This window comes from Schistocerca gregaria, chromosome 6, assembly GCF_023897955.1.
Source record: "Schistocerca gregaria isolate iqSchGreg1 chromosome 6, iqSchGreg1.2, whole genome shotgun sequence".
NCBI lineage: Eukaryota > Metazoa > Arthropoda > Insecta > Orthoptera > Acrididae > Schistocerca > Schistocerca gregaria.
The window spans coordinates 215,082,240-215,154,328 of NC_064925.1; the positions used below are offsets into that span (position 1 = coordinate 215,082,240).

The following is a 72,089-nucleotide window of genomic DNA, read 5'->3' on the forward strand; positions in this document are numbered from 1 at the left end:
ACGAATAATATTGTTTTAATTTCTCTGTCGACATCATTCGTAGAATGTCCTAGTTCTGCCAACAGATAAAACATCGATGAAAAGTAAACATGTATGAGTGCTGCCGGATGACAGCAGTCTGGTGTTATAATTAAATACGTTGCTGTTGGCTTGCAGTTAATGTTTGTGTCAAAACTAGACCCCCATATAACGGATTTGCAAGTCTAAGTAATTTATTGACTCTTCAGTTTCATTTTCTACAGTGAGCTGAAATTTTCTTGCATTCTATTAATATATATTCTAATCCTTGGATGATATCAACATTCCTGGTCTGGGAATGCTAATAAAATCGAAAAGTTTGCACATGTATTTAACAGTATTAATGAAGTCTTCTCTTTTAGTTTTATACTGAAGCTCCCTTTCCTTATGTTAACCATTTTAATAACAAGCATTTATTTCTATGTGTTTAATTAGTAGACGCCTTGGGTACAATTTTTTGTGACTGAAATCAATTTCTTCATGGCTGCTTTTCATTTTACAATTATAATTACGTCATATTATCTTGTCATGCTGCTATACAGCCTGTTGGTGCATATTAACAAATTTCTTCTTTAAAAAATTAATTTGTAATATGTTCCCGTACCATTCATTATTTCATTACTGTTCTTTATCGATAGAGCTTCCCCATGTTGATTCTGTAATTTTTATTATGAATCTTAGGTACGGTATGAAAACGTTTTCATCTGCATATGTTCCCGCTACTTAACTGTCTGTGGCGCTGTCTGGTGTTCAGTTGTATACATGCCCGAGGTCATTTCCTGTAGTAGTAGGTTTTCATTGGACTATGTTTAGTCATCCAAGATGTGTGCTGTTCTGCAAGTGTGATCCTTTTACTGCGCTACTCCTCCCGATGTCATGACTGCATCACAGGTATTGTTTTGTATTTTAACACTTTATTTCACTTATCACTATGTCAGTTATTTAGTATCTTACCATTCTCAGCAACTGTTGTTGTATATAAAAAAATAATAAGCAACCAACTGCATAAGAGAAATTTCATTTCCTTACCGGTTTCGGGCACTTTCTTCAGAAAGTAATACCTATCACTTTATTTGGGACTACCAACAGCCGTCGGCACCAGACGCTACTCTGTATTCATTTAAGACCTCTGCGATCAACTCTGTATAGCGTGGCTGCGGTTTTCCTCTTTGGTCGCTTTTCGGCTATCTAAGCCCATGGCCCTGTGTGGAGAGCGCTGGTTTTGGTCGGTTGGTTGGCGCTCCTGTTTGCGGTCTGGTTGTCGGTGATCGTTCTTCGTGCGTGCTCTGCACCTTTCCGTCACATGGGCAGCGGGGCTGCTGACGGAGACGTGCGTGCGGTCGGAAGTGTGTACTGCGTCTTGTAAGAGGGCGATGGTCTCGTCTGTGCTGGTAAACGATGTGAACATGTGAATGTGGCTTTCGAATGTATCAGCCTGCAACGGGATACACTACAGAATCGAACGGTGGGAACTATTCAGGTTCTTAAAGTCCTGCCGTATATATGTATATTGAATTTCGTGCTGTTTGCAGTTAGCCGCTCTCCCAGTGTTTGGTCTCTCATGTTATGTTTCGTATTGACCACTGGTTCACAACTTACTGAACAGTGGCTACCTGAGTGAATGAAGTTGGCCTGTTTTGAAAGCACTGGAGACACTGTCAAGGAATGTGTATCTAAGTACGTGTGTGTGCTCTCAAAAATAACCAGAGGGTTGATTTTCTGGCACTTCTTTCTACCTTTTGTTAAGTGTAATCAACCAATAGCGGCATTCGTTTGAAAAATTAAGAGATTTATGACACTGTTTTTCATCTTGTATGTTATTGTTTTTTTAGGATGATAAGACAGTGTGTGTGTTCTAGTTTGTACACATTCTGCAGTGTTTACATGGTGAACTTTTATGTATCGTGGTTCCTGTGCAAAGGGAAAGAAAACTGTAGTTGTGAACAGTGATTGCAAGAGATGTAATTTGGGTGCAAAGAGTAATTGTATTCCTGATTTGAAATTCTTCTAATGTTTGAAGGATTGCCCAGTTGCTGTGTGGTTTTATGTTGTTGATCCGGTGGTACAATCAGCGGTGCGCATCGTCCGTTGTAGCTGGCCGTTTAGCTGGGGACGACGCCTTGGCGGCGGCCAGTTTGGATTGTAACCGACAATGCGGTCGCTGTGCTTGTCAGTAGATTCTAGTTCTGCAGCGAATTTAAGTTATTCTATTATGTGTTCCTGGTGACGCCGAGGCGTCCATCTTTCCTTCTTCACCGTTCCTTTCAGCTTTCATTCAGGCTCGATCTGAGTTGCAGTTTTCGGGCACCTCTGATGTGCCATTACTTATAACTCAAATTTTGTAATACCTTGAAGATGCCTTTCATTGCACTGTGTTTTTAATATCTTATTCAGAAAGAGAAATTGTAAGTTGTTTCTGCTGTTTTGTTAAAAGGTGTCCTGATTCTGGGACAGTTTTTCTCAGTAAACCATTTATTGTATGTATGGTTCTTAAGTTTATGTAAAGAGGGTTTTAAAATTATTTATTGTTTGGGGTGGGCTATGACGCTTGTAGACATTTTTTCTGTTTAGTAATGTTTCAGTTTCTGTGGCAATTATACATACTATTTTGGGGTAACAGCAGTTTGTTGTTGTCATGCAATTGCTAAATAAAATCTCTTGGAAATTACATGCCAGAGTTTGCGTTTGATTGGTAGTTATTGCGTTGTCTTTATTGAGTTGAAGTATCCTTGAGCGTGAGTCCCACATCATACATGCAACGAAATGCGGTTCTCATGTGGTTCATAGCCTCTATAGATACTGTTTCAACTGGTTGCCTATTATTTCGTTATATATTAATTATTATTTCTTTTTAAGATTTCGTTATCAGTTCGTGTTCATTGTCTACGCCGGTTGGTGTGGCCGAGCGCTTCTAGGCACTTCGGTCTGTAATCGCAGGACCTCTACGGTCGCAGGTTCGAATCCTGCCCCGGGCATGGATGTGTGTGATGTCCTTACGTTAGTTAGGTTTCAGTAGTTCTACGTCTAGGGAACTGATGACGTCAGATGTTTAAGTCCCATAGTGCTCAGAGCCATTTGAACCGTTTCATTGTCTACACACATACCCCAATTAGCTCGATCTGGACATATGCTTGTTCCACAGTATAACAACTCTATGAATGTCTCTCAGTCCATGTATCATAAAAATTCCCTTCGATATTGTATTACAGTCGTGCAAGACATGGCCATACCTTAGCTGTAGCTTTCCCTTAGAAAATCTGATGATACCTTTCCACGGGGAAAACGCATCATTAAATCATAATTTTCGCTACCAAGACTATTTTATCAAAGATAAGCTTGATACTGTTGCTGCACCAGTCGGCCAGTTGAAGCGGAAAATCTTATATTTAAAATCAACAAATCTCAGTTGTGTTTCGCACATAAGCGGTCTCTCACCCTCCTTACTCCATGTAATCAGATAGCAGTATTAAAATGACGCATAAAATATAACCAAGTCTCATTACTTCCATGATACTTATTTAAAAAGTTATATAAACACACACACTGCGTAATGTACCTCCCCCCTTCCTTCCCTTCTTTCACTATAACAGCCTAGTATTTGAGCTGTCACTAAAATGGAAAAGCCAATTACAGTGTAGCGTCATTTGGAGACATTTCCAAAAGCTTCCAAGCTACCTGAAATATTTATCAAAAAATACATTACACACTTAAAAAAGTGTCTGAACAGCGTATAACGCTGAAAATATTGTGAATTAAAATCGTTTATAGACTGGCTCACCAGTCGCATCATTAGATTTCATTGTGAAATACATCATTTGCAATGAAATATTTCAAGTGTTACATTACATTTTCTCTATATATAATTTGGTATCAACATTTGCTTATCTAATATAACCAAGGAATAATTTCTGAAGGTATGTTTCACATTAAGAACATCTGCACAAACCCTTATGTATCGCAATGATATTTACCACATATATATATATACTCGTAAAATTAGTACCGAAAAGATGACTGTATATTCTTAAGTAAATACTGCAATGCTCTTTTCATTCTTAATAACGGTTGACTTCAGAAGTTAGGCTTAAGGAACTGATGTCTGAGATCTAATATGAATACGCTTATAATTGCAGAATATAAGGGTTTGCTAAGGTACTAATTAATCAAGCAAATACACAACGAAATGGTTCGATTTGCGGGAAGAATGTAATTAGTTAGAGCAACTGTTGACATAGTAAAGTTGCAGTACAATCACAGGTTTCATATTTCCACATCTAACTTGTTTTCAACAACCACTTTAGCAGTGATGAAGGTAATGTTTTACGTTATACTCTATAAAAAATAATCAACGGCACTGACGGATAACTATTCATTTATTGCAACTGACTAGACGTTATGTACAATAACAACTGTCAATGAAGGTTACGATATGTATCAATCAGGAATATTGTGCCAAGGCTTTCTAAAATGTTTAAAAACTGTATATGCCGCAATCGGCTAAACACCGTGTTGGAAGGAAGGATGAAGGTATTTTTCCCTTCGATTTTAATAAAGAAGGTGTATTACAATGCACACTACATGATCAAAGTTATCAGGACACCTGGCTGAAAATAACTTACAAGTTTGTGGCGCCCTCCGGCGGTAATGCTGGAATTCAATATGGTGTTGGCCCACCCTTGGTCCTGATGACAGCTTACGCTCTGGCAGGCTTACGTTCAATCAGATGCTGGAAGGTCTTTCGGGTAGTAGCAGCGTATTCATCACGGAGGCTGCACTAAAGAGAGGTATCGATGTTGGTCGGTGAGTTCTGGCATGAAGTCGGCGTTCAAAAACATCCCAAACATGTTCTGTACGATTCACGTCAGGACTCTGTGGAGGCCAGTCCATTACAGAGATGTTATTGTCGTGTAATCACTCCGCCACAGACTGTGCATTAGGAGCAGGTGCTCGATCGTGTTGAAAGATGTAATAACCATCCCCGATTTGCTCTTCAAAAGGGGGGAAGAAGAAGTTTCTTTAAACATCAGTGTATGCCTCTGTTGTTATACTGCCACGCAAAACAACAAGGGGTGCAAGCCCCCTCCATGTAAAACACGACCACACCATTACACCATCGCTTCGGAACTTAACTGTTGGCACTACACACACTGGCAGATGATGTTCACCGGATATTAGCCATACCCACACCCTGCCACTGGATCGCCACATTGTGTACTGTGATTCGTCGCTCCGCACAACGTTTTTCCTCTATTAAATCATCCAATGTTTACGCTCCTTACTCCAAGCAAAGCGTCGTTGGGCATTTACCGGCTTGATGTGTGGCTTATGAGCAGCCGCTCGACCATGAAATCCAAGTTTTCCCACCTCCCGCCTAACCGTCATAGAACTAGCAGTGGCCCCTGGTGCAGTCTCGAATTACTGTGTGATGGTCTGGATAGATGTCGGCCTATTACACATTACGACCCTCTCCAACTGCCGGCGGTTGTCAGTCAACAGACGCGGTCGTCCTGTACGCTTTTGTGCTGTACGTGTCCCTTCACGTTTCCATTTCGCTATCACAGTGGACCTAGGGTTGTTTAGGAGTGTCGAATTCTCGCTTACAAACGTATGACTCAAGTGACACCCAATTGACTGACCACGTTCGATGTCCGTGAGTTCCGCAGAGCGCCCCATTCTGCTCTCTCACGATGTCTGATGGCTACTGAGGTCGCTGTTAACGAGTAACTGGCAGTAGGTTGCAGCACAATGCACCTAATATGAAAACGTCTGTGTTTGGCGGTGTCCGGATACTTTTGATCACATAGTGTCTCACCGTAACAGGTGGTTGACTTGCTTTGTTTATGCACTCTCACAAGGCGAACAACGACGATAAGACAGAGATGTGTCAACAGCAAGAACGATGTCTAGAAAATACTCGAAGATAAATGTATTTGTCATTTATTGTATTATATTTAATGCTTTTTGAACTTTGGTGGCTTCAAATTGAATAGTTCAGCACCTAAATTTTCGCCATGGGTTATAAAAATGGCACTACCTTTTTTTTCTTTGAGTCATCAGTGTTCTGATTAGTTGGAAGTGGTCCGCCACAAATTCCTCTCCTGGACCAAAATTTCCATCTCATTGCAGTCTTATAGCCCTATAGCCTACGTCTTCAATTATTTGCTAGATGTATTTCAATCTCTGTCATCCTCTATACTTTTTATCCTCCGTTACTCCTTCTAATACCATGGAAGCTATACCGTAATGTGCTATCAACCTGTCCCATCTTCTTGTTGGTGTTTTCCATACATTCCTTTCCTCGCCGATTCTGCTGATGACGCTCATTCCATCCCTGAAAGTCCACTTAATTTTCATCATTCCTCTGTAGCCCAACATTCCAAACTGTTCGGTTCTCTTCCGTTCCAGTTTCCGCACAGTCTACGTTACACTGCCATACAGTGCTGTGCTCCAAACGTATTCGCTCAGAAATTTTTTCTTCAAAATAAGGCCTATGTTTGATACTACCAGACTTCTCTTGGACAGGAATGGTCTTTCTACCAGTACTAGTCTGCTTTTGATGTGGTCCTTGCTCCGTCCGTCACGCGTTTTTTCGCTACGTAGGTGGCAGAATACCTTAAGTTCATCGACTTCGTGATCATCAGTCCTGATGTCAAGTTCCTCGCTGTTCTGATTTCTGTTCCTTCTCATTACTGGCAATCCGTATTGCGTATCCATTAGATTTTTCATTCCATTCAGCAGATACTGCAATTCTTCTTCACTTTCACTGAGAATAATAATGTTATCACCGAATCTTATCATTGATACCCTTTCACCATGAATGTGACACCCTTGAACCTTTCCTTTATTTCCGTCATCGCTTCGTCGATGTATAGATTCAAAAGTAGTGGCGAAGGACTACATCTATTTCCTACAAACAACTTTAATCCGTGCATTTTGTACAGTGTCATTTACTCTTATCATTCACGCTTGGCTCTTGCACATACTGTATATTAGCCGTGTTTCCCTATAGCGTACACCTACTTTTTTCAGAATTTTGAACATTTGCACCATTATTGATTATTCTTCATCTTGCTTCCATTACGAATCGCAACATCAGAACTGATTCTCTGGCGCCTTTTTCTTTCCTAAAAGCCAACTGATCGTCACCTAATAGAACCTCAATTTTCTTTTTCTTTCTTCTGTATATTATTACTGTCATCAACTTGAATCCACGACTTGTAAAGCCAATAGTGCGACGATTTTCCCACCTTTAGCTATAGCAAACTTTGAAATTGTGTGGATGATGTTTTTGCGAAGATCAGATGGTATAACGCCAGACTCTCACACTCTACACACCAACGTGAATAGTCATTTTGTTGCCATTTCCCCCAATGATTTTAGAAATTGTGATGGAAAGTTATCTATCAATTCTGGCTTATTTCATCTTAAATCTTTCATAGCTCTTAAAATTCTGTTCCTAGTACTGGATCCTCTATCTCTTCTGTATCGAATCCTGTTTCTTCTTCTATCACGTAATCGGATACGTCTTCCTAATCATAGAGGCCTTCAGTATCTATCGCCGTTTCTTTTAGTTTCACCGAAGGTTGTTCTGACTTTTCTGTATACTGAGTCCGTCCTTCCGACAATCATTTTTCCGAGTTTTTACATTTATCATTTATAACTAATGAGTAGATATTGAATCGAATTGGGGAGATGAGAAATTTGTGGCACATCTTGACTAGAAGAAGGGATCGGTTGGTAGGACATGTTCTGAGGCATCAAGGGATCACCAATGTAGTACTGTAGGGCAACGTGGAGGGTAAAAATCGTAGAGGGAGATCAAGAGATGAATACACTAAGCAGATTCAGAAGGATGTAGGCTGCAGTAGGTACTGGGAGATGAAGAGGCTTGCACAGGATAGAGTAGCGTGGAGAGCTGCACCAAACCAGTCTCAGGACTGAAGACCGCAACAAGAACATTTATCATGTAGCCATTTCGTCCTAGTTTCCCTGCACTTCCTATTTATTTCATTCTAAGTGAATTGTATTTCTGTATTCCAGAATTTCTCTGAACACTTTTTTACTTCCTTCTTTCATCGATCAAAAGGAGTTTCCTTTTGGTACTCAGGGTATTTTCTTAGTTAGCTTCTTTGTACCCATGTTTTCACTTCCAATTTTCGTGATTGCACTTTTTGGAGATGTCTGCTCCCCTTCAACCAAAATAACTACTGAGCTATTATGTATCGCAGAATCAGTAGCCTCAGAGAACTTCAAGCGCATCTCATCATTCCTTAGTACATCTGTATCGCACATTTTTGCGCATGGATCCTTATGACTAATCTCTTAAGCTTCAACCTACTCTCCATCAATACTAAATTGTGATTTGAGCCTATATAGGCTCCTTGGTACGCCTTGCAGTGCTGCATCCATTTTCGGAATTTCTGCCTGACCATGATATAATCTTATTGAAATCTTCCCGAATCTTCTAGCCTTTTCTAAGTATACGTTCTCCTCTTGTGATTCGTGAACAGAGTATTCACTGTTACCAATAAAATTTATCACAGCACTCAATTAGACTTTCTTTTCTTTTATTCCTATACCAAGTCCACATACTCCGGTAGTCCTTTCGTCTACTCCTTCCCCTACAATCGAATTCCAATCCCCCGTGGGTATTAAACTTTCATCTCTCTCTACGTGCTGAATTACCCTTTCAATATCCCCATATATTTTATCTGTATCTTCATTTTCAGCTTTCGACGTGGAAATGTATAACTGAACTACTATTGTCAGTGTTGACTTGCTGTCGATTCTGATGAGAACAACCCGTTCACTGAATTGTTCACATTAACTCACTCTTGCCCTTCCTTCCTATTCATAACGAATCTCACTCCCGTTATAACATTTTCTGCTGCTGTTGATATTACTGTATACTCATCTGACCAGGAATCCTTATGTTCTTTCCATTTCATTTCATTGAGCCCAAGTATATCTAAACTGAGCCTTAGTATTTCCCCTTTGCAGCTTTCCTCGGTTCCCTACCTACTTCTGAAATTCCATGCTCCGACTCATAAAACGTTATCTATTCGTTAGTTTCCAATCTTTTTCTCATTGTCGTCTCTATTTGGCAGACCCATCCCGGAGATGCGAATGGAGGCCTAATCCTGAATCTTGTGCCAATGAAGAGATCATCATGACACACTTTTCAGTTACAGACCACATGTCCTACGGATACACATAACGCCTCTTTAATGCAGTGGCTCCCATTGCCTGCTGAACCCTCATTTCGTTGATCATGGAAAATTCTTCGACGTTCTGAGGCCGATTCCCACCCCAAGAGCAAGACTGGGCTCTGAACCTATGTGCTCTCCTCCTCCCTCCTTTACAAGGCCGTTGGCTCAATAATGGTGACTTCTTATGGCGGGAATCTTACGCTGCCACTCTGATGATTTTTACTCAACACTCAAACGTTTCGAACTCGGCACAGTGGATATTTTGATTACTAACCAAGAACGCTACTCCTAGACCACGGATGCACCGTCTATAAAGCTTATTAAAACGCACGCACATTTCATGCTTGTCATAATATGATTGAAGACCATGCAGTTTCGAACAAAATAAAAGTGTATTATATGTATGATTTCTTACACTCAAAATGCATATTCACACATCTAATTCGTCTATTTTACTTATTACACTGCCCGAAATTAGTTCATTAGTTTTACTTAAATAAATTGTAGGTTAGTTGGATACATTTTTAATAGGCGACATTACAGTGATTTTTAAGATGCAGTGGCTGACATCCTTCTGATGTTAGAATACAATATAAGACCAAGCAACTCCTAACGCCTTACGTGTCGTACCTAACGCCTTAGGCCTAATGCCTAGTGTGTAGTGCCTACTGTCAAACACTTATTGCCTAAAACCTAATGGCTAATAAAGAACGCTTTGTTCCGTCCACACATTAAACTTTTTATCAAGAGACAGAGCGCCTCCACGCTCACACCGGCATGATGGTCAGCTCAAAAGTTCTGCAGAAGGGTTCGTTTTCACTTAAGTGAGATGTCGCAGGATGTGGGTATTAATAAGCAGTCATCTGGAGATAGATTGGGTCGAAAGTTGAACAAAGGGTAGCGGTCTGAAGGGCAGAAGAAAAACAGTGCCAAGGCAAGAGCCAAGAGAAGAAAACTTCTGTGATATTTAGGTCGGGTGGTAAGAGCAGCAGCGGATGTCTTGCTGCCTGCAACAGGTCGAGCAAGGGTAGGCTTTGTTAGTAGAGGGTATCATGCATGTTGATGCCTTAGACGTGGTGCGGTGCTGTTACTCGGCGGCTGCCGCTGGGTGCCGGTGTTGATCTCTCGGTCAGCGTCAGCAAACCTGTAACAGTTAGGTTCATCTTCGTTTTGTGTCCACTAGTCATATCAGATGCACAGTGTAGGGTGATGTTGGCGATTTGTTTGTGTGTCAGTGGGCGAGCTCGTCGGTTTCCCTGCTGTGGCCTGTTGGTCGGCATAGTAGCAGCTGGTATTTCCAGTCAACGTTGCTGATATGCAGGGACTTGCCGACGTTTGTCGTTTGTTGGTGTGTGCTATCTTGCCGTAGGTGGCTATGTGCTAGCTAGCAGGGTCTGAGGCTGTTTATGCTTTCACCTATGGTTATGAGTGAAACTGAAATAACGTTATTTCTGAATGCGGGTGTTAGATACTGGGAGTGTTACCGAGTAGATTTTAAACTTACAAAACACTCAAAGTCACTTTGAGAAACAACGGTCCATTAGAAGAATTGAAGGCGGTTGTTGGTGTAATACTGAATATGGCCCTGTATTTGATGACAGTTAGTTGCCTATTTTGGAATACCGGCTAGAATGAACTCCACTCTTCCGACTTTTCAAGGATGTCTTCTCTTGTCGTCGTTTTTTCTTTCAGATATTTTGGTTGCAGCATTTAGTCTCACCTGTCAGTGCTCAGAAGTGTCAAGGTCCGAGAGGGAGGAAGGTGAAGAACTATAGTGAAATTATTGACAGTAAATGCAAAGAAATTTTTGTATCAAAAATATGTGACTGTAGATGGAAGTACAGAAGGATTAAAAAGAATAATTCACCTCACATACTAATACCCAAGGAAGCCTACGAAATAGGGTTTAAGAGTTTTCTGTTTGTGTGATTCAGAAAATGGATACGAATTGTGGTTCATTTAGCACAGCAGTTGGTAGCTCGTGCAGGTGGTTCAGGCTATCACGTCTTTATTGACAGTTTATACACAAGCTCTCAACTTGCTCGAGAATTGTTCAAAATAAAATTTCATGTAACAGATACAGATATGCCTTTTAGGCAGGATTTCGCATTCGATTTTAAGAACACGAAACTTATTCAATACGAGTTTTGTGCTTGATCAGGCTGAGATGAATGTCTTTCATTCGAAGACTGATTATAGGAAGAGAGGAATAAACGAAGTTTGTGGGAGGAGTGGACAGGGTGTGTCAGTAATGTGACTGCTGCGGTATTGGAAAGCTGTCACACAAGTAGTGACAATAGTTATTCTTCTAGCAGACCGAAGCTGAAGTATTCAACAGTTACGTTATTCACTCGACAGACAAAAAGAAATGTGGAGAACGACTGCAGACTCACCTTTACTTCAGAAACAGCCTAATCAGACAGGTAGACGACCACGCGAGAAATAAAAACTCCAATATGGGTGGGAGACCATCACCGTGTGACATTAGCGAGAGACTAATTGGGAAGATGCCTTTTACAATGCAAAATAAAAAAAAAATAATTCCACAAAGCATTGCAAGGTCTGCAGCTAATACAAGAAGAAAGGAGGAAGACAGAGCCAGAATGCGGCGCACCAGATGCGACAGGCTGCCTTCGCGAGTGACCACGGCACTCTACGTCACAGTCCCGAGGAGTAAACCTGCTGACTGGTGGGTTGGCAGGGCATTGCGCGTATGTACGTGGGACGGCAGCGTCTGAAGCCGTACTGAGAAGGGGGTCACCAAGTCGGGTAGCTTCTGGCAGCTGTGGCATATACATGACTTGCATTTTGCACTGCTAATATAAGTTACGTGTTAACGAATGATCTTAGGACGATCTTTGTACCATGTATTGAAGAAATCAAGGTGTGCTTGTATTATTTGTCGAAGTATCTAGAAAATTATTCTATAGCATCATAAACACACATCACACAACTACTGACCCAAGTTACCATTAGAGTGTACTTGTGTACAAGAATTCTTTAATTTTAGCACCAAACTAAACAACGCCATTCCCACTTCAAAACTCTTTACTTGTCAAAACTGGTCTTAGTTGTCTCATCTAAATATGATACTCATCCAAACGTTATAGTGACCCCCAAGATGGGGAGTCAACATTATCTTGCATTACAAAACATTTGCCATCCTTTGATGATAATGCTGAGATATGTCATCGGACAGTGGAGACTACAAGACATTTCTCACACCATACTTCGTAATTCTACAGAAATCTTTCGTAATTGGTGTTGACTTCATGGAACAGGAAATAGTAAAAGCTTCTGACAGTTTGGTGTAACATGGGGATGTGTATGGTATTTTACGGTAGTTTTCCAATAGCACATCGAAGTATGCCACAAGTTATTATAATTTAGGTGGAGCATGTATATTTGTTGAGCAGTTAGTTACAATTTGGGGTAACTTGTTACAATTTAGTATAACACCCTGAAGTATAAGTTATTTTCTTATAAACTGGGCGATTTGTTACAACTTTGTTGTAATATAGAATAATTTTGTTACAATTTTTCCAGTGGCACAGCGATGTTTGTGGTAACATGTTACAATTTTGCTGTAATTAAATGGTTTTTGGAGCACTTTGTAACAGTATTGCTGTAAATAAGGCGATGTAAGAGGCAATTTCTTACAATTTAACTGTGACATGGGATAATATATTATAATTTTAATGCAACCTAGTAATACTCGAGACATAAAAGAATTTGAACCTCTACATATACTCGAGGCAATTTGTTATAATTGTCCAATGGCAGAAATAGTTGATTTCTTTGTTTGGGGGTCACTCCGATATTTGAGTGACCTTGATATTGGCTTTAGTTGAACTGAGATCAGTTTTGGCAAGTAATGCTGATGATTTAGCTGTAGAGATAACGCTGTTCACTTTCGTACGAACATCGATACATTTTCACTGGCAAGTGTTCTTTAGGCTCGCAGTCAGATCACGTGCGATGAGTGTTTTATATTCTTCTGGGAAACTGTTCTGCGTGTGTTCATAATGAATTTCTACAACTCCTGCTCTCTTTAACAGTGGTACAAAAGTCATTGATAAACGTTTGAGTTATATGACTGTTGCTAGCATACGAGCCAAAAGTACTATGAAAAATAATATCGACAAATACACGGAGAGATATCTAATTTTGGAATCCATTGTGCCTAGCAAACATGCTTCAGTGCCATAATGTTCACGTTAAAAAATTTTTTTATCCGTAACATAAATCGCCTCGTTAGTTTCTTTTCTTTACACGTCATAATGGAGCAATGCAAAGTTACCCTTTGGTACTATCAATCCAGCCACACAGCTGGTCTGATATTCCGTAGGCTCTTACTTTGTTTATCAGGCGACAGTGCGAAACTGTATCGAAAGCCTTCCGGAAGTCAAGGAAAACAGCATCTACCTGGGAACCTGTATCTAATATTTTCTGGGTTTCATGAACAAATAAAGCGAGTTGAGTCTCACACGATCGCTGTTTCCGGAATCCATGTTGATTGCTACAGAGTAGATTCTGGGTTTCCAAAAACGACATGATACTCGAGCAAAAAACCTGTTCTAAAATTCTACAACAGATCGACGTCAGAGATATGGGTCTATAGTGTAGCGCATCTGCTCGACGACCCTTCTTGAAGACTGGGACTATCTGTGCTCTTTTCCAATTATTTGGAACCTTCCGTTCCTCTAGAGACTTGCGGTACACGGCTGTTTGAAGGGGAGCAAGTTCTTTCGCGTACTCTGTGTAGAATCGAATTGGTATTCCGTCAGGTCCAGTGGACTTTCCTTCGTTGAGTGATTCCAGTTGCTTTTCTATTCCTTGGACACGTATTTCGATGTCAGCTATTTTCTCGTTTGTGCGAGGATTTAGAGAAGGAAAAGCAGTGCGGTCTTCCTGTGTGAAACATCTTTGGAAAAAGGTGTTTCGTATTTCAGCGTTACGAGTGTCATGCTCTGTTTCAAAGCCATCAGCATCCCGGAGTGTCTGGATGTGCTGTTTCGAGCCACTTACTGATTTAAAGTAAGACCAGGACTTCCTAGGATTTTGTGTCAAGTCGGTACATAGAATTTTACTTTCGAATTCAATGAACGCTTCACGCATAGCCCTCCTTACGCTAACTTTGACATCGTTTAGCTTCTGTTTGTCTGAGAGGTTTTAGCTGCGTTTAAACTTGTAGTGAAGCTCTCTTTGCTTTCGCAGGAGTTTTCTAACTTTGTTGTTGAACCACGGTGTGTTATCCCGTCCCTCACATATTTACTCGGCACGTACCTGTCTAAAACGCATTTTACGTTTGCCTTGAACTTTTTCCATAAAGACTCAACATTGTCAGTGTCGGAACAGAAATTTTCGTTTTGATCTGTTAGGTAATCTGAAATCTGCTTTCTATTACTCTTGCTAAACAGATAAACCTTTCTCTCTTTTTTTATATTCCTATTAACTTACATATTCAGGGATGCTGCAACGGCCTTGTGTTCACTGATTTCCTGTTCTGCACTTACAGAGTCGAAACGTTCGGGACTGTTTGTTATCGGTAGGCCCAAGATGTTATCTCCACGAGTCTGTACTCTGTTTAATTGCTCGAGGTAATTTTCGAATAGTGCACTCAGTATAATGTCACTCGATACTCTGTCCCTAACACCCGTTCTAAACATCTGAGTGTCCCAGTCAACATGCATTAAAGGTCTTGTCAAGGGACGGTTATCTTCTCCTCTACAACCATGCTTGATCAGCTTGATTTTTGCCCAGAGCCTCTTGTGTCGCTAACAAGAACATCACGTGTTATATAACAGTTATACATGTAGGTATATTATTACTGTTTCAGTTAATTTGAGAATCCGCATTTAGGGTGTTAGGGGATTACACGATCTTATCCTTTGAACTTGTTGGATGTTTACATCTTGTATTGGGAACATGATAAAGCTTTCATTGTGTATTAAGATAATATGGATTGCAAGTGATACAAAGCATTAAAAATATCGTCATAAAGTATCATTTCTAACGTAGCGTGTGTGCTTAAGTACCATAAAAATATAACGTTGATGGATAAACACGTATTCACATGTATGTTAAAGTTCTAACGTAATACAAACAGAAAAGCTTTCAGTAACATCTATTACATTTTTCTAAGGGATAACAATAAGTGAAAAACTTCCACCCCATGCCCCCTCTATAAACTCGCTTACCGCGCCCGGGTTCCCGTGTTGGATTCCCTGCGGGGTCAGGGATTTTCTCTGCCTCGTGATGACTGGCTGTTGTGTGATGTCCTTAGGTTAGATAGGTTTAAGTAGTTCTAAGTTCTAGGGACTGATGACCATAGATGTTAAATCCCATAGTGCTCAAAGCCATTTGAACCCCTCTATAAAAGTGCTCAACGAAATGATGCATCACCGAAAAACTTAACAATATGTCAGATGATGAACATTTGATCGTTGTACAGAGTGTTCATTGCCTCAAGTAGGTTTAAATAGGAATACCAATATCCTTTCGTAATTGGTTAATTACAACAGACAGGAGATGTGGACAATAATCAATTCTGCGTTTTTAATCATCAACGGTGTCATGTGCATTTAGATAAATAATATATATATATATATATATATATATATATATATATATATATATATATATATATATATTTTAGACACTGAAATACTGTAATATACACCAAATTTAACACTATCTTAACACAGTCTATTAAAAAAATACAGTCAATTTAGGTAAGGTAATACTTAATTTGGAGAATTGGTGGCTAGTGTAAGGTACAGAGAACAAAGTTAGTGATTGGAAGTTTCGCTTTAAAGGTAAGTTTAATTCTGTACTCTGACTGGCTGTTTCAGTTTTCATGTCTGGTAAATTACTTGCGTGAGACCGGAGGACTGAGACATAATGAAATGACAGAAACAGGCACTGCTTAGGCAGGGACATGGCCTCCACCTGCCACAGTCGGAGTCTCTACCTACCATCCTCAGAGGAAGGAATGGTGTGCTCACCTGACCCAAAAACCCCTTACGTTTCTACCGACGAAGAGTCCAGGTAAGGCGCGCAGGCAACCTCACTCTAATTTTTAACGATTAGCAAGGTGGGATCAGCACAGTTGGTACACTCAACGAATAATTAACATCTAGCAGAACCATAATATCTCGCTACATCACTCTGTATTGAACTCCGACTCAATTCTGTATCTCAATAACAGTGAGTTTGTATACAGTGGATAAAAATCATCATTTGGCCATGATCATGGAAGGAGGACGTTAATTTAATCAAAACATTAATTAACCCAATCATTTTAGGTCTGTCAAGATGATAGTTACAATACTACATAAATGCTGAGAGGCTACCGTATGTAGCGTTACATTACTATTTCCTTTGGTATTACTTGCATTACATAAGTGCTACTTCATTTTTAATTGTATCAGTACTACTACGTGTACCAGTAGCCTCTTGAGGAAGACTGTGGATAACGGGTTTAGTTCTTAATTAGTCCACGTACCCCCCTCCCCCTTTTTCCCATTATGTGTCAGCATTTTATCACCATGTAGATAGCGTGGATTGAGTCACGAGCATGAATATTTGCTGATGTATCCATAAATGCATGTGTAATGTCAAGTTGTTACGTACCTATGTTTCTGGGAAAGAATGCAAACAAAACAGGTATGGCCGAGATACACAATAGTCTTAAATGTGTTATGCCATGTTGGTCACGGAAGTGATTCTATATATTGTACCGTGGGACAGAGAGTCGATGCTGCCTCATCTGTATGCCACGATGGGCATCGTATCTTCGTCTTTTAAGTGAGCGGTAGTACCGTCGGAGTGTCTCGTTCACATGACTGCCTATGGTACAACAATGAGTTATTTAGTAACTGATTAATCGCTTTCTTGCAGGTCTGTTACTAGTAGGGAAGTGTTGTAACGCACATAAATGTTTATACTTCTCGAAACTTCAGTAGGGACAGCTTAGTCTCGTGGAATTTCCTTTGTGCAGTCATTGAATCATCAGTGTGCGTGAATATTTGCCCAAGCCTTTAGCTTTAGGACTGCTGTTGTTATCATTATTTAGTTACAGGTGCTCCGTTCTTATTTTTATAGCAATTTGTGTAGGATCAACTGATGATTTCTTTGTGTGAAACGTGTCAGTCATTGCCTTCCAAGGGCTATCGTTGATGGCCGCACAGACGGTTACGTTTCTCTTTAACTCGGACATTTCATACCGAATAAGTTGCGTGTTCTCCTGTGCAGTCTATAAAAATATCACAGTGTGAACGTTCTTACAATGATGAATGATCTCACGGTCAGTAAACTGTATGCCACGGTTCTCCATGTACCACGTGGCCATGGCTACACATACAGTGAGCTTTCATGGTTCATCAATGGCTCTCATTTAAGGCAGCACGCGTGTGCAAACATACATTGAGAAAGAATATTACTGTGTGAATATTATCGGAATGAAGATCTATTAAATGGTGAGTAATGTGTATACCATGCTCCTTGTGCATGGCTTTCAGATCAGCCAGTGTGCGTGTGTTAATGTGAATTTGGTATAAATCGTAGTCGATGAGGTTTCTTCTTTCTTGGCCTGTGCGATGTTGTGCATTCTGTTACGCTGATATACCGATAAGGTCACCTTCTTTTTGTTATTACGGTTACTTGCTTAACTTCTACATTCAATGGGTAGGTGTTCTCTCTCTCTGTGTACCGTGCGTAAATATTCAGTCTCCGTTCTGATTGCCCACAATTTCTGGTAGGCGTATGGTGCATCAGTTGATTTCTTAAGACTTTTAAAGTGACTGTATTAGGCCCAGCTATAAACCTGACCAATTAGTTACTGAAGACACTTCCCCTCCATATCAATTTTACTGAATTAAATAATAATAAGGCAATTTAGCATACTGAGATGCTACATCACACTATGCACCTACTGTGTGTACTTACAAGGTTGTATGCTTTGTTTTCCCACCACCCATTTGCTTTCAAACAATACACGTTGGTGTAACACAGGGAAAAAGTCTCTGTTGCTCATGCACGTACTTTCGTAGCCCATTAACCGTAAATAACTGGGTCCTTTTACATACTTCTGATGAGCACATAGTGCAAGAATACTCATTGAGGATAAGAATGAGTGGTATAATTAAGCTGAGCGGCATACGATACATTTCTTTCTCGTTAGAACGAATCATATTACCGTGCTACGCAGATAAGAAGCTGGTCAGAGAAGGATACGTGCTCGAATTTGGAGTTCTCCCCACAGCACCACTCCTACTCTATTTCTCCTCTCTAGGGATTTTCCCGAGTTAAAACGAGAGGAATACTGGAACAACCCAATTTATTGCGCACGTATTATTATCGAGGAATCACATAACAACTCACACCAGAAAATAATGGGAGACAGTTCCTCTCTATTGAGGCTTGACATCAGTTTTTATATTCCGGCACGTCATGACAGTATTTTTAAACAAGCTACAATGAAACTCGATGGAGAAGCAGGGAGGACCACAAACAAAAGTCCCAAATCTGTCAACTCTCAGATTTAAGGATGTATGCTTCTCCTACAAACAAGTTAGCTTCATAAGGGAGAAAAGATTAGAGCAATCTCTGCAATATTCGTTTGGCATTTTTCATCCAATGTACCCCCACACGTGTTGCTGCTATGAAATACACAGATTGGTGACTCTCTATTATCAATAAAATCAGACTGCGTAAATCGGCATTATGTGATGTTTGCAATACAGGTGTGAATGTAGCACTTACTGATGATTATTATCTTGTATATATCACAGACCTATCAATGTCACTGAAGTGAGCTTCATAAATGGCTTAGACTGAGTCCCGGGTTTAGTCTATTGTTGATTTCATTGTAACGACAGGGAGACAGTAGGCTATAGAATAAACGGAAAATGAAACGTACTTTCAACTCGGCAACTATTACTGTTGCAGATGTACACTAAAAAATAAGAGAACAATTGGTGAAATACGTAAAATTTATTTTTTTGATTTAAATAAACCAAGGATAGATAATGAAAATTGAAAAATGAATAAACTCAAACAACATTAAATGAACGCAAAAAAACGAAACACAGAACTCAAAACGAAACCAAACACAAATAGAACAAAATATGAACACAAACAAGAACTTTAGGAACAAACATTTTTTTCAGTGGGTAATAGCGGCACCCAAGAGTTGGCTACAAAGACTTCCAACTGCCCGCTCCTCCACCTCTACACGGACTTCTTCCATCTTGGCAGCGCACCTGAAGCTCTCTGCTGCGTTCTCCTCTAGATATCTAGGGGCTTGTTCCGCCTTCGCAACATTCACGAGACACTTAGCTGCCCCTCCCTCCTCATCTCCGCATTCTGCTTCAATCTTTGCAGCATCCATGAGACCATCATCTGCCCATTCCTCAATCTCTCCAGACACTTCGCCCATCTTGGCAGCACACATCAGACTCTCGGCTGCCTCCTCCTCTATATTTTGATAGGCTTGTTCCATCTTTCCAGCATTCACAAGGCCCTTAGCTGCCTCTTCCTCCTCCTCTACACATAGTGGGTCAATCTCTCCAGCATCCACGAGACCATCATCTGCCCATTCCTCAATCTCTCCAGACACTTCGCCCATCTTGGCAGCACACATCAGACTCTCGGCTGCCTCCTCCTCTATATCTTGATAGGCTTGTTCCATCTTTTCAGCACTGACAAGGCCCTTAGCTGCCTCTTCCTCCTCCTCTACACATACTGGATCAATCTCTCCAGCATCCACTAGACCATCATCTGCCCCTTCCTCAATCTCTCCAGACACTTCGCCCATCTTTTCAGCACCCATCAAACTCTCGGCTGCCTCCTCCTCTATATCTTGATAGGCTTGTTCCATCTTTCCAGCATTCACAAGGCCCTTAGCTGCCTCTTCCTCCTCCTCTACACATAGTGGGTCATTCTCTCCAGCATCCATGAGACCATCATCTGCCCATTCCTCAACCTCTCCAGACACTTCGCCCATCTTGGCAGCACACATCAGACCCTCGGCTGCCTCCTCCTCTATATCTTGATAGGCTTGTTCCATCTTTTCAGCACTGACAAGGCCCTTAGCTGCCTCTTCCTCCTCCTCTACACATACTGGATCAATCTCTCCAGCATCGACGAGACCATCGTCTGCCCCTTCCTCAATCTCTCCAGACACTTCGCCCATCTTTTCAGCACCCATCAGACTCTCGGCTGCCTCCTCCTCTATATTTTGATAGGCTTGTTCCATCTTTTCAGCTTTCACAAGGCCCTTAGCTTCCTCTTCCTCCTCTTCAACACATACTGGGTCAATCTCACCAGCATCCATGAGACCATCATCTGCCCCTTCCTCAATCTCTCCAGACACTTTGCCCATCTTGGCAGCACCCATCAGACACTCGGCTGCATCCTCTTCTATATAGGCTTGTTTCATCTTTTCAGCGTTGAGAAGGCCATTATCTGCCTCTTCCTCCTCCTCTACACATACTGGGTCAATCTGTCCAGCATCCATGAGACCATGTTCTGCCCCTTCCTCAATCTCTCCAGACACTTTATCCATCTTTGCAGCACCCATCAGACTCTCAGCTGCCTCCTCCTCTATATCTTGATAGGCTTGTTCCATCTTTCCAGCATTCACAAGGCCCTTAGCTGCCTCTTCCTCCTCCTCTACACATAGTGGGTCAATCTCTTCAGCATCCATGAGACCATCATCTGCCCATTCCTCAATCTCTCCAGACACTTCGCCCATCTTGGCAGCACACATCAGACTCTCGGCTGCCTCCTCCTCTATATCTTGATAGGCTTGTTCCATCTTTTGAGCACTGACAAGGCCCTTAGCTGCCTCTTCCTCCTCCTCTACACATACTGTGTCAATCTCTCCAGCATCCATGAGACCATCATCTGCCCCTTCCTCAATCTCTCCAGACATTTCGCCCATCTTGGCAGCACCCATCAGACTCTCTGCTGCCTCATCCTCTATATCTTGATAGGCTTGTTCCATCTTTCCAGCATTCACAAGGCCCTTAGCTGCCTCTTCCTCCTCCTCTACACATACTGTGTCAATCTCTCCATTATCCTTGAGACCATCATCTGCCCATTCCTCAATCTCTCCAGACACTTCGCCCATCTTGGCAGGACCGATCAGACTATCGGCTGCCTCCTCCTCTAAATCCTGACAGGCTTCTTCCATCTTCGCAGCGTTCATGAGACCCTTAGCTGCCCCTTCATCCTCATCTCCACATACTGTATCAATATTAGCGGCATCCACATGAACCTCATATGCCCCTTTCTCAATCTCTCCAGACACTTTGCCCAAATTGGCAGCACCCATGAGACTTTCGGCTGCCTCATCCTCCAAATCTTGACAGGCCTGCACCATCTTGACAGCACCGACGATGCACTCAGCTACTATCTCCTCCTCTTGATCCATCTTGGCACCATCCATCTAGGCAACCAAGATATTGTTAGGTGCTTGGTTAAACTAGAAACAACATTATGCTCTAGAACTAACATTATGAAATAATAATGGGTAAGAAACAACATTATACTCTAACTTACATTATGAAATAATAATGGGTAAGAGTTTTCAAAGACTGCGGTGAACAAAAGGTTTATATGTATCATCACAGTTTTATGTCACATTCGATAGAACTGCAATATTTGAATAGTAGAGATAATGTTTAACAGGGAGTAAGCTATTGGAATATTATTAAAGCTTGGCATTAGAAGCTGATGACTGTGTATGGTATGAAAAAGAGGGTCTTCCATTAACACAGACTGCACAATAACGTATCGCTGAAATCCTCATACTAGCAGCATGTCTATAACTAAAAAGTTTCGGGCCTACGGAAGAACGGGATGCAACCCGTCGGCTCTGGCCAATGACGTCATAATTTACCAGAGATGATTTAGTACACAGATTTAACAGGTGAGACAAGTGTTTATAAACTAAGGCATGCAGGAGAGAAAAACAGGTTGTAGACATATTTAACGTCCAGTAATATTTCTCCCCTAATCTTAAGGATATCGCTTGTTTGAGTCCTAGTGTTCTGTAAAAAATAAACGGAAAAAAAGACAGAAGTAGTGGTAGTGTAGAATACCTCAGTTGACATATATATATGAGTTGTATCTCGAAATCTTCCATTTAGTACATAGGTCAACTGAAGAATAAGATACTAGTGATAACGAAAACGAGGAAATCTACGTACTTAACATTGGCAACCTGTTGAGCTATGTAAGTCAACTGAAGTATGATATACAACTTATTTTTGGCTTCGATACTAACAGTATCGACTGAAATTTATCACAAGCTTGCTATCAACGACAAGAAAACCAATAACAGTGACATTTGTATCCCGTTCTTCATTTGAGCTATGTAGGTGAACTGAGGCCCTTAGCTGATACTAATTAGTATTAGCGAATGGGAAATAACGGAATTTATAACATGTGTATTCTGAACTTCAACTGACCTATATAGGTAAATCAATTCAATGTTACATATGTGCTAGCTAGCACCAGTATACCGTACTTTAGTTGACCTGTATACGCCAACTGAAGTACGGGATACAAATTTTACCTATGCCGGTCTTTCGCCTTCTGTAGTGCTAGTATAGACTCGGAAAATAATATTGCCACCTGACGAAGAACTGTGTCAGTTACAAGCGTTATGTGGTTTGGGGATTCGCAAATGACGCTGAATTCCCCATTTGCTCCTATTCCCTATGTTTTCAAATCCGCTCAGATTGTAATTAACGAGACAGCGATTTGAAAATCAGATTTTAAACTAATTTATTTCCAGGAGCAGTTATGGACTACATCCACACTTCGTTGGATACAAACGGCTAATTGAATTTGAAAAAGCTACAGAAAGATTGAAATCTGGAAAAATGGTCAGAGGAAGTCCAAAACCCACTGAGAAAGGGGAAGCTTTGCATTAGAAAATGAATGGAAAACTTGAACTCATGAAATAGAAAGGGCAGTAGAAAATCAAATGGGCAAAAAGATTATTCCCAATAGAATTCTTGCCTAATTCACCAGATGCTGCTCGCATCTGTTTAAAGAAGAAAATTAAAAAAGAAAAACAGGAAATGAAGCCTCAAACGTAAAAATAAATTTTGCAGTAAACTGAAAACATGAAAACAAGGCTTGATGCAGAAGAAATGCGAAACAATAGAAGCGTGTGTAACAATCTGAAAGTTAGATACCATATATGTGAAAATTAAGGAAACCGTTAGAGGAGCGAGATTCAGATGCATAAATATGAAACATTTACCTGGCAAGCCATTACGAACGAAATGATGTAGGTCTGAAAGCTGGATTTAACGTATGAATGGGTCCTACAAAACAAACCAACTTAAAAAAGGAAGTGAATGAAGATTCGAAGTGAAATATGGTACACTAAAAAGAGTTTCACACAGCAGTAAAAGACCCAGTTCGAAGAAAGACTCTTGGCGTACGCTACAGTGTTTCAAAATTGTTAAGATCACTGGTAGGGAACCCGAAAAACCTGTTTCAAGTGATATGTAAAATATCCTAAGGGGGTGAAATACACTCAGACTTTCAAAAAACATCTATTAACCCCATTCCCAGACAGACCAAATGCTCACAAGTTTCAAAATTTAACCGAATGGTCACGAAAAATCTAATAAGAAATAATGAAGACATCGGTAGCGTAGGTTTCGTGGAAGTATGTGGACGAGTAAGTCATTTCCGACCTTAAGACTGTGAAGACAGATTGCTGCAAGTCAAAAGCAAATCGGTAGGAATTCAGTTTCTGAGGGTCACAGTGATAAAATACAGGGAGTGATGTCCAAAACTTGTGCATAAATCAAAGTGCAATTATAAAGGTCTCATGATATGTCAGGCATACATCAGCTAGACCGGGGAGTGGGATACGTTTTTAACCTAGCAACTCAGCAAGCATAATGGAGAGTAGACAGAAATTAGATATGGGGATTGAAGTCAGCGAGAAGAAATAAAACTTTGAGTTCATGACATTACAGGTCTGTAAGATACACCAATTTCCTTTGATTATCAGTTGAACGAAATGAGTAATGTCTTAAAAAAAACTATAAATGAATACTAGTAAAAGTAAAAGTAGGATAGTAAAACGCGGAAAATGCGGTAGAATTGAATTAGGAGTTGAAGGTGGAAAAATGTTAACAAATGACACTGAGAGAAGTAAACCGACCTTTGTTGTTTGGGCAAAAGTAATAGATTATTAGCAAAGTAGAGGACATGTAAACATCATGATGTCAATAGCAAGAAAGACGTTTTTGAAAAGCAGAGATTAGTTAACCTATAACAAAAATTTCAGTTCTAGGTAGTCTTCTCTCGAGGTATTTGTCTATAGTGCAGACATGTACATGAGTGGAACGCTGAAGATAGTTCAGAGAGAATGGAATATATATTGTTGTTGTTGTTGTTGTTGTTGTCTTCAGTCCTGAGACTGGTTTGATGCAGCTCTCCATGCTACTCTATCATGTGCAAGCTTCTTCATCTCCCAGTACCTACTGCAACCTACATCCTTCTGAATCTGCTTAGTGTATTCATCTCTTGGTCTCCCTATACGATTTTTACCCTCCACGCTGAACTCCAATGCTAAATTTGTGATCCCTTGATGCCTCAAAACATGTCCTACCAACCGATCCCTTCTTCTAGTCAAGTTGTGCTACAGACTTCTCTTCTCCCCAATCCTATTCAGTACCTCCTCATTAGTTACGTGATCTATCCACCTTATCTTCAGCATTCTTCTGTAGCACCACATTTCGAAAGCTTCTATTCTCTTCTTGTCCAAACTAGTTATCGTCCATGTTTCACTTCCATACATGGCTACACTCCAAAAAAATACTTTCAGAAACGACTTCCTGATACATAAATCTATATTCGATGTTAACAAATTTCTCTTCTTCAGAAACGCTTTCCTTGCCATTGCCAGTCTACATTTTATACCCTCTCTACTTCGACCATCATCAGTTATTTTACTTCCTAAATAGCAAAACTCCTTTACTACTTTAAGTGTCTCATTTCCTAAACTAATTCCCTCAGCATCACCCGATTTAATTTGACAACATTCCATTATCCTCGTTTTGCTTCTGTTGATGTTCATCTTATATCCTCCTTTCAAGACACTGTCCATTCCGTTAAACTGCTCTTTCAAGTCCTTTGCCGTCTCTGACAGAATTACAATGTCATCAGCGAACCTCAAAGTTTTTACTTCGTCTCCATGAATTTTAATACCTACTCCAAATTTTTCTTTTGTTTCCTTTACTGCTTGCTCAATATACAGAATGAATAACATCGGGGAGAGGCTACAACTCTGTCTCACTCCCTTCCCAACCACTACTTCGCTTTCATGCCCCTCGACTCTTATGACTGCCATCTGGTTTCTGTACAAATTGTAAATAGCCTTTCGCTCCCTGTATTTTACCCCTGCCACCTTTAGAATTTGAAAAAGAGTATTCCAGTCAACATTGTCAAAAGCTTTCTCTAAGTCTACAAATGCTAGAAACGATGGTTTGCCTTTTCTTAATCTTTCTTCTAAGATAAGTCGTAAGGTCAGTATTGCCTCACGTGTTCCAACGTTTCTACGGAATCCAAACTGATCCTCCCCGAGGTCCGCATCTACCAGTGTTTCCATTCGTCTGTAAAGAATTCGCGTTAGTATTTTGCAGCTGTGACTTATTAAACTGATAGTTCGGTAATTTTCACATCTGTCAGCACCTGCTTTATTTGCGATTGGAATTATTATAATCTGTGTGAAGTCTGAAGGTATTTCTCCTGTGTCATACATCTTGCTCACCAGCTGGTAGAGTTTTGTCATGACTGGCTCTCCCAAGGCCGTCAGTAGTTCTAACGGAATGTTGTCTACTCCCGGGGCCTTCTTTCGACTCAGGTCTTTCAGTGCTCTGTCAAACTCTTCACACAGTATCGTATCTCCCATTTCGTCTTCATCTACATCCTCTTCCATTTCCATAATATTGTCCTCAAGTACATCGCCCTTGTATGGACCCTCTATATACTCCTTCCACCTTTCTGCTTTCCCTTTTTTGCTTAGAACTGGGTTTCCATCTGAGCTCTTGATATTCATACAAGTGGTTCTCTTTTCTCCAAAGGTCTCTTTAATTTTCCTGTAGGCAGTATCTATCTTACCCCTAGTGAGATAAGCCTCTACATCCTTACATTTGTCCTCTAGCCATCCTTGCTTAGCCATTTTGCAATTCTTGTCGATCTCATTTTTGAGACTTTTGTAGTCCTTTTTGCCTGCTTCGTTTACTGAATTTTTATATTTTCTCCTTTCATCAATTAAATTCAATATTTCTTCTGTTCTGGAATATATAGCTTTGATTTATTTCTCCAGGAGAGTACTGCAGATAAACTGGGTACAGCGTGTAGCTTGCGATGATGAAATTAATCGAAATGGAGGAAAAAGTCTTTTATCACACAAATCGACTAAAAGCTGGGATCAGTTTGTAGTATGCATCGTGCGGCATCATAGGATATTATGTTGTTAAAAGGGTGATCCGAAAGGGTCAGTGGGGAGATGGAAGGGTTGTAAGATTGGTACAGGTAGAGGAAGACTTGAACACAGTAAGCAGATTGAAATGAATGTCGGTTGCTGCACTTATGGAGAAGCAAAGAGCCTGTCACAGGAAAGACTACCGTGGTAATCTGCATCTCATCTTACTTGAAATGGGAAACCGCATCATCAACAACACCACAACGTGAAGATTTTCTAACAGTTACCTAGCCGTTACTTACCACGGGGAAATGGCTGTATTGATGTTATTCATAGAAGAAGAGAGGCCTAGACTCCATGGATATATCTTCACGCGGAAAAATTTCTATCGTGGTAGCAGGGGCTAACTCACCGTGGTAATAAAACAGCAGTTCCTATAAATCTACGTTCTATAGCTTCATTACCCTTCTAAAATTCAATCCACTTTCATTCTCCTAATCTCCTTTAATTGATTATTCTAGACTATTACTGTCATGGTATTTGATAACACGGCTGTTGTAATTTTTTGTTTTATGTTGCGGACGATGTTTGGTGTAACAGCCGCGATATATTCACTCTGCCGCTATATGGATGTGTTATATCTGTTTCAATAAGGGGAGTATATTTTCGTAACCCTTGAATGTATTTCAAGCTACCTGCTACGTCCTCATGTGGTTCTTGTTCTATGATCATAAAGATGTACTATAATGGTGGAAACAATGCCTTTGTAAAGGCCTATGAGGGAAATAGTGGAGATAAGGAACAGGAGAACGCTGAGGCAAGCATTCCGGAAGAGAAGGGAGTTTGTTTTGCGCGTGATCAGTTTTATCTCGTAATCAAGCAGCTAAAACATGGAAAAGCCACTGAAGATGGCGATAAACCAACAGAACGCGACAAGGCTGCTAGACAACAGCCACATGAAGAACTGTTGCATTTAATACAAATTACGTACGAAACCAGGGCACACCGAAAAGACTTTGAAGAATAGTTACAGCGCCAACACAAAAGAAAGAATCTGCAAACAAATGTTAACAATGCAGCACCATCAAGATGATAACACACGCCACCCAGATCTTGACCTCTTATCATCGTAACGCGGACTGAAGAAAGGATAGGTGTACAAAATACGGAAGATCAATTTGTCTTTAGAGGAGATGTAGGCACACGAGAAGCAATACTTGGGTTACGTCTAATACCTGAGACAAGACTAAGCAAGAGCCAAGAATGCAGCAGAGTGTCGTAGGAGGAATGGTCAGTATTCATGTGTATGACAGGAACGATCATACGAAGCTTAACCATCTACTAAACATGGGCTCTAAAATGCAGCTATGAGCACTTCATCTTCGATAGTGTAACAAAATCTCGTCTTGGCCTTCTATATTTTGAGTGGCGTAAGTATGACCTAAATCACGAAAACAATTTTCTGTAAATGTGCTCCCCTTCAGATCTTTGGGCACTTGTCCAGCTTCACTGGTGTGAAATACACCTCTTCGACAAAACAAGTGCTTGCATGTTGAGATTTTCTGATGATACTACAGTGTGTAGTGAATGTGCGGAACTACAGAAGCGAGATGCGGATGAAAGTCAGCCCCATTTCATCCTAACATGCAATTTAATAAAGTTAAAACAACAATCATGATGAGTAGACAAAATACCGTTGCTCAGTGCTCACTTAACAATGAGGGACTGGAGACTGTAGAATCCTTTTGCTTCCTATGGAGTAAATCCGCCTTCAGACGGATCAAGGAAGGATATTGAATGCAAAATAAACCAGGCAACAGCTGCTTTCTGCAAGAGCAGGAAACTTACACATATCGTTTCACAGCCTAATACCTGAGGAAAGACCTCATACAAATTTTGTGTGGAGCGTGCTGCTGTACAAATGTGACATACGGACAATCGAGGAGAAAAGAGAAAAAAAAAAAAAAAAAAAAAAAAAAAACACTGATAGCCTTCGAGATGTGGTTCTATCGCAGAAGGCTCAAGATTTTCTGTGAAAAGAGATAATTAAATGAACTGGTCCACTGCAGGGTAGATAACGTGTAGCTATGTCTCCTAAAGCTTCTTGAACGCCACATGTGTCAGCCATATGATGAGACATCATGGTGTCACTAAAGGTGTTGCTGAAACGACAGCAAAAAGAAAGAACGCAGGAGACCAACCTAGCTTAGTATACATCAATCGTATCGTGGACGACATATGTTCAACCACCTATCCTGCACTCAAGAAGAAGGCCGGAGACAGAAATGCTTTGCAAGCTGCTGATACCCAACCTGATAGTTAAAGACCAAAGAAGAAGAAGAAGGAAATCATGATAAGTTTTGATAACTAAGGGCAAGACGCTTTAAATGTTCAGAAATGGGTACATGTTTGAGAATTAGCCTGTGCTACATGTGAGGGGAGAAGTGTACATACACTGTGTGATCAAAAGTATCCGGACATCCCGAAAACACACGTTTTTTACATTAGGTGCATTGTGCTGCCACCTACTGCCAGGCGCACCATGTCATCGACCTCAGTTGTCATAAGACATCGTGAGAGAGTAGAATGGCGCGCTTCGCAGAACTCACGAATTTCGAACATGGTCAGATGAGTGGGTGTCACTTGTGTAAAACGTCTGTACGAGACATTTCCACACTCCTAAACTATCCTAGGTCGACTGTTTCCGGTGTGACAGGGAAGTGGAAACGTGAAGGAACACGTACAGCACAAAAGATTACATCCCGGCCTCGTCTGTTTGACAGAGACCGCCGACAGTTGAGGGTCGTAATGTGTAATAGGCTGACACTATCCACACCATCATACAGGAATTCCAAACTGCATCAGTATCCACTCCCAGTACTGTGACAGGCGGGAGGTGAGAAAACTTGCATTTCATGGCCGAGCGGCTGCTCATAAGCCACACATCACGCCGGTAAATGCCAAACGACGCTTCGTTTGGTGTAAGGAGAGTAAACATTGGACGATTTAACAGTGGAAGAACGTTACGTGGAGTGACGAATCACGTACACAGTGTGACCATCCGATGGCAGGTTGTGGGTATCGTGAATGCCCAGTGAACGCCATCTACCAGAGTAAAATTCGGAGGCGGTGATGTTAGGGTATGGTCGTTTTTCTCATGGAGAGGGCTTGCACTCGTTGTTGTTTTGCGTGGCACTATCACAGCACAAGCCTACATTGATGTTTTAAGCACCTTCTTGCTTCTCACTGTTGAAGAAAAACTCAGGGGAGGTGATTGCATCTTTCAACACGATCAAACACCTGTTCATAATGCACATCCTTGTGATGGACTGGCCTGCACAGAGTCCTGACCTAGATCCTATGGAACTCCTTTGGGATGTTTTGGAACGCTGGCTTCGTGTCAGCCCTCACCCGACATCGATACCTCTCTTCAGTTCAACACTCCGTTAAGAATGGGCTGCCATTCTCCAAGAAACCTTCCAGCACCTGATTGAACATATGCTTGCAAGAGTGGAAGCTGTCATCAAGGCTAAATGTTGGCCAACACCACATTGAATTGTAGCATACCGATGTAGGGTGCCATGAACTTGTAAGTCATTTTCAACCAGATGTTGGGATACTTTTGATCACATAGTGTATCTCGCACACGCTACTCTGTTAACCTCCATCTATAAGTAAATTTTTTGTCAATCCGCGACGGCTGTGTCAAAGGAAATGTTTATTACTACATCAAATCATAATTTGTACGTTTTACCTCAAACTTGTTGCGCAGTCTGAAACAGAGAATAATCCTCCCTATTGTTCTAGCTTTAACTTAATCAGCTTAAGTCTAAAGCAGCCTATATCTGTAGAAAACAAAATAATTCCACTTTATAAACTAACATCCACTAAGGATGTGGTAATACCCTTTTAATTATCTTTTTGTTTCCAAAACTTAATTATTGTGGTGTTGAAAACTAATGTGGGCATAGTGTCTCTAGCAGTAGCTGTATGGAGACACGTGGGAAACGTATCATTCGCCTCAATGAGAGACAGTAATACTTTCTCATAACCAGAGTCACTGCACTTCTTATAAAGCTAAACTGATAGTATGGACTGACGATCCTTTTACATGATCACGTTTGTTTCAATGTTTGAAGAAGTGTCGTAACAGAGCAAAGGAGACCCCACGAAACTGGATCTAATTGTGCTCTCATTGTGTGAGCATTGTGGGAAGAGAGATTACAATGTTATTTAGGACAGACGATCATTTATTTACACAGATGGAATAGCCTGCTCAGTTGTTTCAAGAGACCGTAACAAAGTACCTTTATCAATTACTAGATGTCTTAATTATACCATTTTAACCATCCGCGATAGGTGGGATATAATAACCTTCTTGCAGGCAAGAATCGTTGAAGTGTTGTAACTATTGTGACTGCCTTATCCGTCATCTACCGTTTCACATGTTCTTTGGTGGTATTCATGGCGTCAACTATTCCCAGCTGCCGGTTTCACATCCACTGACTCCTACGTAGCACACAGAAGTGCTCTTCTCCCCTAAGAGGTTTGCCTAATTGTACTTATTTGTATATAAGTACGTAGGAAGGTTTGCCTTTTATTGTGATACTTCTTTGCGCTAATGTGACTGTTGAAGGTGTGACTACTAGACGAGTGTATGGTGCTGTGGTCCAGATTTGCATTACACAGCGGCATCTAAAGGACTTCCATTATCATTGATAGCAAATGACAACGGCAGCAATCGCACTTTGTCCCAAACTGAAATTCCGCTGCTAATATTGCAGCATTGCCAGGTACGTGCAGTACTGGCAAACGGATGTGTCTCCGACTGGTAGCAGCCTTCAGACCGTTGACACCCGTCATGACGGAGTTCTACAGTTGCCGAACTCACAATCGTTGTAGGCTAGCGTCTGTAACACCAGTAATATTTGACAAACCCGTGACAGGTTTACAACGGACTTTTACATTCCCTGAGTTGTACTTTATATTTACATTTGGGTCTTCGAACCAACGGTTGCTATATTATTCGATTCTAATAAGGTGAATCAGTCTGTTAATACTTCATGTAAAGATGAGAGACAACTGCATTTACAAGTCATAGAGATATGTGCGAATCATGAGATTTTCTCGATTGATATCACCTGCCTAGGTGGCTAATTCTGCAATGTGTACAATAAGAGACGCGGCTGCTTTCTCATCGCTCACACTCGCATACTGTTAATGTCAGTAATAAGTCGACTCACCTCACTGGGGCCCTCCTGCGACGCATTGACCAGTATTACATCTCGTTCCTCGGGGCAAATCTCTCTCTGTGTAGGCGGGTCGCGGTCTTGATTCTTAAACGGTGGATTATCTTCTTCGACGTTTTTCACTTTGAAGCGCCCGATAACGTGGACCTGTGGGTGGTTTGATCTTATAGTTACTTACTCAGCTAGGATGGCGTATATCAGTCATACATAAAGCTTTATGTACCTCACTTAGCATTCTTAAACATATTATATATTAAATTAGCAGCTCTTAAATGTGGGCTATAAGAAGACGTCATTTAAATAAGGTTCAAATGGCTCTGAGCACTATGGGACTTAACAGCTATGGTCATCAGTCCCCTAGAACTTAGAACTAGTTAAACCTAACTAACCTAAGGACATCGCACAACACCCAACCACCACGAGGCAGAGAAAATCCCTGACCCTGCCGGCAATCGAACTCGGGAACCCGGGCGCGGGGAGCGAGAACGCTACCGCACGACCACGATCTGCGGACTATTAAATAAGGTAGAGAAGTGTGGGATACGAGTATGAAAGGTCGATGATTAGTGGTAGTTTGACACTACTATTTCTAATCCATGATTAGTTACGCAGGCACTTGGTAGGAAAAGCTGAAACGATGTGCCTAGATTGGAATATAAGAAACAATATACTACCGAAGCAGTGCATAATGTGCGAGAAGACATAAAGAGTTTAGCTCACACAGAAGAATGAAACCAGCCTCTTCAGTGAAAGATCTAACCACATGAGACATTTTAAGTGGCCTGTTTTGTAGGTACAGTTCGTGAAGGTTTTTTCTTTACTACTTACCACAGTACAGCATAAACTTATATACGCCAAATACACAGTAAAGTAAGCATGTATTCCAAACCTGGGTGTAGTGCAAACGTTTTCGTAAGCCCTGGCCGGTGCCATAGTCAAACTCCCTTAACTTCACTAACTCAACGAATCTAAACCAATTACCCAGCAAGAAATAAAGAGTTTTTGTTGAAACTGACGTCAGTGATTTTCGTATGTCATTTTATTTTCTGAATTTGGGTGATTGTTTAAATGCGTAGCGGGGAATCCTACTGACTGCATGTAGGACACAGGCCACCAGAAGAAGTGAGCGTGTGTCGGTGTCAGGCCACAGTATACTGCATATGGTGTGAGCTCCACGACAGAGGCACTGTCTGTGTCTGCATTCTAAACGATGAAAAGTTGATCTGTACGATTTATCTTGGCGTGTCCACTGGCGCAGAGGAGGTACATCGTGAGTTAGCAGCTACAGGTCATGATCCCATGTTCCGGGACGCCCACAACGGTGAAAAGGTAAGATTGGAGTGGGACGAAAGACCATCTGGATCTTATCTGCTTAATAGCGCGGCTCCCTGAGATGACTGCTGCGAAGCTAACTGAAATTTTGTTGACTCTGCTAAGAAACGTGCGTGCACTGACATAGGATAATGCAAATAATTTCTGGAATGGAAGAACAGAACTCACATTTATCTACATGGAGAAGGCCTGATTGGCTGAACGTGACGTAGGACAAATGGCGTGAGTCAGAAGTTGCCTGTGTCTCAGGTCCAGCACAATGAACCTATGACTGTTTTCTTATGTTAAACTAAATAGGGAAGGGAGATTTATGCGCTGTTACAAGGGATCTGATTTGCTGGTACTTAGGAGAGTAACAGTCATTGATTATTCGAAACCACGCACACTCCGAAAAGTAAATAAAATTTCTGATTCTTATTGGGAGTGCTCTGAAGAGCAAACTTCCACCAGAGACTCTCCAGCGGACACATCAGTTGAGAGAGGCCCATAGAGTTTCGGCTCTCAGGGAGAGCAGCCTTCAGTACAGGTCAGATGACTGAGAGTGCTGCAGCCACTACGGCAGCCGCACGCTGCCACAGGTAACGCTAAGTATGGTGAGCGACAACGGCGTCCACTAACAGAGTTGCAGGGTGTATGTAAAGATTTCCGACTGACATTACGACTTCCACCGTTCAGATGAGTTTACTGGCAATCTCGGTCACAACATGTACTCAGTCAAGACAATGGGTCTGTACTTCTTTCATATAGATTAATATTCCGGAAGCACTGTGGTACTTTCGCGAACTTGGTTTTTTCCCCAAACTAATGAACCAATCTTTGCCAAGGTACGGGTATTTTAATTACAGTATAAAGTAAGTTAATACTTAATGAATGTAATAGTTTTCTGTTCGTGTGAGCTTATGTATAACATGACGTCTGTGGCGAAGTGTAATATATACGGCCATATAGTGATCATTTTTTCTTTCAGAAGTATCATAAACGCCCAATTTATATCCTTATAACGCCATTAGGACCAAAATTTGTTATATAAATTCAATTTATTAATTTCTGCATTGACCAATACCTTTAACTAAACTCGTGTGATCCGATTTGTTTATCGGTAAGTCGACCGGTACAGATACTTTTGACTTCAACAGATATATGTCGATGGCTGGTCGTAACCTCACAATGGGAGCTTCCTAACGAAAACGTAATTTATTTTCACATTATCATGCAGAATCTTGTGCCGAGGAAAAGCATTACTTTCAATTAAAAGTGAACCATGTGGAGTTACTAACTATCTATATGTCAGTTGCCCTGATAAAATATTACTCGTTATACTGAAAGTATTTAGTAACACGTAGTAGATTTTCGCGCTGTTCCTGTATAGTATCAGAGGCCCTATATCTGCTGTAAGGTTATTAACGCAACACAATTTTTTCAGTTAACACCTGTCATATTAGAGCCCTATATATCTGTGTACATTGTAATTTGTCTTAATTAGTATCTTTAGGTGCTAAAACTTCAGTTATTATGCTGATCGCAGATAAAGTGGACATACAGATGGGATGGCATATGGTTTCGTCTTCGGAGTAATCCTATCAGAACCTTCACCAAGGCTCCTAGGCCATTTCTGATTCGCTCCAGTGAGAGGCAGTAACACATTTTTACAAGTTGTGCCATTGACGTCATGTGTGCTCTATCGACGGTTGTTACTACTTTTTCACACAAATAGTGTGGCTAAGTTATGTAGTTGCAAACTCACCCTTATCTCATCACGTGAAGAATTGTTGATGGGATTGTAAAAAACCGGAAAAGACTGCAATGATGCTCTTCGTGCGTCAGGTCTGTTATGAGAAACTTAAGTTGTTCCCGGTATTCCACTTGTGTCAGTCACAGAGGATTTCATTAATACAGTTGGACTGTATTCGAAGTCTGATTAACTTCGACTAATTCTTACCAAGTTTTGTATTATGTTAAGGTAGTCACTTCACTTCTTGCCATGTACGTTAGATGAGTCACCACTTCCTTGCAGGCATTAATCGCCAAAATGTTGTAACTGATTCCGAGTGCATTATTGGTTCCCTCATAAGTGCCACTGATGGTACATGGGGCGTCACTGATATTCATCGGGTGGTTTCGTAGGAGCGTATCCTACTCAAATAGCCAAAGATGCAATCAAATTGGAGCTAGAGGTACTTAAGCTCACCCTTTGCTGAGCCAACCAATCGAGCAGTTCAGCTCTCCATTCTGATACATGTGCGATATTTCATGTCGCTGTAAGAGACAAGCTGAGCAAAAATGGTATTTCCACAAGAAGCTTTAACCAGGTGATGGGTCGAGTTGCTTAAGGCGCACCACTCGAAATCAGTATGTGCTCAGTTAAATCCACGTCGGCCAATCGGATTGCGGTTCTCCGTGTTTAGATATATAACATAAAACGGTTATTGGCATACTTGCGTTTAAAATGAGTCAAACCGTTTCATTCCCAACATTCCACACTTCGAACTACATCTATAATGAATTTGTCAACACTGGGTGCTGTTCGCTAGTCTTACACCATTACCCCAAATCTGCGATACATCTGACGGATGTGTATCCGACTGGCAGTAGTCATTGGCTAGTTGTGACTCGCACAGCTGAAGATCTATAATTTGTGCACATGAAGCTGTTTGAAGCTGCTGTGTTTCTCACAAGTGTTATAATACGAACCCGTGGATATTTTACATCGGGTTTTTCTATCCCACAATAATAACTATTCGTATGACGCAAGATTTACATCATAATCTTATAACCAATCTATCATTAGATTGTAGTAAAGTGAATCTCTTAAATTGTCCTTCCAGTATTTATAGTCGAGGGGACATGTCTGGAGCATCAGAAGTTCTAAATAGACAAGATCTGGCTTAGTGGCTGATTCTGAAATGCGTGCAGTTTAAGAAGTAGATGTTGTTTCTTAGCTCTCAACCTGTCTGCCCGTCCCCTCGTGCTTACCCTTAATGGAAGTAATGACGCTGACTTACCCCAGCAGGGCCTTCCTGCGGCGCAGCGACCAGTTTATTCTCACGTCTCTTGCGGCGACGGCGACGCTGCTCGGTGTGTTTGCGCTCGCGGTCATCAGACGGTGGTGCTTCTTCGGCTGCCTTCCTCTTCTTGACGCGCCCAACAGCATGGCCCTGTGGACGCTCGGTTTTACTATCGCTTATTCAGCTAGGGTGCCGTATGTCTAACAGAACAAAACTTTAAACAACTGACTTAGCTTTGTTAAACAAATGGTATATTAAGTAAGCAGACCATAATTGTGTCTAATAACGAATGTGAAATGTGATGCTACAGGTGTTCGTAAAAAAATAACATGTCAAATAGAGGCACACGAGTGAAAAGGGTAGCCCGCATCTTGTGGTCGTGCGGTAGCGTTCTCGCTTCGTACGCCCGGGTTCCTGGGTTCGATTCCCGGCGAGGTCAGGGATTTTCTCTGCCCGGTGATGGGTGGGTGTTGTGTGATGTCTTTAGGTTAGTTAGGTTTAAGTAGTTTTGAGTTCTAGGGACTGATGACCATAGATGTTAAATCCCATAGTGCTCAGAGCCTTTTGAACCATTTGAACCAATAATGTACCCCGCACCTGAAAGGGGAAAATGTGAAGGTGTGCAAAGTGTATAAAAACCAGATTGTTGTCCGCGCACTGTGTAGTACACAACATATGACGAAAACTGAAACAAGTCAATAGATATATTACTCGAAAAACATACGACATTGTCTGTGATCCCCATTTGTATATAACGTTCGTGATGCATCTTTGTTCACTAATTGCCACAGTAGAGCAGAAAAAAATGCGTACAGCAAGAACATAGTAAAATATGCAGGCAATTTTAATCAAGAAAATTTCCTAGCGAGAACCTAAATTTGTATTTATAATACTCTCTGTTACCACCTTAATTTCTGTCATTTGATCCTCTGATCATCACGTGAATATACATCTAAAGCTCTATGACGCCGCCTAGTCTACTACGAACTCACATTTTGCAAGACTACACAAAGATACTACGACAACTCCGTTACCTTTTGTTTAAGAGCCCCCCACACAGCACAACTCTCTGTTATACCTTCGTGTGGTTTGGTCTGGTTACGTATATTCTCATTAACTATTCTTCATTTTTCAATACCTTATTCTGTATATCGCATTGATGGGAGCCACAAGTACTGAAAGTGTAAACCATATTACGTCCTATTGGTATCGTGTGTATTTCTCGTGCAGGTACTGAATAGAAGTTGAAGTCGGATTTGTGCCTCTTACTACCGACAGCATAAGCCCACTGCAGTTCATAGCAGCACTTAGTTTCATGAACAGGTTCTGAAGCAAACACTCCGTATGATCGTACATCGTGTACTGGACACGTGAGGTAGCATGTCGAATGCACATGGGAAACCATGTAAGACTGAACATGAGTTTTTAGCTTGTAATTTTACAACGGAAGTTTACTTTCGACAGCAAGATCTTTCCGTTGTATGTTACATTTATTTTAGGATATAATAATCACTGCTATTTTGTATTAATGGATTACAACAAATTGCGTTCCTTACTTAGTCCCACGTGTGAAAATGAGAGAGGAGTCTGGGAGAGTGACTGATTCTGCGATGCATACTCGTTAGTACTGATGTTTGCTCACCTCTGCACGGCCGTCCTTCCGTTTATCATCCTTATCCTCTTCTTTCTTGATGCGGGGGGCAGGTCCTGGAGTCGGTTGACAGGGAAAGATGTCGAAGATGGACGGATATTCTGGCTCCCTTCTCTCTCTAAAGCGCCCGTACTCCATAAACTGTGGGTGTTTGGTTTTTGCTATTACTGACTCACGTAGTATTGCCTATAACTAACAGATAGAAATATTCTAGAGATTCGACTTACCGCACTTGAATCGATTTTATATCACATAGGCAGTTCGTAAGTCTAAAGCCTGGAGAATGTGTTACACAGTGTTACAGGGAGCGGTTACAAATTAAGGAATCAAATAAACGAGAGAAACGAGAGCTAAAAGAGTGAAAATTAGTGGTATGTCTCTAATGGAACATGCTCAACAGGATTGGACACAGGTTAATGGGACTGCTGCTAAGAAAATCGGAACTAGTTAACGGCCACTTATTAATAATACTTCCACTGTTTTATTTATACGAATTTATTTAATTGTTAGTATTTGTCCTCTTATAATACAAATATTTCGACTATAAAATGCTATACTCCTATTTTAAATATATGTTCATTGAGTATGAAAATATAGTTGCTTCATAAAAACGTAATATTATTTTTAAGTCAGTTTTGAACCTCTTAATAGGAGGTGATTGTGGATGTCTGAGGGCACAGAAATTTGGACAGTGAACCACAAACAATAAAGGTGAGCGTTTCCTTGAGTGTTCAGATGAACATGACATGACAGAAAAATCGTAATCTTTGAGGTGCATAAAATAAAGAAGTGCACCTGGAAATTCCGTGTGATAATAACAGCCATCTCATCGATTTTATATTAACGATGAATGCTAAAGACATCAAATAAAGTCTAACAACAGTTCTACAGAATTACACGCAGACACAGAAAACGAGTATGGTCTAATTTAAGATTTAATATAAACCAGAAAACTCAAACAAATAGTGGGAATATTAAAAAAACTGGGAAGTTAAAAGAACAGATATAGCTACTAGAGTAAGCATTGTTACTAATTTCAGTAATTCTTTAACATCGCTGTGCCGTTTTTTAAACGTCTTGGAGTTGCTCACCATGTTCAGATCCATTATTCCAGCATCAAGGTCTTTCTTCCACTCTTTTCTACTTGAGTATCGCTCCACATAAGGTGACGCTTTCTTCGTTTTCTTCGTTTTCTTCCTGCAGGGAAGACACGAACAGCACAAGATGTACCGTAGCACCTGAGAAGCCAAAACGAAATCACTATACGCGTAAACCAGTGCCTACACATTAAGACAACGATGACGCCGTCTCAAAAGTGGACTACATAGCAATCAGTAAGTTTAGATTTTTTTTGGCCTAACTCTGACAAGGGCTTGACCCTTGCCTCAGTTTTTTGGAATTATCTCTTGAAACAGTAAAATTTTTTCCATACGTTGAGAAAAAATGTATTATAAACTTCCAGCAATGATTCACGTTCAATGCGACTGTGGTGAAGTGCAATATCGAACAGTGCGGGTATGCAGGTGGTTTCGAGTTAGTTTTATGCTACATCAAATGAGGAGATGTGAGACACAATGGGGGCTCACACAGTATCCTCCTGCTTCATTTATCCCAGGCGAACTGGAATTCCATATTACCAAGCCTTAGCACAGAGTCAGTGTTCAGGACGTCCATGACGAATGACAGTTGCAGTTAACTCAGAAATAATATCTGAAATATCATATTAACAACTGAGGTACATTTCCTTACCAGAGCAGAGTTATTTCAGCGCTCACACCTCTATTTAGGGATATTCGTGTACAAGAGACCCAGGACAGAGCTCACTTAATGTAATAGAAGACAGTCACCACATAGTCCTCAACTACGGCTGTTCTATCCTGGAGTCTCTTTCCCACTATAGTGGCTCACGTAATGCTAGACACCAAAAGTGAATATTTGTGCTCGGTCGATATTGCATCAGAAATCAGGATCAGGTAATTTTTCCTGTTACTTGGACGATGGAAGCGACAGCAAGAGACGTGGAATTCTTTCCTAAAAGTTACTGGAACATCAATGACGCAAACTGGCACTCTTTCAAAAAGTGAGAAACGGTTGCTGAAGTAACTTTACCAGAGACCGGCTCAGTGTAAATATTTTACTACACATTCCGCAGAGTATTAAATGCGACAGACTTCTAGTATCAAAAGCGACATTTCATTTAGTTACATGTTACGAACTCCGTGGTGCGATGGAATACGGAATACTCACCAGAGACTGCCGAACGTCGACTAGAACGTAAGAAGGGTAACATCTTCTCTTCTGGGGAAGATTACCCGTGAAACTGCTAGGTAAATGCTCGAACTAACATGTTTTGAAAATTATGAAAACCTTTTAACTGGATAAATTCCCCGCAGCAGTCATCGCATTGATCATATCCTAAGATATCAAGCTCACCGAAGTCCTCTACGAATTCAGTCCTTGGAATGGATTATTTTCACTGTCCTATGCTCTCTCTCGTGACAAATCGTCCCTTCAAAACTTTTCTACGATCCTTATCGACATCTGAATTAGAGCTCGCTACCTCCCTGAACTTTTAATGCCGGTGTGCTGAGGATGACACGGCGACCGGTCAGTACCGTTGGGCCATCATGGCCTGTTGGGATGGAGAGAGAGAGAGAGAGAGAGAGATAGCAAATAGAAGAAACAATATAAAGGACCAGATACATAGGGACTTGGAAAAGTAAGTGACACATATTGGCCCATGCTTGTGAAACAAGTGTGACACGTTGTCAGAAGACAGTACATGCTCTGGGGGTCCTGTAGACGTAGTTCTTCAGAGATACGGATAAGAAGCGAGAGTGAAATCGCGCGACTACTGGACACGTATTCAAAGTTTGAATTACGTGGGACAGTACGATCATTGTGGGCACAACGTCTGACACACAGATTAACCGTGAGGTTATATGGACCACATTCAATACCGCGTTCAGCAAGAGTGAAATTTTGCCAAAAGTTGGACCAAAGCTGGACAAATTAGGGTCATGCTGATCACCAATGGAGGCCATCGACTTGTTCGTCTACCACAGACGACAATGTGAAGGTGTCCAGGAACAGAGTCACACAAATTACAGATTTTACGACGTTGAAGACATTTACACAGCTGTCCTACAATGGCGGATTTCTATAGTCGAGGAATTAAGCGACTGTTAAAACGTTTCGAGTCTTTTTTAACATAGATTTGATAACTATGGTGCAAAACATTGTCGTGTATCTTTGACCGTTTGAAGTTTAATGCAGCAATCAATATAATTAACTCGGCGTGACATAACAACGTGCAACTTACTTTCTGAAGGCGCTGGAACGAACAATTTAGTGATAGTATTTTATGATGTAAAAATTAACTAACATTTTGTGGTACTTACATAAATATATTTATGCACTTCAGTTGTTAGTTTACTAATAAAATCTCTAAAGATAATCGGTGAAAATATGGTATTATTAAGATGACAAACGAGTTTGATGAATGATGTATAATATATGAGGATGCATGCCCTAATATTTTTATGATTCACAAGAATATTTTAAAATTTGGCATTTCAGTCTTATTCCGTCCCAGAAAATTTCGTTGACAACCAATAAAAACTTTCGTTTTCAAAACCCAAGCTCAGAACCGAGGAGGTTAAACAAAGCTCCTGTTTGAAATTTTAAGCTTTCCCGGAGTAATGAGTATAAGAAATTCTCCTCAGAGGCCTGTATATTACGAAGCCCTCAACCTTGGCGTCAATTTTCAACAGGACTCAGCTGCAGCGTTCTGATAAAGATGGAGAACAGCTGGATCGCCGAAATATTGAATGAAGTTAATTTCATAATTTGGCAGCGAACCTGAGGTATCATTCAAAAATATCTTATTTGGTTTACACGAAATAATAGTGTCTTTGTATGAAATGTGGGTTGTTATTTGTAAGTGAATACTCTTGTTAATCTCTGCGTACGCCTTTCGTTCTCTTTTGAAAACTACTTCGTGTTTTCCCATTACATTGATATGTGATAGTATAGCAATAATAAAACCAACAAAATAAAGGTTCTGTCTGTGTTTGCGCGCGCGCTCGTGTGTGTGTGTGTGTGTGTGTGTGTTGGCTATCCTACTTACGCCTTCTTCATATTACTCCATGCTTTACTTACTCTGTTCCCCCTCCCACCCCCCTCCCCACCCAGCTTGGTGTTCCAACCTGGGACTTCAGTTTCGACGATTTCAAGCACTACTAACTAACTTTTTCTAATTATTTATTTTATTTTAAGGACCTTCCCCACTCCCAAAGGGAGGGTTGGGGGCAAAGTGAGCAAGGGTCGCAATTCGAGGCCTGGCCACCATATCCCATTCCCACACCCCAGGAACCAAGGAAAGGAAAGTGTAGGGTAAGTGAGCAGGGGTCGCAATTCGAGGCCTGGTCACGGAGTAGAGGTGCAATGAACATAAGTTTATTTTTTTATTATTTTTATGTATTTTTTTTAACGTTAATACCAGCGAGAATAGTAGGTTGATACCGTATCGACACACAAAGTTTGGAATTGGTCCGAGTGTTTGACGTCTCGAGGTTTGGGTGTTGGTGACAAAATGCTATGAAAGGGAGGAGGATCATCATATAGAGGCGACGACGATGTATTTTGGCCACACATGTATCAAGGTTTTGACTTCCAACGCCTAAGAAAACATGTGTGACATATTTTACTGAACCTGTAAACCACTATAACGCGTTCCGAAATTCTTCACGTAAATGATAATGCCAAGCTGAGAATCACAGTCACTATGGGCGTTCGTACTTCGGAATATTTCACTTCTATCTCGCACTACGGATGGTAGTAAGTAGTGGGAAAGAAAATATGCATACTGTCAGGGAACAGTGATAATGATACAATATCTGTATTTTTATCTACTTATTCTTAGTATTTGCATCCCTTCCACCTTCTTGTGGACTGAACCCAACCACTCACGGTAATAAGGCAAGTTGGTTCGTATATCCAGAGAAAACTGTTTATTTAATTTGGATGCTCGTTTTACTATTGCATTTTTACATTTTTTTAGATTTACGTTGCAAACGATTCCATAATCACTGGACATAATTCGGTCAGTTCTGAGTCTAAATTAAAAAAAGAAAGAGAGAGAGAGAGAGAGAGAAAAGTTTCACCGGACATAAGGCCATCTACTTGGATAGCACATAAGGTGAAGTACTTATGTACGATGGCGGTATGTGGGAGTGTTCAGAATGAAACATTTAACTGACCTATTTTCTTTGGACGTATGTTTAAAGCTGTTTGCAGAAACGTGCACTCACATGAGATGGAGTTAAAATTCAGCAACATGCATTCTCGATTACTGTATTTGCACTGTGGACTTGTGGAACAGTTTCACATGAACTAGCACACACAGTACACGTTGCTCGCATTGGCAGTTTGGTGGAAGTCAACGAGCTCATGCTGTGACTACTGCATGCTGTACTACACTGAAGATGCGTAAGTTCATCGCAAATCGGCTTAAATAATCGGAATTATCTATCTGTCACTTCGTTGGCCATACTGGCACAGAAATGCAAGGGGATAAGAGAAGAACATATTAGTGAATTCGATTTTCCGAAAATCGCATCAGAATGTAATTCGGATGCTACTTTCAGTCATTGCATAGTTTTGAGAAAAGTGTTCAGGATGTAGGATTCAACTGTAATCCCTAGCCAGAGGAAACGCAACAAGGCCGGATGAGAAACTGGGACATTCTTCAGAGGTCACTCAAGGAACTTGCAGCCCTTCAATTACTGGTCTATTATAGGTCGCCAATAGCTGAGTGGGCAGCGTGCTCGGTCAGAGGGTTAAGTTACCTCTGTAATAAAAAAAACTAAGCCAACGGATTAACGGCAGCCGGCTACCCATAAAATTAACCATACCAAATCCTACCATAAACATGCAGGCCCCGCGGAAATCCAGTCAAAAGAAGAATATGTGTCCCTGACATACGTGGTGTGTCTAAAAATTTCGGTGAATGGTACGAGACAAAACAAAACAAAAGATAAAAACCAATGTTGTTGGTTATTTGTAGCCATTCAAAAAGGTCGCCACCCACTACAACACACTTTTGACAACGTCCGTACAGCTTCTGGAAACTATCAGCGAAGGCATCCTGTGGAATCGATCACAGAATGGCTGTCACACAATTTTAGATGGCATTCACTTTCCCACAACTTTCACCTATAATGGCCGCCTTCGAGAGATGAAACAGGAAGAAGTCCGCAGTAGGCAAATCAGGGGAGTGCGGAGGCAGTTCAGAAACAGTTATCATCTTCTGAGCCAGGAATTGGCGCACACGGATCAAGCAGTCTGGTTGGGCGTTATCATGGAGCACCATCCATTTCCCAGCCATGTGGAACTCTGGCCGAGCCAGCCGGATACGCTGTAGGAATCGGTTCAAAACGGAATGGTAAAATTGAGCATTAATGGTTGCGATCTGCTGAAATAAAATCCTTGTGGATAATGCCGTTGTTGTCGAAGAAGGTGATCAACATTGTTTTCACCTTGTATTTTTTGCAGACAGCTTATTTTTTTTTTTTTGGTCGTGGTGGAGACGGTGAACACAATAATATAATCTGCCGTTTAGATTCCGTATTGAACTGGTTGTACCAGGTGTCATCTCCCGTGACGATGGTGTTCAGAAGCAATGGATACAGGTCACGCAGGGAAATAAAACCACCAGAAATTTCCATCCGTTTTGTTTTCTGCTCGTCTATGAGCCTGTGCGGCACAAATCGGGATCAGATCTTCCTATTACCCAAGTTGCCGCGGACGATGTTGTGCCCCGTGTCCTTGCTAATGCCCTATTCCTCCGCAATCAATCTGAGAATGCGTTTCCGATCTTGTGGCAGCATTTGTTGCACTTTCTCGATCTTTTCTGGCGTTCTGCTTGCCAATGGCCGACCTGAACGTGGCTCATCCTCACTGGTTTTCCTCGCTTCGCTGAAGCGTTTAAACCATTACTAAACACATGTTATGCTCACGGCTTTCTCCCCGAACACTTGTACTATCATTCCATGGGTCTCGTGATGTTTACACATTGCTCCACTGCGCAGTGATACTTCCTCTCACACTAAGTTGGTCGCAGTCTGTTTACACAGCCAGTCACACGCAGCGCATGCTGTGTATCATTCTCCTCAAGTCTCTGAAGACCCATGTGCATGCAAGCATACAAGAGCCAACTTGCCGTTCAGATATGACGCCATTCACTGAATCTTTTAGACACACCAAGCATAAACCCACACTTGGGATGTGCATCCGTGTATGGCCACCATTCATGGCTTAAGGTTACAACTAACAGGAAATCTTATCTTAGATTTTGGTATCCTGACACACAATGAAACAAATTGCTAATATGTGTAATGCCAAACTTTTTCTATTCTCTCCCATTACGTGTATTTGCAGGCTGAGAATGTTCTCTCTAAAGCACAAGATGTCAATGGTGCATATTTTTTCGAAGCAGTTTCTCGTGTCCTCCAATACAGTAGTCTGCCTTCGAATTACCCCCCCCCCCACCCCCCCTCCGACTATTTTCCGACAGGTTCCTTAGATCTTCAAATAGGGAATTCCTTAAAAGTATATTAGTTAATTTAGTGAAACCTGTTGTAACCCCTGTAACAGGTATTACCTCCAGACACATCTGCACCTCAGAGATCACGTCTACAGCACCTTTCACTGGCAGAGATGTGGGCACTAGGCCTTGGAATCCAACGGATAGATGTTGGAATTGATCTCTCAGGAATGCTAAAATACTTATCTTCCGTAAGAGCTGTGTTAGATTTTTCAATTAAATCTAATTCACTAGAGTAAAATGAGCCTACTATACCTCTCAATTTTTGGCAGTGTTCAGCATAATATACAGCTACCAAGAGCCACGTGCACCAAAATGTAAGAATGAGTTCAGGCAGGAGTGAAGTATTGGGACCTGCTTCCTTAAAGTAGCTAGCAGCTTTGAGAAATACTTTCGTAACGGAGGAAATCATAGTGCTAATTTCAGGAAAATTATTTCTGATTTCGTCTGATAGACAATGTAGACCTCAGGTAATGAAATGAAGTGGATCCCATCGGGATGCAATTCCATCAGTGTTGCTCAGCACAGTCTGTCAGCACCAGCAAAAATATTCACCCCCATCCACTCCTGTCTGTAGGATGCAAGAAGGCATTCCTGATGGTTTGTGCTACAGTACTGTGATTCGTCTTCTTCTAATCTTTACACAGAAGTAGACGGAGAATTCTTGGTGCCGTTGACTCTAATTTCCTCACAACGACATTAATTTCAACTTGGTTGTAAGAACACTTATATATTCAGCAGTCATTTAACTGGAGGTATTCCTTTTTCCAATGATGCTATAATTCTCACTGATACAATTCTAATAAGTATATTAGAATCATTATAGTTTCAAAAGTTTTTGTTAACTTCTATGACGTAATGATTTTCCCAAGGGTTCCGCAGGTCTTTGGTATGGATTGCACCAGGTCATCAGTGAAAGTGAATAGTTAAATAATTTCAAAAGAATGAGTGAACACAACGAGCCTTAACGATAACATTTAATTTCCGTTCTTATCAAAAGCTTTGTTCAGTACTAAGAATAACAAAACAAATTTGTGATCATAAAAAGCATTTAGAGGCTGTTATAATTTACAGGCCTACACAACTCTTATTCAATTTACATGTTTGTAATTCTGATTTTGTTCATATGTCGGTATCTACACTCCTGGAAATTGAAATAAGAACACCGTGAATTCATTGTCCCAGGAAGGGGAAACTTTATTGACACATTCCTGGGGTCAGATACATCACATGATCACACTGACAGAACCACAGGCACATAGACACAGGCAACAGAGCATGCACAATGTCGGCACTAGTACAGTGTATATCTACCTTTCGCAGCAATGCGGGCTGCTATTCTCCCATAGAGACGATCGTAGAGATGCTGGATGTAGTTCTGTGGAACGGCTTGCCATGCCATTTCCACCTGGCGCCTCAGTTGGACCAGCGTTCGTGCTGGACGTGCAGACCGCGTGAGACGACGCTTCATCCAGTCCCAAACATGCTCATTGGGGGACAGATCCGGAGATCTTGCTGGCCAGGGTAGTTGACTTACACCTTCTAGAGCACGTTGGGTGGCACATGATACATGCGGACCTGCATTGTCCTGTTGGAGCAGCAAGTTCCCTTGCCGGTCTAGGAATGGTAGAACGATGGGTTCGATGACGGTTTGGGTGTACCGTGCACTATTCAGTGTCCCCTCGACGATCACCAGAGGTGTACGGCCAGTGTAGGAGATCGCTCCCCACACCATGATCCCGGGTGTTGGCCCTGTGTGCCTCGGTCGTATGCAGTCCTGATTGTGGCGCTCACCTGCAAGGTGCCAAACACGCATACGACCATCATTGGCACCAAGGCAGAAGCGACTCTCATCGCTGAAGACGACACGTCTCCATTCGTCCCTCCATACACGCCTGTCGCGACACCACTGGAGGCGGGCTGCACGATGTTGGGGCGTGAGCGGAAGACGGCCTAACGGTGTGCGGGACCGTAGCCCAGCTTCATGGAGACGGTTGCAAATGGTCCTCGCCGATACCCCAGGAGCAACAGTGTCCCTAATTTGCTGGGAAGTGGCGGTGCGGTCCCCTACGGCACTGCGTAGGATCCTACAGTCTTGGCGTGCATCCGTGCGTCGCTGCGGTCCGGTCCCAGGTCGACGGGCACGTGCACCTTCCGCCGACCACTGGTGATTACATCGATGTACTGTGGAGACCTCACGCCCCACGTGTTGAGCAATTCGGCGATACGTCCACCCGGCCTCCCGCATGCCCACTATACGCCCTCGCTCAAAGTCCGTCAACTGCACATACGGTTCACGTCCACGCTGTCGCGGCATGCTACCAGTGTTAAAGACTGCGATGGAGCTCCGTATGCCACGGCAAACTGGCTGACACTGACGGCGGCGGTGCACAAATGCTGCGCAGCGAGCGCCATTCGACGGCCAACACCGCGGTTCCTGGTGTGTCCGCTGTGCCGTGCGTGTGATCATTGCTTGTACAGCCCTCTCGCAGTGTCCGGAGCAAGTATGGTGGGTCTGACACACCGGTGTCAATGTGTTCTTTTTTCCATTTCCAGGAGTGTATGTGTATATCTTTATAGTGTCTTGTTTGAAATGGTGGTCCTCAACACAGCCTGTCGGTAGAACAGTTTCTGGGTCCCTCACCAAACGCTGACGCAAAAGGACAGTAATCCTTGTACTGAAAGTGTTTCTGAACAGCAATAATCATTGTAGAAATAATTGTGTTCTTGTAAATATGTTTGGCAACAAGTTATCGAATCCATAAAGATTCAGGGTCTCCATGTTGGAGTTATGCTCTACATAGCGCAAAGACTTATATCAACCACTTGAAAAGAAATAGAAATATTAGTTAGCATAATAGTCTATCAATAATTACCATACTACTTTCATTCCATACTAAAGTATTGAAGGCACATCAAGACCAATTCAGCTGCGTTCTTCCTTTATTAAGAGGTACTGTGTAATAATAATTATCTTTGTTGTGATGAAGAACAGCAAGTGTACGTTAGAGAGAGGTAGTTTTTACGAAGAACTTTTAAGGCTGGTCCTGGAGGAGGTTCGATTCCTCCCTCGGACATGGGTGTGTGTGTTTGTGCTTAGGAAAATTTAGGTTAACCTTAGCAGTTAAGTCCCATAAGACTTCACACACATTTGCACATTTTTTGAATTTTTGAGGTATTATCTGCTCCCAGCATGGCGCACTACTAACCAGTACTTCATAATTTACAGTAGGGTTTCCTGGTCAATGAACTAAACCTAATTCAGTCCCAAGTAATTCATATTCGGCAGTCACTTTTCTTGATTAGCGGTATATGGACTTGTAATACATTATCTAATTAGGCTGGTGACCATTTTCAATTTACGTGGTACATAACTACAGATTTACTTTACAACCAAAATAACGTTGGTTCGATTAAAAAGTAAATGTGCTCCCTGTCAATAAGTAATCTTCCTGGGAACGAAACGTTGTCGGATAAATTCCCATTAGCACACCATCGTGGTCAAACTTGAAATTGCGATCGAATGAGTGGTGTTGTAGAGTATTTACTCACGCAGTACCAAGCATTAGTGTCATATTCTGTACATCATATGTCGCACTCAACATGAGAGCAGCTCACACTCTCTAGCAATTTGGCAAACCAAACCCATCCATCGGATTACCACAGGACATAGCGTGATTAATCAACGACACTCGTTTCCTGTGATCAACTGCCCAGTGGAAGCCTCGCTTAGCACTGAGTACAACAACCTGTGGCCTATGAGGAGCTGCTCGAGCACTGTATCTCATTCTTTTGAGCTCCATACGCACGGTAGTTATGCTAGCTGTGTTGCTGTTTCCACTTTGGAACTCACGAGCTATCCTTTCGGCTTATTTCATGCTTTCTTTACAACGAAAGTCTGCAGTGAGCGACGGTTACTTTCTGTCAGTCATGACGTCTGTCCGGTCTTCCTTTAGTTGTGGTTGCTCCTTCACGTTTTCATTTCACCGTTACATCACCAACAGGCAAAACAGGCAGCAGTGTGGTTGAAACGTCTGTGATGGATTTATTACTAAGGCAGCATCCAATGACTAATACACCTTCGAAGTCTCTGAGCTCTTCTCTCCGACACATTCTGCACTTACTACTCCACTACTCAGCTGACAACATAATGTTCCATGCCCTTTATACTGGAAGGTCCGCCTCCCGTCAGATATAATGGTGAACTTCGCATTACGTAGCGATGTCTGAATACTTTTGACACGATAGTAGGCTTCGGTGGTAAAACGATAGTCACTTAGTCAGGTCTGAATGTAGGCCCCCTGCCTTTTCTCAGTAGGCCTACGCGATAACTACGACGTCTTTTCTCCAAATATTCTCATTTAAGCACACGGAAGTAGTTTTGTAAAAAATTTTGCGCGTCTCTAAATCTGCCCGATGTCTGTTGTCATGGGTACTTGACACCAAATGCAGATTTTGGAATAATATTTTGGAATTGGTCCTGCTCTCATAGTGCATGCATTTTTTTTAAATATCGGTTCTTGGTGTTAATCACAAATAATTACACTTTGTGGTACGCTCAAGGTGCTCACCACTCAACATGTAATCATCTGCCATCGGAATTTTTCTCACTACGTGGACGTTGACTGATGCATGCTATTTTAAAAAGTTTCAGATATTCTTGCAGGATGTAGTATTATTCAAAACTGAAAGAAGAAAATAATGACATGTTCGGAAACAAGAACATGTTGAGATATGGGTCGAAGAAAATAATGACACGTTCGGAAACAAGAACATGTTGAGATATGGGTCGTTGCATATCCGCAGTTCACAGCCTCCGCTCTATTTACAAGTAAGGCGGCATTCTCATGTGATGGCACAGTAAATTACGGCGGTACGGTCGAGAGGGCTGTGGCCATTCCTGGTGAAAACGTGACAGTGTGGCGTCATGATTGTTTCAGCATGCGTTAATGCGCAGCAGTTGCAGGTGACAGACTCATTGAGCCAGACACTTACCAAAACAGGTTAATAAGTGCTTTGTTTTAGCGATTACCAGTCCTATTGCAGAACTGTGTACAGCGGGGCACCATACCGCATTGTTTCCTAGGCGATATCCTCGCCGAGTTGGTCCAGTATCATGTCCCCATCCTTCACCGGAGAATAATGTGCTGGGTTTCTGGCTGTGGAGGGATTTAAAGTGATTGCTGTATGCCTAGTCAATCGACAAAGTGCGGACGTAACAGGAGAGATTATGACCAAAGCATGTAACGCAATCCGAACAGAGGCAGGTGTATTGGAAAGAGAGTGTGCTTAACAGAGAAGGATGTCATGATCTAGGAAATCACATGCCGCCCTACCTATAGGGTATAAAGCTCTATGTGTGACTATGGGAAATTTCCTTGCTGGTTGGGACAATACTGTGTCTGTTTGCAATAGTTGACACTTGCTTTCTAACACCAGTATTTATCCACAGGTAGTGTAGGTGATGATCGTATGTCGCAAAGACTAACCATAAACAATAAACATAATGAATGCGGGTAAATGGGCGAAAAGTTATGAGGTGCTTCGATCGCGAGATTGGTTATCAGTCACTGGAATCAGTCACAATCTTCAAAGGTCTGGAGCTTAAGTTCGAACCGGTTGAACGACCACATAAATCTGGCTCTGTTTATGGCACAAGGGAAGCAAGGAGCCAAGCGGTCCACAATGTTCCACCTATTACGCACTACTGAAGCAGTTGCGTATATGAAACCAATGCTACTCGAGTATGATGCAGGACTGTCGCACAATCAGCTTAACAGCTCACGCATCCACATTGGTGATAAGAAAAATATACAGAAGAATGAGAAATGTTTTGGAAGTGGTAGAAGACGATCAATTTGGCTTTGACGAAGATGCACACGAGCAAGCAGTTCTGACGTAGTGATTGATTATGGAAGCAAGATTTATGGAAAATTAAGACAAAAGACAAGAGACGAAGTGTTCGGCAATGTAAAATGGTATCACATATTCAAAATTCAGAGGAAATGTGTGTAACGTATAGCAAAATACGGATGATATAAAATATGTACAAGAAGTAAGAGGGAACGAAGGAAATGAAAACCAAGATCGGAGAGCTCTAATTAAACAGGACCCTGTCGTTCAACCTGTACGTCTAAGAAACAATCAGGGGTGAACAAGAGAAATTCATAAACTGGATTTGAATTTAAAGAGGAAGATATCAATGAGAGGATTTGTTGATGACATTGAAAGTTAGGTAGAATTGCAAGAGCTGTTGAATGGAATCAACAATCTAAAGAGCACACACAGTAGTTACAGAGTAAACTAGAGAGATTAGAAAGTAATTAGGAGTAGGAGAAAGGAGAGTACCGATAAGCTGAAAATAAAATCTGGAACATGAATTAGAAGAATGAAGGAATTATGATAACTTGGCAGCAAAGACACATTTGAAGGACGAAGCAGAGAGAACATTCAGACCTGACTAGCACTGGAAAAGGCCTTCCTGGTCAAACGAAGCCCACTAGTATCGCACATCGGCCTTAACAACTAACTAAGAAATTTTGTAGATTATGTGTCTGGCATACAACATTGTATGGAAGTAATCAAGGATTGTGGGGAAACCGCATGAGAAGATTAAGGAAGCGTTTGTCATGTGCTGTTAAAGAATTGACTGTTGAGCTGGACTGATGAAATAATTAATGAAGAGTTGAAACTTCCTGGTGGATTAATACTGTGTGCCGGACCTCCCGTGATGCCATACAACAAAGGCTTCATCCACGTACCTAAACAAGCATTGTGGTTGATCTGGGGCCGATGTAAGTGCCTCCTCTTCAAATCTCTCCATAAGGAGATAGGTCACCATCGGTGAGAGAAAGCTGCCCATTACCACCCCTTCCACTTACACGTAGAATTGATCCCCATATAGGAGGTACGTCGAAGTAAATATGTGCCTAAATAAGTCCAGGAGAGCACCGACGAATCATCCAGTGGTATGCGGGTGAACAGGGACACCACGTCGAAACAGACTGTGATGTCAGATACCTTCACTTGTAGCTGCCTCAGGCGTTATAAGAAATCCTCTGAGTTACGAATGTGACCGTCACACTTTCCCACATACAGCAGAAGCATCTTCTGAAGATGTTGAGCAGTGAGGTTGGTGGCTGCGCCCGTGTTGCTGACTGCCGGATGTAGTGGAACGCCTTAGTTTTGCACCTTACGCAGATCGTAAGGTCTTGGCGTCACTGGTACTTTTACTCTTAGCTGATTAACGATCTTTTCTGGGAGGCTGATTTTCTTTAGAAGAGCCCAGATCTTCTAATGCACCTTGTCTTCTGAAGTCGCAGTCCACTGGTTTTTATACCGGATCGTCCAAAAGTTGTCGCACCTTACTGTCATAATCTGCTTTCTGTAGGACTACGGTAGCATTCCCTTTTATCTGCTGGTAACACCACAACGCTAATTGTTTAAAGGGAAAACATCTCATCACCAGAGATGTTTCGTGAGCGCTCTCCCCTCGCACTTCTTCAGCATCATTGGCAGTAAATTTCAGGGCCCCCTCCACCATTGTGCTAACGAAGGTAGCTGCAGGAACATTTATGGGGGTAACTGATAAATTAAGACCCTTTCAATGTGGTTGCGTCTAATCCCTTCTAACTCAGGCTGACGACCGTTCGAGCATCCTCGTTCTGCTGTGCCTTGTTGTTAAGACGTTCAAACTTGGCTAGCTGACAGGACGCTGATTACTTCCTTGTGCACTCAGCTAGTGACCGAAAGATGCTATCAAATCGGTTCAAGACTTATCTCGTTATAAGGTTTGGTATAGAATAGTGTAGTGACAGCAACACTCTGGATGTCACATCAGGTCGGTCACACATATCACGTACTCTCTCTCTGGCCAGTGCTTAGCTAGCTCGGTGGGTAATTCTGTTGATAGGTTTGGAACTGACGTTATGTTTAATTTAAGCAAACTCTGCAACCCCGTGCTGTTCTTGGTATCTAGGCTGTAAACAGGAAGAACCGAGCATTCTTCCTGTCGCTTGTCAAAGCTTATCTAGCCTTCTAATTAATACATTCAGGGAGAAGTACACACGCCCTAAGGGCCTGGTACAGTCGAGCAAGAAGAGATATTCAGAATGCAAGGGCACTGGTTCAGTATGCTCATACTGCAGGATGTGCCAGACACAGTCTCTAAAAGCCGAGGCTGGGACTCCATAGCACAGGGTCCAAGCATCTGAAAGCTCTTACCCGATAAGAAAACCAGGACAAATGAAGTCGTTGAAGATAGGTGCTCCAGCGTCTTATGATTTCTGAGCTGACCTGCTGCTGTAGAGATAACGCTGGGCTGCCTGACCCTTATATACAACAAACGGTGAGGGTCTAAATTAGAACCCTCACTTTCAAACTTTCATTGTACACATCTACATCTACATCTTCATGGCTACACATAAATCCCTGACAGAAACTTCATCGATCCACCTTTACAATAATTCTCTGTTACTCCACTCTCGAGCAATACGCAGAAAAAACGAACACATATACCTTTCCATGCGAACTCTGATTTCCTTATTTTATCAACATGATCTTTTCTCCCGATGTATGTTGGCGTCGAGAAAATATTTTTGCATTCGGAGGAGCAAGCTTGTGACTGAAATTTCGTGATAAGGTTCCGCCGCAACGAGAAACGCTTATGAGTTAATTATGCCCACCCCAAATCCCGTATAATGTCCGTAACACTCTCCCCCCTATAATTTGGATAGAAGAAAACGTTCTGTCCACCTTTAAACTTTCTCGATTACTCCTGTCATCCTATCTGCTAAGGATCCCACACCGCGCAGCAGTACTCCAAAAGAGGACGGATAACCGATGTGTAGGCAGTCTCTTTAGTAAATCCGTTGCATCTTCAAAGTTTTCTGCTAATAAAACGCAGTCTTTGGTTCTACTTCCTCACACCATTATCCGTGTGTTATATTTCCTGTGTGTTCTATCCTATTTACGTTGTTCGTAATTATGATTCATTGGTACTTAGCTGAATGTAAGGCCTTTAGAATTAATTGTTCGATTGTGTAACCGAAATTTAATGGATTCCTTTTAGCACTCATGAAGATGACCTCACACTTTCGACTATTTGGGGTCAACTGCCAATTATTGAACCACACGGATATCTTATCTAAATCGTTTTGCAATTGGTTTTGATCTTCCGATGACTTTACCACACGATATACAATAGCATCATCTGCAAGCAACGCCAGAAATAACTTCCTTTTACTTGTTAAATTTGTCAGCTACTGAGATCTATGAGGAGGAGGAGATTAATGTTTAACGTCCGGTCGACAACGCGTAATAAGAGACAGAGCACAAGCTCAGATCAGGGGAAGGATGGGGAAGGAAATCGTTCGTGACCTTTCAAAGGAAACAAAATACGGAAAATCTAAATATGGGTGGCCGGACGCGAGTTGGAACCGACGTCCTCCCGAATGCGAGTCCAGTGTGCTAACCACTGCACCATCTCGCTCGGTCTACTACGAAACGTGACTTCTCTGACAATAAATGACGTATCCACTTGTATAAGTGAGGCGATATTAAATAAGCACGCTATTTGATTACAAGCCACTTGTCAGGTACGATGTCAAAAGTCTTCTGGAAATCTATAAAAACGGAATCAATATGAAATCCTTTGTGGATAGGATTCAACACATGTTTAAGTATAAAAAGTTACTTGTGTTTCATAAGAACGATGTTTTTTAAATCTTCGAGGTAAAAGTTCGACCACAATTTATGTCCCAACATCATACTGCATTTCGACGTTATTGGTAGGGTCCTGTAATTTAGTGGATTACTCCTATTGCCCTTCTTGAGTATTAGTGCGACCTGTGAAAGTTTCCTGTTCTTGCGTACGGATCTTTCATCTAGCGAGCGGTTGTTTATATAGTTAGTTGTGGAGCTATTACATCAGCATACTCTCATAGAAACTTTATTCACATACATTCCGGACCGGAGAACTTGCTTTTATTAAATGATTTGAGTTGCTTCATTACTCCGAATACATTTAATGCTAAATTATTCATGTAGGCAACTAGTCTTGATTCGAAGTATGGGATATTTAATCCTTCTTCTTTGTTGAGGAATTTCGTAGGGCTGTGTTTGGCAACTCTGCTTTGGTAGCACTGTCATCGATGCTATTTCCTTTGATATCGCTCAGAGAAAGCATTGATTGTGTCTTCTCGCTAGATACTTTACATACGAGCAAAATCTCTTTCGATTTTTTACCAGGTCTCGAGACAAAGGTCCGTTGTGGTAACTAATAACTGCATTTCATATTGAAATCCGCACTAAATTTCGAGTTTTTGCAAAAGATGGGCAATCTTGAGTTTTTTGTGTCCGTTTAGGTTTGGCATGCTCTTTTCGTTACTTCTGCAGTGGTGTTATGACCTGTTTTGTGTAGTTGTTTTTTAATTTGTTTGGTATAAATCTTTCAATTGCTGTCGATACTATTTGTTTGAAGTCACGCTATATCTGGTCTACACTTACATTGTTTATTAAGAAGAAATGGAAATTGTCTCTCAGGAAAACGTGAAGCGTATTTTATCTGCTTTTTTGAATAGAAGTATTTTGGGCGGATTTTGGAGTTACGATATTTAGGCTCGCTACGACAACCCTGTGTGTCACTAGCTGTTGTATCCGGTTTGATGCTCTTTACTAGCTCAGGATTATTTCCTGCTAAGATGGTTCAAGAATCATTTAGGATTTAATAGGTTGATCAATCAATTACTCGAAATAATTTTCAGAGAATGCGCTAAGCACAATTTCGGATGATGTTTCATGCGTAACTTCGGATTTAAACATGTATTTTCTTAAACATATAGAGGACAAGTTTAAGTCACCACCAACTACTGCTGTATGAGTCAGCTACGTGTTTGAATTTAGACTGAAGTTTTGTTTCACCCTTTCAGCAAGTGTATTATTTCAGCTGGGAGATCGGTAAAACAATCGAGTTATTAATTTATTCCGATTGCCACGAATGACATGTACCCATACTAACTTACAGGAACTAGATACTTCCATTTCGATACAAGATAAACGGCTTGTAACAGCAACAAACACGCGACCGCCAGCTGTATTTAGCCTATCCTATCTGAACACTGTTAGGTTCTTCGCAAAAAATGTCGAATGAGTACAACTTTAAATGCCTATAACGCTTAGAGCATCAGTACTTTCTATAGGCCACCTACACTTGGCTGCACCCTGTGCACTTCATGGCACCCGGAAGGACCCGTTCCACATCTGGATTGGCTCCACCTGGTATGCACACGGGATTTATTCCCCTCCTTGGCAGCCATATCCCTAAGGGTCTCCATAGCGCTCCTGACATTGGACCTCCTAGAGACCAATAATCCAATCCTTTGTCAGTGCCCGGAACTTGCGCGCCGAGAGGTCTCCTTTGAAATAGGGCAAGTGACTGCATCTGACTCATCTGACAGAGGGCAACCTCAGTGCGAGCAGGAACTGGACTGGCCACCAGTGCGGACTGATCGGAGGACTCTTTAGTTCTACTGGACGTCCGTTGGAGCCCCACGCCCCGTCCATAACAGTGATCACCATCCACTGCAGTCTCAAGCTGTGTAATCGAAGCCAACGCAGCCTAGAGCTGAGAACCGAGTGTCACCAAATAAGCTCGCATCTGCACACAGCAATCACAGCCCCTATCCTTTTTAAAGATGATGGAAAACTACTCTGCACAAACAAACCACTAACGGTACGACCTACGAAACTTTGTTATAGACACGGACATGAATACAAGTACTGTGTCTAATAAAATAAATTAACACGCAGAGATTCAAAAACTAAACTTCTAAAGCACACATGTGAAACTAAACAATTCGCTCCTTGTTAGTAACCCGTAAAAAGCTACAAAATCGGTTACTATGTTACACAAACGAAATTGCGAGAACTGTGTTTGCTACATATTAAGTGTTGAATAAACCTATAAAAGCCTATTCTGATACGCATTGCTCAGTTGAAAGGGTTTCACATTTGTGTAATACGCTAAATGCAAAGTATGTTTTTGTTGCAGAGAAAAAAATGAACTTTTTTGCGCAACTCCATAAGTAACAGCAGAAGGAACTACGAAAGACACACACCGTCCCTCGCTAAGATTATTGTGCAAGAAGAGTGGGGCATTACTAGAGGACAGTACAGGTTCTGGGTGTCCTGCAGACACAGTTCACCGTGGTACAGGTAACAGGTGCCTCACAGTGTGAGAGGGAACTGGGGTAGCAACTGGCGAACACCTCCAAAGTTGAACTTCGGGGGGACAATACGATTATAGTGGGCAAAACGTCTAATTTTCCCACAGAATAACCGTAAATTCTGGTAGAATGTGGGCCAGAGGCAACGGTGTGTCCAACCACAGTGGAGTGGTCCCAACAGTTTGAGCAAGACCGCACAGATGTGGCCGATGCTGATCGGGAAGGAGGGCCATCGACTTCCAAGTCGTCCACAGACGAAAGTGTGAAGGCAGTCGAGGAAGTGATTCACAGCGATCAAAGATTTAGCAACCTCGAAGCAATTTACACAGCGGTTCTGGAATGGCTCCGTGACCGAGGGTGTGATTCCGGTAGTCGGGGAACTGAGCGACTGGAAAAACGATCCGAGAGTCATTTTCATAGTTTTGATAATTATAATGCAAAACAGTCTGATGTATTTGTGTCAGTTGGAACTATAATGCAGCTTTTAATAACAGTCCCATGGCTTGCCATAACAATGCGTAACCTACTTTCTGAAAGCCCGGGAATGAACAATTTTGTGACAGTTTTTTCAGATATGATAAGTAACAAACATTTTGTGGTACATACATAAATATCTTCATAGCTTTGACTTGTCAGTTTAATAAATAAAATGTATGAAAGTAATCCGTGGGAATATGTAATTACTAGGGTGAAAAACGAGGTTTTTTCATGTAGCCTACATCCTAAATGACAACAATAAAGGGCACCAAGCTGTCTCTTAAGACTTATTTTTAATTTGGTGTTCTGGTTTTGTTTGACCCCAGAGCAACTAACTGACCACAATAACTTTTATTCACAAAATCTAAGCTTGGGATCGAGGAGGATCAACAAAGCTGTTTTATATTCTGTCTGTATGTGATATGAGAAAAATTCTTATCTATATATACTGAACCTATGTGACATAGTTAAACAATTTAAAGCCACTGTACGCACTATTTAGACCCTTTTTTCTCTGCATATATGAGTTTATATGTGTACCAAGCTGTCTGCATTATCTATAAGTAAACACACGCCAAATAATAATACTAAAAGTGCAACAAAATAAACGTCCCATGTGCGTGTTGCCTGTCCTGCTAACGCCTTCTTCATATTACACTTTTCTTACTCAGCGCTGATTAAAGCCGATTTGATAGATGAACATACAGGTCGATTCATAAAGAAACAACAGATTTCAATTGTTTATTACAGACAAACTATGAAGGACAGAACACTTTACGCACGTCACTGGATACAGGGAGGTCGGAAGTTTTATCTTCGCACAGACACTACGCCATACAATCAACATGTGCGCCATGCGTTGCTGGGGAAACATCGAAACTGCAGTCCATTTAATTCCACACACGAATCAACAAGTTACTGTTTACGGAAGCGACAGCTGATGAGTAGCTGATAACTGGGAGGAACACTCTTTCTTTCATGAACTCCCAGATAAATAAAGCTCAAGGTGTGAGGTCTTGTGACTCGGGAGCCAAAAGGAATTAACAAGAACTTGTTGTCCACCTCTTCCAGTCCAGCCTTATGGGATCGTGTTCTTAAAAATATTCTATACCTTAAGGTCAAAGTGTCGCGGGCACCGTCATGCATAAAAATACGGTCATTAGAATCTTCGTGAAGTTTAGGAAACAACCAATTCCGTATCTGGCATCATTTTTTAATTATTTATTCCTAGAATTCTTCTCAGTTGCATCTAACCACATATTTTAATTTACTCCAATCTTTTTGTGTACTGAACAAAAAGGTCTTAATGGTAATCAGAAAAACAGTTTCATACGTACTGACTACACACGTTATTTAATTGGTATGCTTGTTTTACTACTGTAGTTTTACATTCACGCTACAAACGCAAAACAAGTCGAACTCTTATCTCTCCTGATTCTCAAAAACTTTAATTTGACTGACAATGGATATAAGGCGATCTGCTTGCTTAACATATATGGCGAAAAATTTATCTAAGATGGCGAAGGGTCGGGGGGTTACAGATGAACCATTTAACACACATTTTTCCTTCTGACGTATGTTTATTGCTGTTTGGAAGAACATGCACACACCTCAGATGGAGTTGATATTTAGCAGCGTGCATTCTCGGTAACTGCATGAACACTGTGAACAGGTGAAACTAGTTTCACTTTAGTTAGCGAGAAAGAATCCGTTACTCGCCTTGTTTGGTGAAACTCAAGAGGCTCATGCTGAGACCGCCGTGTCACTGCACTGAAGATGCGTGAGTTCATCGCAGTTTCCCTTAAATAATCTAAATCTTCTAATCAGTCGCTGAGTTAGTCCTACTGGTCCAGAAATAGAGGGCGATATATAAGGCCGTACTGCTGTATTTGACTTTCCGAAAATGTTTCACCACGAAGTTTTACAACTATTGCTCCTTTGAATCATCGTACAAATGCCGAAGAGCTGGTTTTGAAACAAGTGACCACGAAATAAGAAATGAACTGAAATCGTTCATCAGAGGAAACACATTGTTGATGGATGAGACGGTACGACATTCTAGACGTATTACTCGCACCAAGCGATTGGAAAAAAAAGTGAAAGGCATTGCTGTATTCAAGAGGGGTCGTTGGGTACATGAACATAATTGTAGACCAGTATTAATGACGTCAGTCTGTTGTAGAATTGTGGAATATATTTTACGCTCACGCATTACGACGTTTCGGTGGAAAAGAAAATCTGCGAAAGATTCTTTACAAACAAAGGTAGATAACGTCAGAAGTCCACTGAGGCTACACGCAGACGACTCTGCTAGCTGTAGCAAGGCTGCAACGTCAGAAGACTGTGAGCGGAATGCAGAAATATCTGGACAGATTCGATTAGTAGTACAGAGAACGTGCTGGACCTTAAAAACGAAATGAATTGTAACACATTTCGTATAAATAGTCGAAGAAATCTATTACTGTTCGATAACGCTATTGGAAAAAAATCCCTGGGAACAGCTATTTCGGTAAAATACGTAGGATTAACTGTCCGAAGCGCGCTAAAGTGAAATACTCACATAAAACTAACTGTAGTAAAAGCAGATACCAGGCTGGGATTCACTGGAAAAGACTTAGTGAAATGTAATTCATTCACGAGAGAAGTGGCTTACAAAATTTTTTTTGACCGATTTTTAAGAATTGCTGGTCACCCTGGGGCCTTTGTCTGGTTAGACTAATATAAGTCACTGATAAGATTCTACTAAGGTCGGTATGTTTCATCGAAGGACTCTTGAGTAGGCGCGAGAACCTTACGAGTAAGCTCAAAATACATAGTCCAGCCGCAGGCGCCACAAAATGTCGTTGTACATCACGAAGATGGTACTGTAGAAATTTCAAGAGCAGACATGCCGGAGAGAGATGGGCAACATATTCTCACGAAATGCTAAATACTGGGAACTCAGAACATTTGGAGTCGTTACGATGGCTTGTTTACAGGAAACCTTCCCTGTAGCACGTGCAAATACAAGAGGGAGAGAGGAGGTCAGAAGTGCAGAAGCACTCTCTGGCACATACCATAAAGCGGTTTGCGGAGCTCACACGCTAAAGTACTAAGGAAATTCCTGTAAAAACTTTGGAAGTGGCTTTGATGTTACTCGGATTCACGCTGTATCTTACTCTGATTGGGAGAGGCAGGCAACATTCAGCTGTAACAGCTTTTGAAGTTGTTGCCTACAGTATCAGATTTCAGCGTGGACGTGTTGTGATGGCTGAATATGATCACTTACCTCCATTGTTTTTCGTCACAAGTCTGCTTTGCTTGAACAGTTAACCTTCTTTCAAAGTCTTATTTAACTTCTATTTGCGAAGATTGGCAGCAAACCTTTTAATCACTGTATTCTTCTCAAAGAACTCCGACACACACCCGGATAGCTTGAAATCTCAAAGCAGACAATTGCTAAGCAACGGCAGTGTCACGTCGCGCGATTATTTCGTTGTTGTGAGCCTGCCCTGGGACCGATTCTAAGAAGCGAATATTGGTGATGACTAGCGCCCGCATTATTGGGTTTCTGTAAAAGTGATTTTAACGTTTTTGGAGTCCTTCAATGGAAATTGTAATGGACTCCAATATTGACACAGAAACGTCATTATATTTTTAACAGAGCCATTCTAGTTCTTTCTGGCAAATGAGGGACTAATTATTCCCTATGTCGAACCTCGAAAAGATTCACAAGCAGTTGAGATATTTACCGGCGTTACAACTATCTTCTCTTTTGATAATATAGTAATGGGACGCGTTTTACGGAAAACTTGTAATGCGTACCTGAGTACGAACACAGTCCGTGGCCTAACACTAGAATCCCGTTACATTTTGGAACTGCAGTACACAATGAACCACGTTTCTAAGCCGTGTAGTATGAAACTTTTCCTACTGTCTCTCAGTACATTTTTGCAGACTGGGAAAGTTCTGCCATAGACGTCAGTAGTCTCGTTGAATGAAAGCGAAATGCACTCGTCACAAATGTCTGTTTTAATACCAGCGATAGCCTTTTCATACATTTGTTACAAATAATTTTTGCAGTGTCGACTTTCCTGGTATATTGCAAGAAGGTCTTAAGATGTTGTGTTCCCCAGAACGTTCCATGGCAGATCAGATAACACTAAATCCTCGCACAAGTCTACGTGAAAGCTGTCCACTTTAATATTTGCCATACGAGACTTTAATGTTTCGGTCCGTGTTTGCTCTACTTACTATTGGTGCTGTGGAAACGTGTTGCAGAAGAAAATGTGTCCTTTTAGAACGGGTTACCTAAAGACAACTATTACTAAGAAGATGACAGTGACTAATAAAATAAGATCGTAATCATCTAAAATGTCTACTTAAGCTCAGTTACAAATGACTGTCACTTATCTAATTTTATTCTGCTCAAAGGCCGATCAGTAAAATTCGCAGTGAGCATTGAGGATATCATTCCACCGACGCACAAGGTTGAAGACAACTGTTTGCTAAAACAAGTCGTGCTGGTTGACGAAGTCCGTGGCTCACTGGTACACATCCTCCGACAGGTATCGCTGATTTGTCAAGGTCTTATTTTAAGAGAGCGATGGCGTGATAATCCAATGGGATGAGAGCAGGACCATAGGTCGGGTGTTCAAGTGTCTAACACTGGAGTTGGCGTAACTTGTGCGTTACGACATTTTCGATGTGGGGACGTGCGTTATCATGAAGCAGCAGCTACCTTTGTAGCAGTTTTCAGGGACGTTTCGCCTTACTTATACGGCATAATTTCTCAAGCGTTGCGCAGTACCGTTATCCAGTGAAAGAGACACCACTCTCATTAAAATCAATAAGCATTAGCCTTTGATAATCACATAACAAGTTAAAGAGATTGCTGACTCTTGAACGTCTTGGGACGAGGGGACGATGAATGACAACAATGTATTGTCAATGCTTTCGATTTCAGTTCTTAGTGGAGGCACCAGATTTTGCCGTCTGAAACAACGCGCCAAAAGAATACGTTGCCTTCAGCATTCAGTCTCGTCAGTTGTTTCAGACAAACAGTCATCCGGTTTGCCTTTTTGTTGATGATTCTACGCGTGGTATACACTGGCTGTAGATCTTACGGTGGCCTAATTGCTGCCGAAATACGTATTGGACGCTGGAGAAGGTGATGTCGGCTTCCTATTCTAGCGCACGAGTTGTGTTCCGATCCGTCCCAATCGCATCATGAACCACCCGCTTGTGGTTTTCCGTCGTGTGTGCGGGTGGTCTCCCAGATCGACCAACACCTTGTATCGAATCGCGACCACCACAAAACTTGGCGCACCATTACGGAGCGGTGGTTTCAGACTGATATGATAGCCCCCATACATTCTTCACTCTCCGATGGATGTCTATTGGCGTTTGCCTTCGGCAGCCAAGAAAATAGTAACAGTACGTAGGTCCTCTTAGGAGGCATTTGGTAATAATGTCGTCGTAGTTATCGATTCAGTTTTTACCATACGCACATAGTATATATACGAATGCCCCACTAACATGACACGTAGACGCTGGTGCTTATATAACCGCATCGGAGGCCCGCTACGCCTTCCGGTTCCACATACACCTTCCGGTCGCCCATTACAAATTCGATTTACGAATCTCAGGGAAGAAGACCAGCAAGAAAACCGTAGGGTAAAGTGAATGATAAAAATAAACTGTGTGCAGTTATTTATTTTTGGTAGGGTTCAAAAAATTACTATTCGACCATCAGTTATAACATTTGAGACTTTTCCAATACAAAGCTTTTTCCAATACAAAGCTGGGTAAGACCAATTTTTGATGATGACAAAATTACACTTAAGCGATGTACTCAATGCAAGTCAACACACCACTTGACTTTAGTTCGCTCATATAATCATAAATAGACCCACGTGTTGCCCAAGTTTTTCTTAGATGTATCTCCCTGTGTTCTAATGGCATTTAAGTTAAAGCTAAACGGGTCTGTCCTGACGATCTAGCGTGAGGTTGTATTCACGCGGTGACAATGCTTGATACACAATGTCGATCTCAGTGTGGGCTGTACTTCTCAAACTTACGAATTGCAAAAATAAGTAAATGACGGTATCACCGATTGATCAGCTTTCTGACCCTTTATCGGATTATAAAGACAAGCGATATTGTGCCACACGACTTTCAAGATTTCAGGACAGCGTATAAACTATAATCACGTCTAATACAGCCAGGTGATAGAAGACTTTCCACCACGGATTCGCCGACAGTTTTGTTTAGTTTCCAAGGAGACATGCACGTATGACGATTTTTACCGTTTCTCTTCCCTTCAATATTCAAACTTCGTTAAGAATTTCAGACAGCACTGTAGCATTTCCCAGGTGGTGTAAATGTACATGCCTCTGTCGAATGAGTTATTTTGTGAATGGGTTGGAATACTCCACGATGAGTAGGTGCTTTTCTTGTATCTTACACTCTGGAAAGTACAGTCGTCTTTTAAGTCGTACAAGTCCGTTACGAGGCAACATGTTGTAGCATTCAGTTTCATAATACGTAGGAAACTGGTTATTTGTCCGGGAAGCTATGATGCTGGACCATTCGTATCCAACTGCGTTTTTGTGATTCTCACTCTTGGACAATGAATTTGCTCTAACATTTTCTGAACATCAAACATTATGGATCAAAGGCAAATATCCATGCCGTTATGCGTAATACTGTCCAGTGAGCTCTCTGTTTTGGCGTGTAATTGGAACACACCAAAGCAATGGTAAAAGAATGTTTCGATATCTTTCGTATCTCTGGAAGGGAATCGTCAGATATTTCTTCCAGAGACCAAATTTCAAGACCCAGTCTACTATAGCATGGAAGGCCGTAATTTCCCCACTGATGTTCTACGTAATACCATATCTGAAGGATTAGATGTGATGGGACAATGTCGCCAATGCGATGGCGTCCAACTCTCTAACATGTCAATTTCTCTTCCGACAAATTTATTCCAACGATTTCGATATTTCCGTATCCAGTCCAGAGCCACCACCGAATCGACCCTCATTCTAACGTTTGATATGTCAAATCCGGAGAATTGGTGATAAAATCTCAGAAGCCGCGAACTCAGGAAGGCATTTGCTATGTCAAGGCGCGGAAGCATCACCATTTTAATAAAGATACATTGCTTCTACTTACGATCAAAATAACAAACGTGTTTTTAGTCTTCGAGATTCTAACGTGCAGCACTGCTATGTGAACCATCTCCAAGGCATCACTTATCCTGAAAAACATTATTTTCTACAGTGGATGTTGATGAAAAGACATCAAAAGAATTGTAGAAGTTCGGAGTCACGTGCAGTAACTTGCCTTTGAGTAGCGGGCTCATGCTATAGTTTATCGGTAACGGGGCGGAAGTCATAAACCATTGTTTCCGTGTCCAAATCCATGCATAACTCTGTGGCGTGTTCTGTAACTCTTCGCTGATCCGTTTTCCATATGACCTCTGGTATATTATAAATCTTATTTCATTTTTTTCATTGGAAGTTTTTTCTGTTATAGCAGACTTGTCAGTTGCTTGTATATGGACGTCAGACAATTGTCGTCTTCGCAACAGTCGGCAAAGTCACCCACGAAAGTACTTTAAATCACAAGTTCGGCTGCAGTAGGATATGTGCCCCTTAGTCCTGTAGCCAATTCACGCAAAGTAGCAGAAAGGAGAAACTGGCTGTATGTGAGGCCAAACTGTAAACAAGTATTAAACCTGTGAATTATGACGTCATTCGTAGTTAGCCAAATTGCTTCTTTTTTCTCGACATGAAACCGGAGGAACCTCTTTATATCTCTATCCTTTTCATTCAACGGCAGTTGTAAATATACTTAAATGCCATTTCCAATGATTGTCTTCTGGTACATCCTGAAGAAAATTAATATTGATAATGTTTCAGACGACATATTGGTGCATTTTTTCCAAGCTGAAGCATCAAAACCAACCTGCTATTTGTAAATCTCAGTCTTTCTTTTCTCACAACCTGACGAGGAAGGTAGTGTACATAGTATCCCGCGTACTGATCGTTTTGCCTTGCTCGTACTAAATGTAAAGAAATATTTGAGAATGGCACATCTCACAAAATTGAACGTTTTTAGGAAATTTTCATTGTAGTGACATGAAATGTTTATCTGCGTTGCAACGATTCGAATAAAGGACTTCTTGCGCCTAGAACTGGTTACTTTAGTTTCCTTGCTACATTAGTCGATGTTACTACCACTTAATAATTCTAAAATTCCATTGGCTTCCTGACGTGCCTTTCTGCGATCTATAGTCTCGTAACATACATAAACGAGTGTTGAACATCACCTGCAGGAAACGCACGCAAAATTTTGGGTGCCATCATGCGGCTATAATTGTTCACGATTTTCCCTTTGGCTCCTAAGTCTTGAGTGTGCTTGTAGCTTTCGATATATGTAGCATTCGAAACGTCTCTTGAAGCATGTGGAATCGGTTATTGGTTTCTTACTTTCAAGATAAACGAGATGAGCCTGAGCTATAAGTTTTTTTGTTTCCATAGCGAGATATCAATATTCATTTCGTTCCGTCATACGACGCTGCTGTAAGTGGAACCAGATTATCTGGCTCATCTTGGAAGGAAGACGTCCTTGTATAGGTCATAATCGTGGGATTGCTGTCTGTAGATGACTGGATCTGATTCGAGAATCAAGACCACTTGTATGTTAGGTAGGCAAGATAACGGCGAGTGAGCGACGAGGGTAGTTCGACTCCCAAGTTTACCTGAAATTCCGAAGTATTATTAAGTAACTAGGCTGCTCTATATATGCGAGGTTCTTGTGACGAGTACCTAATGCCACATACAAAATTCATTTTGAGTATATATTACTTGAATCAGCCCTTAAAATAGCTAACTGTCGGGAAATGCGCAACACTACCAACGGACAGGCCGGAGTGAATGCTAGGGTCCAGCCAACACCACGAAGTGGCTGACATCACCGCGCTCGTCAAGGCTGAGGACAGTACAGCAAAAAGGAAGACAGACAGAACAGAAACTGGTCTAGAAGTCTGACGAGCTAGAACAAAATCGAAAACATATCAATCTCAGACTTTCGGGATTCCAGAGGAAAGCGGAGAGAATATTGACGAATAAGTGACGAATCTTGTCCACGAGAAGCTATGCCTGCAGGTGGCACTGAATGACGTTTGACAGAAGTCATATAGTGGGCCAGAGAAAGATAGGATCTGAGGAACTTGAACCAATAATAGTAAAAGTTCGCGTTGTACAGGAAAAGATCTGAAATCTTCAGAGCGAAGAAGAAACTTGCGACGTCGTATCTGACAATACGAGAGGATCTCACATCTGAATATTTAAAGATTTTCAACAACGATATTTCGAGATTCGGCCTTCAAAACGTACGGACAGATAATGGCAGCATAGTGGTGAAGACCGAAGAAACCAGGTTGCAATGCAAAATAACTCGAATGCTTGTGCTGTACGAGGTAAGAACGTGTAAATCCGTGCTGCTGCTACATTGTATTTACATTGTTATTGATGATTGTATGTAGTCACAACTTAACTAATGTGGTAACTGTTTTCTTTTATTTCATTACGGTTTCATGTTTTTTTTTATTGTTTCTCATTTAGTTTATCAATTGCCGTACCACCTAACAAGGGGACAGTCCCATATGGAAATAAACATGTTGTGTCCAGTTTCACTTTCACACACCTCAAAATGTAACTGAGAATGTTAGGTTTAGAGGAAATATTTTCGAAATGATGATATACAAAAATGATTTCATATGAAAGTTAATGTTAATGATTGCTCTTGAAAACTATACAGTCAGTTCTGTAATATTTTGAAATCTTGCAAAATACACCATACAAATAAATGATTTTTAAAAATGAAAACTTTTTTACAACATAAATTAAAGAAGCAATCAAGTTATATACGCCCAAGGCATAATAACGGTGGTTTCTGAAATATCACTTTTGGAAAATAAGGTGAACAGAATGTGCTGTCAGAGCATTTTCAACATACCTAATTATAATATGGAAGTGTTCATTTCTATTCTAATTAATTATTTTACTTGTTATTTTACGTTTTAAACTGTTATTTTACGTTTTACATTCATGTTTTTCTTATTTATTGTATTTTTTCGTTTGTAGTTTCTCTTCCACATACATGTATTTTGTTAATTGATAACAATAGGCAACTCATTAATATTATAAAGATTACAGTCATCTGTAAACAATGCTTAAAAGATAACTTTTTTACATCATGCACATAAAATAAACGAACTTTCTAGACCTAATATACATGACGAAAAGACAATACAAAACAAAGTTCACCAGGATTTCAAATTGTCACAGGTGTTCCTCTAAATATCCTGATTTGTATCATTCATATTTCAATACAGTGGTAAGCCCTGGCGAGGAAAAATAATTATCTAATAGTGGCTGCAGCTTTAGTATATTGTTTCTCAAGTGGAGATTGATATAAACGTTCAACAAGACTAGATCTGAAAATCGTCTCACATAGGTCATCCAACATCGAAATCAATGTATGTCCCATGACTTTACCTAAGAAGTCGAGTCCTTTGCGATCACCAGATGAACACGTTCCTTGTCTTCAAATATGGAGATATGATTCCCTAAACAGTTGTTTCACAATGACCTCCCCAACAGTCTAACCATAATACAAATTTTTCTCCCTCACTGGGAAAGAAAACATAAATAAGATAACTAATATCTGGCCAGACGTTTATTTACCAGATTTCTATGCTGTCACTAGAAGATTTGGGGTTTCAAAAAGATATTCCTGAATTGTTGGTCCTAGCTCAACATTATTTTCTTCTAAATCTATGTAAATATAGTTGATAAATTTGAGGAAAAGCAATTTGAGCATCTTACCGGAGGATAAGAAACTTGTTCGTCTGGAGATCCCAAAAGGCTCCACAGCACAGTTACAGCCGTGGAGCATATTTGGCTTTTGATGTTGGAAGAACTTTATGTGAATATTTGCAGATCTAGTTCTGTTGAATGATTATGGTATCAGTCTCCATCTGAGAAACAATACAATCAAGCTCCAGTGACTAGTACATAATTATCTCAGCGAAGGCTCACCATTGTTCTGAAATACGCCTGACACAAATCGGGATATTTAGAGGATCACCTCGATAGTTTGAAGTCCTGCTGAGCTTCGTTTAATACTGTATTTGTGGTGTAAAAAAAAATGGTTACAAATGGCTCTAAGCACTATGGGACTTAACATCTGAGGTCATCAGTCTCCTAGACTTAGAACTACTTAAACCTAACTAACCTAAGGACATCACACACATCCAAGCCCGAGGCAGGATTCAAAACTGCGACCGTAGCAGCAGTGCGGTTCCAGACTGAAGCGACTCGAACCGCTCGGCCACAACGCCCGGCATTTGTCGTGTACATTATGTGAAGAAGTTTCGTTCATTTTATGTATTAGGTGTAATAAACCGCTACGCTTTAAGAATTTGTTCACAGTTTATAGTTAATGTAATGATTTTGTATCATCATAATGAGCTACTGATTGTTATCAGTTAACAAAATAACCGTACCTGAGACGGTAAAACCTTGCAGAACTAGCACTCGTGGAAGAGAGGATATTGCAGAGATATAACTTAGCCACAGCTTGAGGGATGTTTCCTGATTGAGATTTTCACTCTGCAGCGGAGTGTGCGCTGATATGAAACTTCCTGGCAGATTAAAACTGTGTGCCCGACCGAGACTCGAACTCGAGACCTTTGCCTTTCGCGAGCAAGTGCTCTACCATCTGAGCTACGCCCTGTCCTCACAACTTTACTTCCGCCAGTACCTCGTCTCTTACTTTCTAAATTTCACAGAAGCTCCCCTTGAAAATCTCATTCTGGTATCATCCCCCAGGCTGTGGCTAAGACATGTCTCCGCAATATCCTTTCTGCCAGGAGTGCTAGTTCTGTAAGGTTCGCAGGAGAGCTTCTGTGAAATTTGGAAAGCAGGAGATGACGTACTGGTGGAAGTAAAGCTGTGACGACGGACAGTGAGTCGTGCTTGGGTAGCGCAGCTGCATGAAGCACCGGGTGCTGTTAGCTAGCCGGAACGGTAGCTGAGCGGGTTCGAGCAGAGAGCTGGTTGGCCTTTGTAATAATTAAAAAAAAAAAAATTAACTGAGTGGAAATATCAACAAAGAAACTTTAACGGATGTCATGTGACGTCCGCAATGACCAAACACAACGATCAACGACGAACAAAATGAGGGGGAAAAAAAGAAGAAGAGGACTTGGTAGAGCAGTTGCCCGCCAAAGGCAAAGGTCCCGCGTTCGAGTCTCGGTCCGTCACACAGTTCTAATCCGCCAGGTAGTTTCATATCAGCGAACACTCCGCTGCAGACTGAAAATCTCATTCTAAAAAACAAAGACATCAATTAAAATGTAAAACAACAATTTAAAACATAAAACTAATATAATTAAAATAATGATAAATGTTTAACTATTTTAATTAGGTATGTTGAAAATACTCTGACAGCATACTGTTTACAGTTTATTTTCCAAAAATGCGATTTTAGGAACTAGCTTCATTACACATGGATCTACATGGTTTGAAAGTTTGTTGAAATATTGTAATAAAAGTAATAATTTTTCAAAATTGTTAATTGTGAGGCAGAAGTTTGCAAAATTTCAGAGTATTACAAACTCTAATTATACAGTTTTCAAGAACGTTAATTACGAGTCAACTATTATATGATAAACATATTATCAACAAGAAGATATACCCTCTACACCTAGATTACATTAGGCGATGCTTTCTACCGGTTAAAATTGGAACTAGGTAGAAACAAAGCTACACTCCCAGACTTGATCAAGATCGTTCATTTTCACTTGGGAATGTACACTTTTTAATATTACCCATTTTTACTGAACAGCTTTTCAGCATATTATTGTTGTTTCTCATCGTTAAAGTCAATAATAGTACAGTTTACTTTTATTCCATTTTTCTTGTTTTCAATACTGTTGTTAACAGATTATTCCATCTGTGTTTGGCGAGTTTATTTTCTTGTCCCATCTCGGCTGTTTAACGACTGCTGCAAATCCCTGTGGCCTTGGTCATAAGGCCTTCTTCGTTCCTGAAGATAACCGGTGCTTTAACCTTCTGGAACCTTCACTTCCCCACCTTCGCGTATTCTGTTATAGTTTGCTCCCTCGCCAGTGCTGATTCAGAATAGCAAGTGCGTATCAGCAGTATCCTCGCACGTGCTGCACCTGAATACACTAAGCTCCATATTGCACCTAGAAATATACTATTTGTGCAGCTTATCTCATCCATAAAGGAGACCGTGTAGAACGCCATGCGATGCATTCTTCAGTACTGTTCAGTTTTTGCGATCCTCTTGAGGACGAATTGGTATCGAAGCAATTGAGAGGCGGACTGCTAGATTTGTTCCCGAAAGGTTCGATGATTACGCGAGTATTACGGGGATGCTTCGTGAACTCAGATGTTAATCCATGGAGGGGACACGATGATCTTTCCGCAAGTTACTACTGCACAAGCTTACACAACCGGCATCTGAGGCTGACTGCAGAACGTAGGTTACGCATATGGACCATGAAGATAAGATGCGAGAAATTAGAGCTCGTACGGAGGCTTTTAGGCAGTTGCTTTCCCCTCTCTCTATCTGCGAGAGGATTGGGAAGAGGCGTGAACAGTACTGAACAAGTTACCTTCCGCCATTCAGCATACGGTGGATTGCGGAGTATGTGTGTAGATGCAGGTGGAGGTATCCAAGACCACTCTTTAACCACAAGTATCTTCCCTGAGGCCTGGAAACAGGGACTAGTTAAGGAACTATATAAAATAGGCGCTGCAACAGTACCCT

The 72,089-nt window shown here is 41.3% G+C and overlaps 1 protein-coding gene across 1 annotated transcript; it reads right to left on the reverse strand.

Moving 5' to 3' along the window:
* Positions 1–19,395: 19,395 nt before the first annotated feature.
* LOC126278807 (nestin-like) lies at positions 19,396–38,069 on the reverse strand. The gene is made up of 4 exons (XM_049979080.1): positions 37,923–38,069; positions 36,278–36,430; positions 31,938–32,090; positions 19,396–21,681 (listed from the first exon to the last, which is right to left on the reverse strand). Exons 1-4 carry the CDS (start codon positions 38,067–38,069, stop codon positions 19,396–19,398), a joined length of 2,739 nt encoding a protein of 912 aa, XP_049835037.1.
* Between the last annotated feature and the right edge of the window lie 34,020 nt (positions 38,070–72,089).

Excerpts from the sequence above, each read along its gene's own strand:
- LOC126278807 (XM_049979080.1), bottom strand. The coding sequence starts at position 38,069 with ATGGAGTACGGGCGCTTTAGAGAGAGAAGGGAGCCAGAATATCCGTCC. Across the intron at positions 36,431-37,922 it reads GGAAGGACGGCCGTGCAGAG|GGCCATGCTGTTGGGCGCGT; the intron begins GTGAGCAAACAT and ends GAGCGTCCACAG. Across the intron at positions 21,682-31,937 it reads CGCAGGAGGGCCCCAGTGAG|ATGGATGGTGCCAAGATGGA; the intron begins GTGAGTCGACTT and ends TTGGTTGCCTAG.